The sequence below is a fragment of the Cervus canadensis genome, chromosome 20 (genome assembly GCF_019320065.1).
Source record: "Cervus canadensis isolate Bull #8, Minnesota chromosome 20, ASM1932006v1, whole genome shotgun sequence".
Classification (NCBI taxonomy): Eukaryota; Metazoa; Chordata; class Mammalia; order Artiodactyla; family Cervidae; genus Cervus; species Cervus canadensis.
In genome coordinates, this window is record NC_057405.1 from 48,289,825 (window position 1) to 48,361,913 (window position 72,089).

At 38.2% G+C, this 72,089-nt stretch overlaps 1 protein-coding gene and 1 pseudogene across 2 annotated transcripts; both read left to right on the plus strand.

The window, feature by feature from the left end:
- The first annotated feature begins 8,986 nt into the window (after positions 1–8,986).
- On the plus strand, positions 8,987–40,895 carry HDAC2 (histone deacetylase 2). Its single transcript, XM_043439182.1, has 14 exons — positions 8,987–9,332; positions 20,385–20,497; positions 21,620–21,737; positions 23,795–23,869; positions 24,373–24,511; positions 26,731–26,872; positions 30,332–30,424; positions 30,506–30,614; positions 35,107–35,247; positions 35,477–35,585; positions 36,216–36,346; positions 37,064–37,219; positions 39,740–39,797; positions 40,517–40,895. Exons 1-14 carry the CDS (start codon positions 9,281–9,283, stop codon positions 40,545–40,547), a joined length of 1,467 nt encoding a protein of 488 aa, XP_043295117.1. The 5' UTR covers positions 8,987–9,280; the 3' UTR covers positions 40,548–40,895.
- On the plus strand, positions 30,622–34,613 carry LOC122422661 (annotated as a pseudogene). Its single transcript, XR_006263931.1, has one exon. The product of XR_006263931.1 is annotated as a 60S ribosomal protein L21-like (transcript).
- Positions 40,896–72,089: the final 31,194 nt, after the last annotated feature.

The following is a 72,089-nucleotide window of genomic DNA, read 5'->3' on the forward strand; positions in this document are numbered from 1 at the left end:
TATCTGCAAAGCACAGTAAAATGAGGTACACCTGTACTTGGAAATACCATGTAGATATTGATCTTCAGTTGGATGTAAAATATCTATAGGTTCACAGTATAAGAGAATATTTCTCATTGTTAACAATGTTTTGGTGTTATATGGTTATGAATTGGGAAGCATGAGATTTTATCCCTTCTTTCAAGCTTACAAATGAAGCTGTCACAGTTTCATGGACTCTAACTGAAGTCAAGAGACTCCTGAATCAGAGACACAGTACTTTATTGCTCACAGAACAGCGAGCAGCATGAGCATCAACATACTTGCATCATTCCTCTTGCTCCCAAGCCCCACAGGGGAATATGTAATGGACCCAGATGACATCTGTACATAAGAGTGGGTTGCTGCAAAAGAGGAATTCAAGACCGAGTCCAGGCTTCTTAAAGAAGCAGTGGCAAGCCAGTCTCCCCTACCCTGAGAGCAGGCAGTCACACAATAGTCATGTTATGGTGACCTTGACCTACAGTTGTCTGTGTGACCAGCTACAGAAACTGCTCAGCAGTCTCGGGAGATGGAAAAGCCTCGCAATCTGGTATGCTCAGCAAGGACATGCAAGGACACTCAGGGTCATGGCAGACCTGCCTCTTTCCACAACCCACCCTACATGTTCTTGGCAGAACTGCAATTTTCATCTGGATACATTCTGTTGACCACTCTGATTAATCTGACAAAGGTGTCATTCAATTTGTCTCATACAGCATTTAATTAAGGCACTGTCACCAACAGCCTGGTAGCAGAGTGAGGCCAATCTGTAGTGCTGACCTCAATCATGCCCCCAGGTTTCTGAAATCCCATAAACCATTGAAGTCAACCTTAGAAAGCCAGCAGCTTTCTCCTCACGGCTCCGATTTGACCTCCCTACTTGGTCTGAGGCATTAATCCAGGTGCTTCTGGATTAATCCCTTAGTTAATTAAGGGACAGTTCAGAATCTGCCATCTATGGCAATTCTCTAACAACTCTGGCCAGTGAGTTAAGACTACTTTCTAAGGCTCGGGCAGCATTGCTGATCACTTTAGCTAAATTTAGGGATACATTTCTAACCACCTTTTCTAAGTAATTGACTCACATCATTGGGATTACCAATCACAGAGTGCACTAAATGAGTCAGTTATCCCTCTGAGAAGTCCTTCCAAGTAACTAAGGATGGCCGTGTTTCAGAGAGATCTCCATCATCATCTGAGTCTCTTATGACTACCCCTGGGTACACATTATTGTGATCTTGGAAGTGGAAAAATTAATGTGTGGCTTCCATAGAAGAAGGACAGTTCGGGGGGTGAACAGGGTGTCCCCTGAAAGGAAGTGTGGCTTACAATTGTTGGGCTCCCCAGCGGAACCAACAGAAGTCTAGGAGCACAGATGGACAGCGCCTCCAGCATGGTGAGAAAGTTCCCACACCTGGAGGAAAGTTGCAACAATCCGGACACTGCTCAGGCATCTGTCTTTACATCCACTTTTCATCCTGAAACCCCCTCCTCGATTGCTCCTCATTAGCAGGCAATACAACAGAGGGCCATTTAATTCCCAGGAAATTAGTACCAAACATATCAATCAGTTCAACATACTGAGATATGAGAGAGGAAGAATTAAGATACAAATACAGAGTGATTAGGTGATACTAGCAGGCAGATTTCCTTAGAAACTGTGAGTATAGAATTTTACTAGAAAATTTGCACAAGTAGATGGAGTGCATCAAAGTAATACTATGTTTTGAGGGTTATGGGCAAAGTCATACTCAACAAGCTAACAGAGCTGACTCAAAAGGTTTCATGTAACTGAATCATTTAGTAGATAAGCTATAACTCAAAAACATATTTTTAATGAATATGAGTGATTTTAAATTTTATTACACAAATACACAGTTCAAATAGCATCCATTGATTTGGTACTAATATTTAGATTTATGAGTTATAGTTTATACTACTATGTAAAAATAGGCGCCAAGATTACAAGGAGATCAGAATACAGCTTGAGGCTGTTTCAGTTTGTGACAACATCCTACTCTTAAGTCACCATACATTACCTTCTGTATTACCTTATGGAATTGCTACATAGAATTCAAGACTAAGCAATCTAAATTTCCTTAGGGTAGAAACAAGCTTATATGAATAATTTTATAGTAACCGAAAATTAAACTATCTGCTGCAGTTAACAGCAGAGTTTAATTTTCAGTGTAAGTTGAGGCAATCAGTTTCTAGACAGTCATGTTTCTAAATAATCCATTTATGTTTAACAGATCATTCAACTGAAGAATCTCAAAGTACTGAACATCTTCAAGACTGAAAAAAAAACATAAGACCATGTAGACAGAGCAGGAAATAAAGAAAAACAGTTTTAAAAAAGGAAAATCCTCATTAATGCATGCTGTGAATTATCCCTGCACTCAATTTGTTTCCTTCTACTGATTATTGTCTAAAACTCCCCTTTTTCTAATGGTAAAAAGGTTTGAGAGAAAGGAGTTGGAATATGGAAATGAACTTGTCAATAGGTTTCAATGACCTGATTCCAGATTTAGCTTTAACAAACTAAAGTTCACTATGGATGTTTAGGCACATAATTGTCATGGCCATAATTATTGGTAGACCAAACTCCTTCTCTAATACCAGTTTCTAGGGGCAAAATAATTTGCTCTGTTGATTTAAAATTATTAAATAATAGGGTGGAGGTCAAGATGGCAGAATAGAAAGACATGGAGCTCACCTCCTCCCACAAATACATCAAAATTCTGTGGAATAATTCTCACATAATACCTACTGGATGTGTGCCATATGCTCAGTTGTGTCCAACCCTTTGTGACTCTGTCCATGGAATTTTCCAGGCAGGTATACTGGAGCAGTTTGCCATCTCTTCCTCCAGGGCATCTTTCCTGACCCAGAAATCAAGCTTTGGCTCTTGTGTCTCCTGCACTGCAAGTGAATTCTTTACCCGCTGAGCTATTGGGGAAGTCTCCTGGACTGCAATGAGATCAAACCAGTCAATCCTAAAGGAAATCAACCCTGAATATTCACTGGAAGAACTGATACTGAAGCTGAAGCTCCAATACTTTGGCCACCTGATGTGAAGAGCAGACACTTTCTCTTTAGAAAAGACCCTGATGCAGGGAAAGATTGAAGGCCAAAGGAGAAGGGGGTGGCAGAGGATGAGACGGTTAGAGAGCATCACTGACTAAATGGACATGAATTTGAGCAAACTCTAGAAGATAGGGAAGGACAGAGGAGCCTTGTGGGCTACAGTCCACGTGGTCACAAAGAGTCAGAGACTGAACAACAGCAATACCTACTAAATTCTGGCAAATCTCATACAACCAAAATCACTGGGTTGAGAGATCCAACCCAATGCAAGAAAGATCATTAGATCATTACATAACCAGGAAGGATGAAAGGGAAAAAAAAAACCAAACAATCAGGATGGGCCTGCACCCCTGGAAGGGAGCTATGAAAGATGCAAGGTTCTCTCACCCTGAAACCCCCGTCACCAGACTGAAAAGGAGCCTCAGAGGCTTAGAGGAGAGCACTGCAGCTAGACTGTAGCAGGCAAAACAGACAGACACCAGCACACAGGGTCCTGGCCACTTCCTACACTCCTCAGCCCAAGAGCATGTCTGCTAGTGTCCATGGGAGCTGGATGCTAAAACTCAGGCTTCAGTGGACAGACCCAGGAAAAGACTGGGGTTGGCTGTGTGGAGACAGACTGAAGGGGCTGGAGCGTGGTCCAAGCTGCAACTGGGGGATGTAAGCAGGACCCAGCCCAGGTCTGCTGTAGGAGCCCCATTAATTGGAAGAATTAATATTGAAAAAATGGCCATACTACCCAAAGCAATCTACAGATTTAATGAGATCTCTATCAACTTACCAATGACATTTTTCACAGAGCTAGAAAAAAAACCCTAAAATTTATATGGAACCATTTAAAAAATACAAAAACAAATAAACAGAATTGCCAAAGCAATCCTGAAGAAAAAGAATAAAGCTGGAGGAATAACCTTCCCAAACTTCAGACATACTACAAAGCTACAGTATCAAAACAGCATGGTATTGGCACAAAAACAGACATATGTTATCAATGGAACAGAATAGAGAGCCCAAAATAAACCCACACACCTGTGGTCAAGTAATCTCCAACAAAGGTGGCAAGAATATACACAGCAGAGAAAAGACTCTCTTCAGCAAGTGGTGTTGGGAAAGCTGGACAGCCACACATAAATTAATGAAGTTAGAACACTTCCTCAAACCACACACAAAAGTAAACTCAAAATGGCTTAAATATTTAAATATAAGACATAACAATATAAAACTCCTAGAAGAGTACACAGGCAAAATATTCTCTGATATGAACTGTAGCAATATTTTCTTAGGTCAGTCTCCCAAGGTAATAGAAATAAAAGCAAAAATAAACAAATGTGACCTAATTAAACTTATATGCTTTTGCACAGCAAAGGAAATGAAGTGAAAAGACAACACACAGACTGGGAGAAAATATTTGCAAAGGCTGCAACCAACAAGGGCTTAATTTCCAAGATATACAAACAGCTCATACAACTCAATAACAAAAAAAAACAAACAATCAAAAAATAGGCAGAAGACCTAAATAAACATTTCTCTGAAGACATACAGATGGCCAATAGGCACATGGAAAGATGCTCAACATTGTTAACTACTAGAGAATTGCAAATGAAAACTAAAATGAGGTATCACCTCACACTGGTCAGAATGGCCATCATTAAAAAGTCTACAAATAACAAATGCTGGAGAGAGTGTGGAGAAAGCAGAATCCTCCCACACTGTTGGTGGGAATGTAAATTGGTGCAGCCACTGTGGAAAACAGTATGAATTCCTTAAAAAAACTAAAAATAGACTTGCCATATGATTCAGCAAGCCCACTCCTGGGCATGTATCTGGAAATACCATAATTTGAAAAGATACATGTACCCCAATATTCATTGCAGCAATATTTACAATAGCCAAGACATGGAAACAACCTAAATGCCCATCAGCAGATGAATGGATAAAGAGATGTGCTACATACACACACACACACACACCACACAATGGAGTATTTCTGAGACATAAGAAAGTGAAATAATGCTACTTGCAGCAACATGGATGAATGTAGAGATGATCATACTAACTGAAATAAACTGAAAGAGGACAAATACTATATATATCACTTATATGTGGAATCTAAAATATGATACCAATGAACTTATTTACAAAACAGAAACAGATTCACAGACATAGAATACAAACTTACAGTTACTAAAGGGGAAAGAAGATGGGACAGGGATAAATTGGGAGTTTGGAATTAGCAGATACAAATTACTATATATAAAATAGATAAACAACAAAGTCCTACTGTATAGCACAGGGAACTATATTTAATATCTTAAACAGCCTAAATGAAAAGGAAAATTAAAAAGTATACATATATAAGCTTTAAAAGTATATACATATATATGTGTATACACTTTGCTGTACACCAGAAACTAACACATTGTAAATCAACTATACATCAATTAAAAATTAAAAATAGATAAAATTATTAAAAAATAGTTAATATAACAAGTTCCTAGGCCAATCAAAATGTGTAAATATATGTCCAGGCTCTTTTCACATGTTCAAAGGTAGGTTCCATGGATGCCAACGATAATAATTATTACTAGTATTATGACAATAATCCTAATACTCCCTCGTATTCACATAGTTCTTCATTGTTTAAAAACTATTCTGGGGACTTACCTAGGGGTCCAGTGATTAAGAATCTGCCTTGTGTGCAGGGCAAGTGCAGGGGACACAGGTTCAATCTCTGGTCGGGAAATGAAGATCCCACATGCCATGGAGCAACTAAGCCCAAACACCACGACTACTGAGCCTGAGCACCATGACTACTGAGCCCAAGCACCACAACTACTGAGTCTGTGTGTTACAACTAAGACCCAAGGCAGCCAAATAAACAAATATTTTTTAAAAATCTATTCTGTATTTCTTATTTGAGGTACTCTATATTCATATGAGGAATTACCCTCCAAGTAATACTGCCCCATTTTACAGATGAGGCAATTCAGACAATCGAATGACTTATGCATACAAATATACTTACCTGCAAGACAAACATAGTCTCTCCTCTCATGACACTGTTCTAATAAGAAGTTCAGAGAAGTTGTAAACAACTGTAATATGGTGAGTGTTGAGCTAAAAGGGTACAAGTCACAACCACCAAGTGAGGGGCAGAAAAAACAGACTGGAGGTTCGGGAAGAAGTCAAGTCAAGGAAGTCTTCCAGAAGTAAACAAAGTCTCATTTCAGTTTCCACTCTCCTGGCTCTGAGAATATTCAGTTCAGTTTAGTTCAGTCGCTCAGTCGCTCAGTCGTGTCAGACTCTGCGACCCCATGAATTGCAGCACGCCAGGCCTCCCTGTCCATCACCAACCCCCGGAGATTACTCAAACTCATGTCCATTGAGTCAGCAATGCCAGCCAGCCATCTCATCCTCTGTCATCCCCTTCTCCTCCTGTCCCCAATCCCTCCCAGCATCAGGGTCTTTTCCAATGAGTCAACTCTTCACATGAGGTGGCCAAAGTACTGGAGTTTCAGCTTCAGCATCAGTCCTTCCAATGAACAACCAGGACTGATCTCCTGTAGGATGAACTGCTTGGATCTCCTTGCAGTCCAAGGGACTGTCAAGAGTCTTCTCCAACACCACAGTGCAAAAGCATCAATTCTTCGGTGCTCAGCTTTCTTTATAGTCCAACTCTAACATCCATACATGACCACTGGAAAAACCATAGCCTTGACTAGATGGACCTTTGTTGGCAAAGTAATGTCTTTGCTTTTTAATATGTTGTCTAGGTTGGTCATAACTTTCCTTCTAAAGAGTAAGCGTCTTTTAATTTCATGGCTGCAATCAACATCTGCAGTGATTTTGGAGCCCCAAAAAATAAAGTCAGCCACTGTTTCCACCGTTTCCCCATCTATTTCCTATGAAGTGATGGGACCAGATGCCATGATCTTAGTTTTCTGAATGTTGAGCTTTAAACCAACTTTTTCACTCTCCTCTTTCACTCTCATCAAGAGGCTTTTTAGTTCCTCTTCACTTTCTGCCATAGGGTGGTGTCATCTGCATATCTGAGGTTATTGATATTTCTCCTGGCAATCTTGAGTCCAGCTTATGCTTCTTCCAGCCCAGCGTTTCTCATGATGTACTCTGCACATAAGTTAAATATTAGTTTTACTAAATTAACTTATTTTGTTTTCAGAATATACCAAATTGATTTGGGGCTTGATAGCGTAAAAGCTGTAAAATAGTATCGTGTAATTTTTAACCTCTAAAGTCAAAGTTTCTCACTCTGATTCTTGTACCAACTGTTTCCCTTACCTGGGTGCTTGCTAAAAACATGGACTTAGGTAGAGGGGGATTGAGGCTACCTTGGATTAATTTTTTCTAAATTTCTTGGGGGTGAGGTCCAGGAAAATTGCTGCTTTAAGTATGAACTACCTGGAGATTTTGAAGTCAAATATTTAATAGCAAAATAAAAAGGATAATTTTGGTACTGGTTCCCAATGATTCCTGCTTCATTAAGGACTTTTTTTGTTTGTTTTTGATAGCGATGGGAGAGAATGCGTATTTGGGAAAACCTACAAATGGTAAATGGGCTTCCCACATGGCTCAATGGTAAAGAATTTGCCTGCCAATGTAGGAGACCAGAGTTCCAACCCTGGATCAGGAAGATTCTCCTTGAAAAGGAAATGGCAACCTGCTCCAATCTTCTTGCCCAGAAAATCCCATGGACAGAGGAGTTGGGGGGGGGGGCGGGGGGCGGGGGGAGGGTGGGTGGAGCACAGTCCACGGGATTGGAAATAGTCAGACTGGGCTGAGCGACGGAGTCTGCACCTATAAACGGTTAATGGTTTATAGGGAATATGAGTTTTGGGAATAAGAATTTTACCTATGAACTGTCAGCACCCCCCACCCCCACCCCAGTCACCTACAAGGTGGGTGGCTTAGAGTAGGTAAAGGTTCCATGTTTGATGACTTGTTGAATACAGGGGCAAAGGTATTTATAACTTCCCAAAGTTCTGAAAGTCCTTTCTCTGAACTTTATGCTGCAATCCTCCAGTGCTCAGCCAGCAGAAGCAGTCATAAGGGAGTAGCTAGGATGTGTGGACTTTGGAGAAAGGCTGAAATCAAACCCCAGACCATCAACCTTGGAGAGAACCAAGTGCGTTTATCTCTCCATTTATAAAGAAGAACTAGAAACAATACTTACACCACAGCTTACTCCCAGTTGTTGGGAGTCTCAATCGAGTTAACACATATCTATTATAGACACCAATGAAATACATCATAAATGCAAATACTTAGAACCCTAACATATAAATGCATGCCATAACTGCCTATTTAAAGTCAGGCAGTACTCTTTGCTCTTTAAAGTCTGCAATAGGTCCCCTTAACAGGGGGGACCTCCTCCGAGCTATTATCAGCAGAAAATGAAAAAAATAAATGAAATGTACGACGATCCAGTACAGGGATCGTGGGTTGCAGCTGGGCGGGTTCGAGAAGGTCGAAGGGGTGGGATAGTGGTCTCTCTGCGCCCGACTAGGAGCACGTGGTCCGGCCCGGCGAGAGCTTCGCGACAGAGGGGGAGGGGAGCGGCGTGGGACTTCGCGGAGGGGGTCCAGGCGGCCCGGGCTACGGTTGGGAAGGCGCCGACTGCGCAGGCTCAGGATAGGCGCAACCACTGCGCGAAGATCCGAGGGGGGGAGCGTTCACCCGGCTCCACGCTCCCTTTACCTACCTAATCGCTCCGTAAAGCGAAAGCCTGCTCTTTTTTAAAACAAATCCTTTTACGACTGTGTTGGGTAGCCGTCCTGTGCAAGTTGCTCACCATAAGAAAGCCTCTTTTCCCAAACTGAAGAAGCCTCTAGCCCCCTCCTCCCCCGTGGAGTTGTAGTGGACGCGCCCCACCTCCCCTCGGCCTCCGGAGGTGGTTTGGCGGCCCCCTCCCCCTCCCCAGTGTCGCGAGTTGGCGCCGCTGCCGCCCCCTGGTCCGCGCTCTCGGCCCTTCGGCCGGGCGGTACCCAGCCCTCCCGGCACCCCCCTCCTCTCCTCCCTCCGGCCTGCCCTTCCCCACGGGACTGCCACCCTCCACCTTCGCCCCAGCCCTCTTCTCTTCCCGCCGGAGCCGCGGAGGCAGCAGTAGCAGCAGCAGCAAGAGGAGGAGCCGGAGGCGGCGGTGGCCCGGGAGCCCATGGCGTACAGTCAAGGAGGCGGCAAGAAGAAAGTCTGCTACTACTATGATGGTGAGACGCCGGGCAGACGAGAGGGTGGGCGGCCCAGGGCTGTGGCGCCGGGCCCGGAGCCCCGTCGGCTCTGCGGCCGCCGTTGCGAGTGGTCGCGCCGGGTGCTGAGGGGTCAGGAGGAGGGACCAACGTTTGGCAGCATCTTAACCCATTCCCGACCCGACGCCGTCCGGCAGCCTCCGCGGGGAGCTAAGCGGACGCCCCACTTTTCCCTCCGGCCTCTCTCGCTCCGGCAATGCGGTCCGCCGCCGGCCTACCCTGACTTGGTGCTGGTGCGAAGGGGACGGCCCTCCCTCGCGCCTGTCCCGCCGCTCGTGGGAGGGAGGTTTTGGGGGTCCCCTGCTCCGGCCGCCTGCACCCGATTTCTCCCCGCGGGCCCAAACAGCTACCCCGGCCCAGACTGCACACAAAGCCCCACGGCCCCGAGAGCTCCGCCCCTCCAGCCCCCATCCCTCCCCTCCCCGCCTCTCCCCTTCTCTGTGTCCCCGGCTGGCCCGAGCGTCTCCTTTTCTCTGCCGCCGGCCTCACCCCGGACCCCTCGACCGGGTTGGGTGCTGGAGAGTGGCCCCTGGGGGTGGGGGCCCACGTCCGCCTCGAGGCTTGTTCGCACCCCTCTTTTGCGTGGGCTCCATCCGTCTCCTTTGTTTGCCGGGTTCTCTGAGCGCCACTTTCTCAGCATTCAAATGAAAGGGCTTCACTTCCTCAATAAAAATGAGGGTTTTCGAGTTTGAGGTAGTCAGTCTTCACGGGAAATGCGACGGTGGTGGGGCAACGTGCTGTCGCTGTTGCTGCTTGTGTTGTAGATCAGCCTCGATGGGTCCTGGCTTGCCTCTCTGAGAGGCGGTTACCACCCACTTCTTTGTTGCTCTTTGTTCGATCAGGAAATACACCCTGCTTTGGAGGTGTAGGACCGATAGCTTTGGCATCTGGCTTGTGAAAACTGTTTCTAGGTGGTGGGAGTCCTGGTGTTGGAAAACTTTGAGGAGTAGGGCAGAAAGTACTAAGTAATCAGATAAGCTTGAGCTCATGGAGCAGTAAATTATAAAAATCAAATAATTTCGTTTTAGAGGTTCTGACCTCATTTGCAGTTTGAGCAGTAAGTCTTTTTGAATCCCGTTTCCTGTGCTAGTCTAAATTACACTAAAAGAAGTGGTTACCTTTTTTATAGTTTGCACGAAGACGTTAACTTGGTAAATAGTTTAGTTAGGTTACTCTCCAGAGAAGAAATTCTAAAATTTAACAAAGAAGCTAGGTTCAGGGACCTGAAAGTCCATCTGATTTGTGTGAAGTAATAAAAATTTTGGAAGCTGTTTCCTACATTCAGTGTATCATAAACCATAAAATCTTAGACTGATGGAAAGGTCTTAAGAGGACTAGGTCAGAATAAATCTAGACTTTAATTTTAAAATGGACATATCATGTCTCTTCAGTTAGCAAGCATGAATAATTTTCATGCCTGTTTATATAAAATAACCACCTGTGTCATTTGTGGAAAAATCTAAAATCTTACAGAAGAAATCTAAGTATTAAATATCAATAGCCATGTTTTTAAAGTATTCTTTGAGAAGACTGCCTGTATATGTGATACAAATTGATTTGAAATTATGCCATCATGGAGGGGTGGAGATGGGAGTAGATTTTAATTTTAATGTAAATTACTGAAGTTTCTTAGAGTTAATTTTTTAAGAGTTCGTGCATATTTTGGGTCACTGGCCTTGACTTGGGTTCCATGACCAAATTGAAAAGTAAATACCCATGTGTGTTAAGTTAATTTTTTAAATGATATTGTTTCTAAGGTTTAGAGATGTGTTAGCAGGGCTTGGTTGGGGTAGAGAAGAAAGGTTTTAAAAGGTTAGGGTAACTGGTGCTAAGACTCTGCCTGCAGCTGTTAGTTGCTCTTGACAGTAATAGGCTCCGATGAAGTGAGCTGCTTGAAACTTCTTGCCACCAGGCTTGAACTGCAGAACCAGAGGGTACACTCAAATAGCAGTTTATCAACAGCTGTTCTTTTCTTGGGCCCATTTACAATGAGCCTTCATTGAGGGAATGGGAGCAAGTATTGATCCCAAGGGCAGGATGCAGACTTGATAGGAAGAGTAATCTTTGTGACTTAGTCAGTACTTTATAGTGGACCATTCAGCTGCTTCATCCGATGGCCAGCAGCAGGTGTATAATTGAGTGTTTAGATGTCTCTGGTTAGGTTATCTGTCTTTTGTCTATGGCTGTTCCTTGACTAATTTTTAGAATGGAATATGTAATTGCTTACATTGGGAATATGCTTTGGGTTCTTTTTGTGGGGGTGGGCTAATAAAATATTTTGCACAGGTTATTAAATTGAATAGGTATCATGCTGATTCTTTGTAGGTGATAGTATGTTAAGCTGTGCATAGTTAATTCCAAAAGCTTAGATTTTCATCACCAGAAAAACCCTATTTTGTCAGCTTATAAAGACAGTGATAGTAGTTTTGTTTTTTTCTTTTTTTAATTGTGAGGAAAGAGTTTGTGTGTCAGAGAACTGAGTCTAAGATAGACAAACATCCAGTATTCCTTGCCGGGGGATGTCCCGTGGACAGAGGAGCCTGGCAGGCTATAGTTCATGGGGTCCCTCAGACACCACTTGGCAACTAAACAACATCAGTGTCAAAAATAATAGTGTCAGTGTCAATAATCTATGAAACTAGAATAGCTGTTTTTAACTTGTTGTAAAGGAAGTAGAAGTAAGAAAGATCAAGAGGGAAGCAGTGAGGTATAGCAAATTCTGTAGAACCATAGGGATCCTACCTTTAGGCTTACTGGGACCATTAGGCCTACTGTTGCTAGACACAGAATGTCTAGCAAATGAAAGGGACTTGTAAAGACATACGTTCTTTTCTCTGTTCACATTACAGTCCTCAGTATCATACCGTTTAGATCACTGGAATGAGAGTTTCAAGGCATTGATGGATGAAATATCCTTAGACCTTTGAGGGAAAGTAGGAGAAGTTTGGGGCTTCCCCACTGGCTCATGGGTAAAAAATCCGCCTGCAATGCAGGAGCCGCAGGAGATGCAGGTTTGATCCCTGGGTGGGGAAGATCCCCTGGAGAAAGCAAAAGCAGCCCACTCTAGTATTCTTGCCTGGAGAACCCCATGGACAGAGGAGGCTGGCAAGCCACAGTCCGTAGAGTCGCCAAGAGTCGGACATGACTGAAGCAACCACACGCACAAGAGAAATTTTTACTTTTGCAGCTTTTGACTCACGACTCGTTTCCTAAATCTTGATCATCTAGTATATACTGCAAGATTGTTGATAATCTATAAGACGATCTAGTTATATCCCTTCTGGCTTTAAAATAATGTGATTTCTAGGAATTCCCTGGTTGTCAAGTGGTCACGGTTTTGAGCTTTCCCTGCAAGGGGCATGGGTTCAATCCCTGGTCAGGGAACTAAGATCCCACATGCCTCATGGCAAAAGAGAAAAAAATAAAATGATGTGATTTCTGTACTTTAATTAGCAAGCCAAGCTGTGTTAGGCTCTGATTAAATACATACATCAGTAATACTGTGTCAAGAAATGTTAACTGTAGTTTGTTTTAAATTAGCTTAAGGCCAATTACCTTTAGTGTCTGTTTTATTGTATATAGAATATATTAATAATAAGGTTGTATATCACAGTTTATATGATTATATGCATTGCTCTGTGTTGTATTTTTCCCTTCTCTGAGAGGGTTCATCATACTATTTGGAGAAAAGTGATTCAGAGAAAAGCACTCAACATTGCACAAAGATAGACTATGAAAGTTACCAATATCAGGTCTCCCGGTATACACCGAGTCTCCTGCAGCACATTATAAGAAGTCTGCTTGGCAGTCAACTATTGGCAGATTTCCTTAGATTTTATTTATAACAGTGATGCCAGAGCCTTTTGCTGCTGTTGCTTAGCCGCTCAGCCATGTCCAACTCTGTGCAACCGTATGGACTGCAGCCTGCCAGACTCCTCTGTTCATGGGATTCTCTAGGCAGGAGTATTGGAGTGGGTTGCCATGCCCTCCTCCAAGGATCTTCCCCACCCAGGGATCAAACCCAGGTCTCCTGTATTGCAGGCAGATTCCTTACCGCTGAGCCACCAGGGAAGGCCAAGCCTTTGCTAGGTAGTCTTTACTATATCTGCATGGGTTCTTAGATATAGTATAAACATTATTATCCATAAAATAGGTAATCTTTTCTTTGGAGGCAAATCTGGATACTGAATTATAGCAGCAGTTCATAAATACCAGTGGTTTTATTGCACATCATTTATTTAAACATAGCAGAACATAAGACTGAGATTTTCTTATACTTAAATTCTCTTCCCCAAGATTTTTGTTTTCCCATTTACTTCCTTCAGCTTTCACCTTAACAGAGAAGCTTTTCTCTTTTACCTTAATCCCTGTTACTGTTTTTCTCCCTATCAATTACACCTAATTTTTGTCTTTCTTCCTACTGTAATATAAACTTCATGAGGATAAAATCTGTTTTGCCGCTGTCTATACTTCTGCCAGCCTTGATAAAGATACAGGGCTTTTTGCATTATTGGTGAGTAAACGATAAATACCTTATACGTTTACAGCTGGAACCCTTTTATATATTCTAATTCTCACAGCCACTCAAGTTACAGACAGGCAGGGTGAGTGGCATTTTGTTTATTTTCTCCATGAAAATAGGTTTGTGTATCTGACTTAGCTCACCATCTATCCTTTTCTACATAGTCTAGTTTTAATGTCCAAGGAGAGAGCAACACCTGGTACCTAAAAAGATTTTTTATTGCCACTGCTGGTGTAAAAAAAGAAAAGGTTTCTCTGCTACCAAAAAAAAAGTATTAGTAATTATTTCTTTCCCTTAACAAAAACTTTTAATGCTTATGTTGACAAATCCTTAAAGAAACTGTTGCAATTGGGGAGAAAGGTTAATTATCTCTTTGGAAATGATAATAGCATTGAAAGGTGGATGAGATCAGATTTAAAGTTCAGGTGTTGGGGTGATGTCAATTTTGAGTTCAGACATATTAAATGGAGTTAAAGTCCTTAGTCTGTGTTGTGTAGACAATAGATTGAAATCCTAAGAAGAAAATATAAGACTATGTTAGAAATAGATACTGGAGAGGGTGTGGAAAAAAGGGAACCCTCCTACACTGTTGATTGAAATGTAAATTGATACAGCCAGTATGGAGAACTGTATCGAGGTTTTCCTTAAAAATCTAAAAATGGAGCTACCGTGTGATCCAGCAACCCCACTCCTAGGCATATATCTCAAGAAGATTCCCTAGAGGAGGAAATGGCACCCCACTCCAGTATTCTTGCCAGGAGAATCCCATGGACAGAGGAGCCTGGCAGGCTATAGTCAATAGGGTCCCAAAAAGTCAGACATGATTGAGCAGAGAGGCATATATCTGGAGAAAACTAACTTGAAAAGATACATGTACCCCAGTGTTCATTGCAGCACTGTTTACTGTCGTCAAGACATGGAAGCAGCCTAACTGTCCACCAACAAAGGAGTGGTTAAAGAAGATGCGCGCGCGCACACACACACACACAGTAATAATGGAATATTACTCAGTCATAAAAAGAATGAAATAATGCCATTTGCAGCAACATGGATGGACTTAGAGATAATCATACTAAGTGAAAGGTAAGTCAGAGAAAGACAAATATGATACCATTTGTATGTGGAACCTAAAAAGATAATATAAATGAATTTATGTACAAAAAACAGATTCAGACTTAGGAAACAAATGTATGGCTACCAGAAGGGAAAGGTGGGAGGGAGGGATAAATTAGGAGTTTGTGATTAACATATACAAACTATTGTATATAAAATAGATAATCTGTGTAGTACTATATGGCACAGGGAACTCTGCTCAATATCCTGTAGTAACCTATATGGGAAAAGAGTGTGAAAAAGGATATATGTATAAGTATACTTGAATCACTTTTCCGTACACTTGAAACTAACACGACATTGTAAATCAACTATACTCCAATATAAAAAAATATTTTTAATTAAAAATGTTTTTAAGAAGGAAAAGTAGGACTGTGTTAGATAGTAAGTGAGGGGACCTTGGTAGGGTAAATTTAGACAAGGGAAGCCCCTGAAGACATAGAATGGGCCAGCCTCCTTAAAAGAGTTTTCTTTCATAAGACACTGCAGACTTCAAAGGCTGCATAGTTAGGAAAGACCTGGTGCAGTTAACAGAGAGGCAGCTGAGGGGAAGACATGAGGAAACTACAGGGTTAGGCCAGGTAGTAAAGGGCCAGACCACCCAAGACTTTGTGGTTAGAGATGTGGACTTTATTCAGGAAGCAGAAAGCCACTGAAGTTTTCTTAAGTGTCTGGAAAGTGGAGAAAGGGTGGGAAAGAGTGATAGAATGTAAGACTGAAAGTAAGAATTGAGTATATATTGGTCCACCTACAAGGTAATGAATGCAACTGATAGACATGGACATTTTTAAGAGAGATTTTAGGAGTAAAACTGATAGAATCTGTTGATTGGGTTGGAAATGGAGTTGGGACTTGGTGATCACTAAATAAAAGATGGCTCCTAAATTTCTGAATTTTGAGCAGGTAGGTGCCTTATTCCTGAGAGAAGAGGGTTTAGAGCAGCACTGTTGATTCACTTACTCAAGCACCCGCCTGGCACACAGTAGGCTGTTGATGTGTTGGATGAATGAGTGAACTTAAGAGACTTGATAAATCAAGGTTGGTGTAGGAGTGGCTGTGGGGTGGTATGAAATCCAGGAAAGGGGTATCATGGAAACCAAGACTGAGTATTTCAAGAAGTAGCCCGTGTGTTAAAGTCACCAGTGGTCTCTCTAGTCTGTGGAAGACAAAAATAGTTTTTTCTTGAATCATGTTTTAGTCAACTTTTCTTTAGGCATAAAGGTTAATTTCATAGTCTTGAAATCCAAAATTATCCGAAAAGTGAAAAAAAAGTCTTACAACTCATTTGGAATCAAAAGCTTAACTTGAATTAATATTTGCCGTCTTATTTATCATCCACTTATTTTGGATATTTACACATTTGCTGCAGAAATATTAATGTTTGCTTACAGAATATGGCCCAGACTTAAGGTTGTCACATAATATATGGCAGATACATCATATTACATTTATAAAATCAAGTATATCTAGTCTGGAGAACTTTAAAGAAAAGAGATTGTAGACCTTAGTAGAAGTGAAATGAAGTCGCTCAGTTGTGTCCGACTCTTTGTGACCCCATGGAACTGTAGCTGACCAGGCTCCTCGGTCCATGGGATTTTCCAGGCGTGAATACTGGAGTGGGTTGCAGTTTCCTTCTCCAGGGGATCTTCCGACCCAGGGATCGAACCCGGGTCTCCGGCATTGTAGGCAGACGCTTTACCATCTGAGCCACCAGGGAAGCCCTGTTCTGGGAGCTTCTTGAAAAGTGAGCAGTTTTGAAAATTTTGCAGGTAATATCTAAATCTTTTTGGTAATTACTTCACATTGACAAAGTTTGTTGTATTCAAGGAACCACTTCAAGCTAATTTTCCTGAATACTTATTTCACTGGTAAAGCAAAATGAAAATCAGGGTAACATTTTAAATGCCCAAATTACATTGCGTCCTTGCTCAGTTGTGTCTGACTCTTTGTGACCACATGGTCTGTAACCTGCCAGGCTCGTCTTTCCGTGGAATTTTTCAGACAAAAATATTGGGATCGGTTGCCATTTCCTAGTCTAGGAGATTGTCCCGACTCAGGGATTGAACACATGTTTCCTGCGTTGCTACTGCACCACCTGGGAAGCCCCCAAATTACGTGACTGACCATTTAAATGAGGTGAATGAAATCCATAGGTTTTTGCAACTAAGGAAAGCTATTTTATCTTTATGGAAAAGTGGATGTCTGCGAAGCAGCCATGTAGAGAATTTTGTGATAGGGGATTAAGCAGTTCTTCTAGTACTCCCTTACATTTTGGAAGAATTCTTCATAAACTAAACAGCAGTTGTCTGTAGCTTGGCTGCCTTTGTGGACCTGTGTCATTTACGTAGGATGCATATTCTTGGTAGAACTGGGCCCCCAAAGTATAGCCAAGAAACTTGTTGAAAGCTGTGTATATTCATATAAAATTTGAGGACCCTGTTGGTAGATAGGTAGTTTTTTTTATGTTCATTTTCTTTAAATGTTTGTATTCCATTTTATGTCCTTTTCTTGTCAGCCTTCCCCCTACCATTTCTTTCCAGTAACTGTAAATGCCATTACTTTCCCAGTAGCTACTACTTAAGAAGATTGGCAGAGTTGCTCTGCCCAAGTTTGAATCTAGCTCTTCTACTTGCTAGCTATGTGACTTTCACAATATCACCTGACTTGTTTACATCTCTCCATCTTCACTTTAATAAAATAGGAACAGTAGTAATATTAGTAATACCTACATCATAGGGTTGCTGAAAAGATTAACAGATAATGCACGTGAAGTGCTTAGAACAGTGCCTTCTCAGATGCTCTGAATAAATGCTAATTGCTGCTAACATCTTTTTTTCAAGCACTCTTGCTGAGAAATTGCAGCTATACTTTCCTTCTGTAGATTATTGTTGTCTTTCTCATTATTAGTTCAGTTTAGTTCAGTCGCTCAGTCATGTCCTACTCTTTGCGACCCCATGGACTGCAGCATATCAGGCCTCCCTGTTCATCACCAACTCCCGGAGTTTACTCAGACTCATGTCCGTTGAGTCGGTGATGCCATCCGACCATCTCATCCTTGTCGTCCCCTTCTCCCGCCTTCAATCTTTTCCAGCATCAGGATCTTTTCAAATGAGTCAGTTCTTCGCATCAGGTGGCCCAAGTGTTGGAGTTTCAGCTTCAACATCAGTCCTTCCAATGAATATTCGGGACTGATTTTCTATTGGATGGACTGGTTAGATCTCCTTGCAGTCCAAGGGACTCTCAAGAGTCTTTTCCAACACCGCAGTTCAAAAGCATCAATTCTTTGGCGCTCAGCTTTCTTTATAGTCCAGCTCTCACATCCATACATGACTATTAGAAAAACCATAGCTTTGACGCGACAGACCTTTGTTGGCAAAGTAATGTCTCTGCTTTTTAATATGCTGTCTAGATTGGTCATAACTTTTCTTCCAAGGAGCAAGCATCTTTTAATTATTAGATTAGTTGATAGCTTTTTATTGAATTCTCAGTATGTACATAACTAGAGTATTTGATATTAAGATACTAGAGACATTTCATCTTGATAAGTTTTACACAGAGAAGATGGAAGTTATGTGAAGACTGTGTGTGCTCAGTTGCTCGATTGTGTCCAACTCTTTGTGATCCCATGGACTGTAACCCACCAGGCTCCTTTGTCCATGGGATTTTTCAGGCAAGAATACTGGAGTGGGTTGCCATTTCCTACTCCAAGGGATCTTCCTGACCCAGGGATCGAACCTGCATCCCTTGCGTCTCCTGCATTGACAGGTGGATTCTTTACCACTGTACCACCTGGGAAGCTGAAGAATCTTTATTCTTATTCTTGTTATCTCCTTTGGTAGGGATGATAACTTAGAAATAACCTTCCTTGCATTAACTTAGGCCCGTGATACTTTGTAAATCTAGTGGGCTTTCCATATCTAAGAATTCATTGAGACCAGGCTGCTTTCAAGGAACTTTACGTGTATTGTCATGATGTAAAGCAGAGCTTTACAGCTAGGAAGTTAGTTTCCTGTACTCTCATAGCCTCTGAACTGTGATAAATGCAGAACCGTGTCCCCATAGCTCTGCTTTGCTACTTGTCTGTATTATCTTAGCTTTATTGTTGGCACAGATTAAGAAAGGTTGACCATGTGTATATATGAATTGTTTTCAGAGGAAAGCTTGTTTTGAAGATGAAGAGTTAAGTAAAGATGCAGCACCAACAAAATCAGTTAGTAGTAGTATTAGAAACAAGTATGTTATAATGTTATAAAAGTGAATGTTCATCCTGGACTACTATTAAAAAATATGGAAGAGAGAAGCAGAAGTTTTTGAATTCCAGTTTTCATTAAACAAACCAGAAAAAGTGTATTTAGGCAAGATTTTGAAAGATATTTTTGATCTAGAAGGGGAGTAAAGATCATTCTTTATCTCTAGTTTTTATTATATGAACCCATATTTAGGATGAGTTCAAACCATTGCAATCAGATTGGCTCAAATTTTAGACTTGGTTATTTAAAAACTAGAATTAGTACTGAAAGTAATGTCTAATAAACATTGTTGTAAAAATTGCCCATTGCATTAGAATAATCGTGTATATTTAAGTGACATCCTTAACACTTTTTATTATAGAAACACTGGCTCTTTACCTACCTAAAAGTATTAATTTTATTGGAATTTGGTATGCAAAAATCTGGGATTTTGGTGTTATTTAAAGTAAATCTTATATGTAAATCGTTAAGACCTGGAATATGAGATAGCATAAAAAGATAAGAATTATAACTTTTTAATCATGAAGAATGAGGCAAAATACTCTCATTAGCCTGAAAAATGTAGTAAGTATGGCATAACAAAACTTCATTTAGGATCCCAGGTTCAGTTACCAAAATTCCTTATTGACCAATATGGATGTATAAAACATTCCAGCCGTGGTAATACCAACTATACAGGATTTGAGGACGCCAGTGAATCATCTAAGAAGCAATATTTGCTATAAAACTTCTAAGTCATACTCGTGTAACTCCTTATTTACCTTACACATCTGAATTTGCCATGGAATACTGAAAGCAGGTGTCACTTTAAGGAACAGTAACTCCTTTTTGTAACTTGAGTAAAGAGTATTTTATTTATGCTAATCCCAAACTTCTGGTAAACTAAAAATCAGAAAAGCTTGCTTGCCTTAATGTTTGAACAAGCATAATGTATTGATGGAGTCCTCAGTGTGTAGAAGCATGCATAGTATCTTGGTTTTCTAATAGTTTGAGAGTTGCAAAATTTAATATCATTATTTAATATTTTAAATAAAGCTTATCTTATTTAGATGACATCTGATGGTGAACAATAAATAGTTCATGAAGATTCTCTTGTCTGTATTGTTCATTTTGTCTTTCCTTTTTTAGGTGATATTGGAAATTATTATTATGGACAGGGTCATCCCATGAAACCTCATAGGATCCGCATGACCCATAACTTGCTGCTAAATTATGGCTTATATAGAAAAATGGAAATATATGTGAGTATACCTTTTGGTAAATATTCAGTTTTCTTTGTTTTTTACCATTGCTTTGAAACTTTGTTTTCAAATTTGGAGGGCATTTAGCAGATGAGAAGGACTGGAGGAAACAGAAAGTCCTCTTTTTTGTTTCAATTTTCGGAGAGAACTTGACAGTGTGGGAGCTGTGGCCTCCTTTTTCCCTTCTTCCTTCGACCATTTAAAAAAAACAATCTCCCTCCCCCAGGTTATCCCATAACTAGAGACCAACTCAATTTAGCATACTAAATATTTTTGTTAAGATAATTACTGACCTGTCTATGCTGCTGAAGAGTTGATCTGGGACTATTACAAAAGAATTAGGTAGAAAATTAATCATACAAATATTTGTTGGCATAAGAAACACTGTATTAGTAAGCATGCAAAGTGTCTGTTGTGCAGAAAAGAAAAGAATGTAGATAAACAGATATAAGATGCAATAGTTCCTGTCTATTGGGGGAGAATAGGACAGCTTGGAGCAGTGAACATTGTTGGGCAATATATGTAAGCTTCTTTCTTTGAGATTATAGACATTTAGAGAAGAGGAGTTGAATAGGACTTGCATTCAGGAAGCCTTGTGGAAGAAGGGTGTCGTAAATGAAGTGAACTTCCTAGAAACAAGGATGATTAGGATAGTCAAAGGAAAAGGGAGAGAAATCTTGAACTAATAGAGAATGAGTCTCATTTTACCTGGATGAGTCTCAACCTTCCTGAAAATTAATGGTCAGTGATGAAATTACTGGCTATAGAGCAGAAGGTTTATGGTAGAAAATGTTAGGAAGTAGAGTTTATGCACATGTGTTTGTCTTTAGAAAGATTGACCCATTTCCACGACTGAAGTGACTAAAAGAAAAGGAATGATTAATTCATAGTTGGTGTTAGACCTGTGTAATCCTTTTTAAAGGAATATTGTTTTTGAAATTGATTACTGCTTTCTAAAACACACATATATAAATTTGGATTTGCTTTAAAATTTATCTGTTTTATTCCGGCAGACCTAGTTCTTTTGAGAGTAGTGGTAGGGGACATTGTATACTTTGTGTTTGGTAACCCTGATCTAACCAGTTGTAATTCCACAATTCTGACATTTATTTTTCTTCACAGAGGCCCCATAAAGCCACTGCTGAAGAAATGACAAAATACCACAGTGATGAGTACATCAAATTTCTACGTTCAATAAGACCAGATAACATGTCTGAGTATAGTAAGCAGATGCAGAGATGTACGTTTCTATGTTAAAAGTATATATTAGTAGTGATAAGTATAAATAAGTACTTTAAGAACTTGTAATTAGAATTATCTAAATCTAGATATTTTCCTGATCTAATTATTTTAATTATTTATTGATTTTAAAAACTCCACATGACAATATTAAAGCTGCTTTAAAAAAAAAACAAAAACAGCCTACCTGAAGCTTATTGGTCTGCCAAATTGCCAAAGAGCTATTTGGATGTTCTTTGCTCTTTGTTTTGGTTCCGTGTTAACTTTGAGATAGTGGATGTTGGTAGGGAAACCTCACTCCCCTGCTTTTAAAAACATGACTGTACTTTGGCCTTAGTCTGGTGTGTATATTTCTTGTCTTCTATTTGTGTGCTTTAATCCAGACTATTCCAGAAAGTTCCAAAACGCAAAACTTGAATTTGCCTCTTGTAGGCAGCTGTTTACATTGCATTTACAACTATCTGCTGGTGCTGCTAAGTCACTTCAGTCTTGTCCAACTCTGTGCAACCCCATAGATGGCGGCCCACCAGGCTCCCCCATCCCTGGGATTCTCCAGGCAAGAGTACTGGAGTGGGTTGCCATTGCCTTCTCCGTTACAACTATCTACTTTCAACTTAATACAACTTAATTCAACTTAATATAGCTATCATTGTATTAAGTATTATGAGTAATCAGAGATGATTTAAATATATGGGAGGATGTTCCATTGGTTGTACGAAAATACCGTATAAGGGATTTGAGCATCCCCAGAGTTTGGTGTCATCAGGGTCCTAAAAACAATACCTTGTTAATACCAAGGAACAATTGTATGTATATCTGTATTTCCCTTTGTTGTATCAATGAAGCTTTCGATTCTCTTCTATACAGTGTTCTCTTTTGTACATATTTTATTATTAGAGATTGAATGCAAGAAGATTGAGTGCAAGATATCTTTCTAAAATGACTAGAACAATGTCTTTTAAAGCTTGATACTGGAGTTCATTCTGATGTTTTTATTGATAGACTTCAGTAATGATTTTGTTAAAAGAAAACAGTATTGTTTGTTCAGTAATACTAAATTAAGTATAGTTGCTAGACATCTTATAAATTCATAGAATTTGATGTACGTTTTGATTATCTCATTTGATTCAATAAAATGTTGTATTACAAATGTTAATAAATATTATTTGCCCTTGTTTTTTCAGTGGGGATTTAGGCTTAGATTAAGTCATAGTTAGCCCTAAGGTAAAATGAATTAACAGGATTGGTTTTAAATTTACATAATACTGAATTGTATTAAGATAATGGTCATATCTGAATAGCAGGAAGCTAAAATGTATACATTAAAATAAATTAAGGATGTGCAAAGCTATACAAAGTAATGACCCTTTTTCTTGAAGAGGATATAAATTGAGGGGTGAGGAGAACTGAGAATGGGTTGTTCGATCTATGTCCATTTCATCCTCTCAATACTAAGAAGCTAAATATGTTGTGATGTGCTGTATAATCTATACGCATGTGTTGTCTCCTTGTGCGTTAAGTATCTCTTTCATCTGTATCTTGGCTGTCATGAGTTTAATTAATTCTTAACATCTTTCAAGATTAACACTAACCATGGACGTGGGCAACCAACTGTTATATTTTTTTGGTAATCAGTACATTTCTAAAGTTATGGATGTTCTATGTACTTAAAGGAGTTTTAAAGAATGTAAATCATAAAGCAATTGAAGTTAAATTTAAACTTTTTAGAATTTTGATTAATTTACTGTTGTATATTTAAGGAGAAATGCCTAGGAAACTTAACCTCATATTTTAACTAAATAACACCAAATGCCTCTTCTATTTTGATAGCTATTTGTTTAAAAAGCAGATATTTTCCACAAATAATCATGTTAAGAATTGGTGGTGGTATTTCAGGCACTTTAACTGCCTTGGATAAAATTGCAAACTTTACCACTATAATATGTATGTCTTATGATTGCATCAAACGAACATTATTTTTAGGATATAGTTTTTGTAAGAAAAGGCTTTCATTAATTCACAGAATGGATTGAAATTAATGAAATCCGTCTTCCACAGTTAATGTTGGAGAGGACTGTCCAGTGTTTGATGGACTTTTTGAGTTTTGTCAGCTTTCAACTGGTGGCTCAGTTGGTAAGTGTCTTGATTTCGTCAAATTTAAAAGTTGATTTAAACTTGTGTGTATTTTTTGAGATATTTGTTTGAAACAAGCTTTAATAGTGGCTGATTTTAATAACAAAAGTAGTATGTGTATAGTATGTTTATAGCTGTTTAGTTACTGTTGTTTTCAATGGCGCCCCCCCCACCCAGTTTTGTTATCATGATGTCGCAAACTTTCTTTATTTGCAGCTTTTTACTTCAGTTGCATTTTCACTTAAGAGACTTCTTTTTCCTCCCTTTCTTCTAGCTACTATTGTCGCTACCGCTTTCCAACTATGTGCTCTTACTTAACCAGATCACAGCTACAGGAAAATAGTTATCTGAAGAGAAGCTGTTAGTGCCCTTGACAGTGATCGTTTTACAATTTTATACTCATTTGCTTATGCGTGACATCCTCTTTCCTCTAGGGCTTTTGTCTAGTTACACTAACTTTTAATTTTGAACATTTAAAAGTTTCTCCTATCTTTATTTGTTAGCTGGTGCTGTGAAGTTAAACCGACAACAAACTGACATGGCTGTTAACTGGGCTGGAGGATTGCATCATGCTAAGAAATCAGAAGCATCAGGATTCTGTTATGTTAATGATATTGTGCTTGCCATCCTTGAATTACTAAAGTAAGATCATTGTGTTTGACATTTTTCCTGTAAAAATTCATTACAAAAAAATTCTTGTAAAAATTCCTGTAAAAATTTTCCTGTTTTAATTCATAATAAAAACCTGTGCCTTTTTTAAAACATGAACAATGGGTTGAAAATAGTTAATAAATCATGTACAGATTCATTCTAAACCATTGTAAAAATGTAGAAAATTTGGCTAGTTCTTGGATTATTAAGAATGAGAAGTGCATATAAATGTCTGAGAGTTTATTAAGTACCTTTCTAAAAGTATTAGAAGTAGCTTGACAGTTTAGATTGGAGATGTAGTTTTAAAAACTATTGGAAAAAATGACGTGACCCTAGAAGTTTGTGTTTTAACATTTTGTAAGTTTTAACTTTTCAAGAAAAAAATTTGAAACCTGTGTTGAAATTTGTTTACCTTTTGAATGTGCCCAGTTCACTGCCTCGCTCCCTCTTAGAGTGGGGTTTTGTTCTCTATTAATGGATATAATTATCTCTAAATTGCTAAAGGAATCAGTTTTAAAGTTTTCCTTGACTGCCAGTTGGAGAGAAAGATCTATAGAGGTATTTGTGATTTGGGAGATTTACAGAGTTAGATTTTTTTTTTAAAACTCTCATTAGATAACACGTCTTAGCCAATTCTACTTCAGATTGTAACAAATTGGTATTTTTCTCAAATTGAAAATGTTCTTGCCTGAAGTTATTCCATGCATACTATTTATAAAGGCTGATTTTTCAGTCACTTAAAATTTGGTATTGACTCAATAAACAGCTGAGCTGTGTTACTTGACTAGTAGAGAGCCAAGGAAAGCCACTTGAAATCATTTGCCTTGTTTTAACTCACTGTTGGTGTTGGTTCCTGTGTCTTCATCTCAGAGCAGTAGTTCTTGCCCACATGCTGGTAGTCTTCACAAGCTTAGTTTGGTTTCTCTGGACACATTTCTTCAACTGGTACAAACTTGATTTAATTAACAGCAAACAGCTTTTGAGCCATTCAGACACTTTGTTCACGCTATGTGAAAGTGAAATGAAAGTCACTCAGTCATGTCCAACTCTTTGCAACCCCATGGACTATAGTCCATGGAATTCTCCAGGCCAGAATACCAGAGTGGGTAGCTGTTTCCGTCTCCAGGGGATCTTCCCAACCCAGGGATCGAACCCAGGTCTCTCACATTGCAGGCGGATTCTTTACAAACTGGGCTATGAGGGAAGCCCATTCACGCTATTTTTATTTTATTATTTAAAGAAAGTCTATGATGAGACGTTATTTTCTAAGTTTCTGAATGTTGCTTTCCTGTGAGTTGAGGATATTCTTGTGAAGGCTTGGTCTTGTTTTGTCAGCCTGTATGTATCACATTCTTCTAACATGGCTGTGGTAGTACTGTAAAATGAATAATAGTACCATGCCATCTAATTCCATAAATATCATCACTTCCTTGTGCCTTGAAAGGATGATATGAGGCATTCACTTTCTTCATTTCTTGTTTTGACATGAGTCATCACTAATATAAGATGTCCAGTATGATGATACGTGTGACTCTTAAAAGGCATTCGGATTCTGCTGTGATTGGTCGTTCTCCAAGCAGCGCTGTCAAATAATGGGAAGCTTGTGGTTTCTGTCACAGACATTCAGCTGAAACGAGAAAGAAGCCATAGACAATAGTGAACAAACAAGCGTGGCCATGTTTCATTACCGCTTTACTTATAGACATTGACATTTAAATTTCATATAATTGTCACATCATGAAATTAATGTTTTGATTATATTTTTCAGTCATTTAAAAATGTAAAAAAATGTTCTCAAAGATTGTACAGAAGCCATTGTCCACATTTGAACTGTGTCAAACCCTATTTTATAATACTAAAGATTTACCAGAGAGATGCGAGATGCTTTACAGTAGCAATTGTAACTAAGGTGCAATCTTCAATTATAAATATTTAGAAACATACACTATGTTTTCAAAGCAGAATAAGAGATTTCAGAAAGTAAATACATTTTCTTACCTAGATGTAAAGGGTGTAAAGAAATTTATAAGCTCTGAGGTTCAAACTCTGACTTGAGGATGGTCTTTTTGAATGGTCTCTTAGGCTATAAGTAAAGAAAAGAAAGGGGCTTAAACATTCTGGAATGCGGGAGCTCAAAAATAGGTTTCCTGAATCCATGGTAGTTCTTCCTGTCTTAAAACCTTTTTGAAAACTTACGGCTTTGTTTTCAGGTATCATCAGAGAGTCTTATATATTGATATTGATATCCATCATGGTGATGGTGTTGAGGAGGCTTTTTATACAACAGATCGTGTAATGACTGTATCGTTCCATAAATATGGGGAATACTTTCCTGGAACAGGAGACTTACGGGTAAGATTGAATTCTGTCTGAATAAATGTTATGAGATGAACCTAGAGGAGGTTAGTAATCTTACACCTGAACTCATATTTCTCTGGATCATTAATTTGAAGCTTATATGAAGGATTAAGGCATTTTTATGTGCTTAACGTTGTTGTAATTCACTTTTTTGCTGATTATCAGCAAAAATTCAATAACGTTAAGGGCTTTCTTTTGCTGAGCTTTTTCTTTGGTTGAATGAATACTTTTGAACATCCACAAAGCATGAAGCAGTTTTCTTGATGTTAAGTTTGAATCTTCAAAACCTACTTGATTGTAGCCTATATTGCTATTGAATATAAAGCTTGGTGGGATAAAATAATTGACTTGAGTCTTTTTCAGGTTTTTGTATTGCCCTCCTTTTATGATTGGTCTTTAACTACTCAGACTTTAATCTCTGTTTTTCCTTAGGCTTCCCTCCCTCCCCCCTCATCTCTATCCGCCAACTCCCTCGCAGTTTAGGGAGAAAAAGAATATCATAGCTTATCCTGCCTGCCTGTTTATATTAAGCACATTTATTTCTATTATATTTCTGTTATCTTCTTTCATTTAGTGCTTTGAAGTCCCCCCCGCCCCACCTTTTTTTTCTTTTTGCTTCACTAGAGGTTTTGTTTTTTGAACCAAACGACAAGCACGTTGAAGTTTATTCAAAAATTTATACAGCTGCTTTTAATTTAGCTGTATTATATGGGAGATTTCTTTTAACGTGGCATTCAACATTAGTCCTAAACTGTTCTGTTAAGGTAAGTTTTAAGTGTGTGGTATGTTGTTATGTTAGAGTTTAACAACCAAAAGTTGTGGGCTTAAAGTAATCTTCAAATATATGATTTAATTATTTGATCATAAAGTTGTGTTCTTTCAGTAGGAGTTCAGATGGTGAAACTTTTCTTTTCCTGTAAGTGGGTAGGAGGGTCATTTATTTCATTTATTTCAGTTTAAATTATGTGGCTTTTAAAATAATTTCTATTTTCAGTTCTTTCTTGCCATGTTAGCTTCTTCAGTGCCTTTCCCCACTTGGCTTTATCTTACAGACCAGTGATTCCCAGTGATCCTTAAACTAGCAGAGTCAGTTATACCTAAGAACTTAGTAGCACATATTCTCAGGCTCCAGAAACTGAATGATTCTATTCTGCACACTAAAATTCAAGAACCACCGTTCTAAACCAGTAGAATTTGTTTGTGTATAACCATTGCTTTTCGATGTTAAGCAAAAACTTTCCCAGCTTTAATTAAAGCTTAAAGTAATAAGTGTCTTGCAGTATAATTTTAATTAATCTCAGAAATGGCAGACTCACTCTGTTTAATTTCTGACAGTATACTTAGAATTGTTTGAAGTTGTTGGAAGATACTGGAAAATGTGTGTTTTAGAAACTGAAAATGACTTTCAACATCTCTTTCCCTCTCAAGATTTTATACTCCTATGAAATGTCACATTTCTTTTCCCTTTAGATATTAAAAGATATCCCCAAGTTTCAGAAACTAAAATCAGTTTCCTACATTGTATGTGTTGTTGTATTTGGACTTTCATGAAGCTCAAGTATTGTATAATTTAATAAACATTACCTTTTCTACCTGAGAATTCATTCTAAATCAGAAAAGAAGTCTACTGTGAGCTTAGATCATTGTTAAAACTATGCTTGCATTATTATTAGATCAGTAGTCTAGATGGAAGAAAAAAAACAAGGGTGTGATAAAGTAGCAGTTATGGAGGGTATAAAACTTGGTCAAGTAAGGGCCGCAGTTCTGTACTGTGAGTGAGAAGTGCTTTTAATTCGCCTTTAACTCGAGTGAGAAGTGCTCACCACCTTGCTATATTCTGAAATCTTAGTGTCAGTGTATATTCCAACTGTGTTTTTTTACTGTAGAAGTCTCAGGATTTACAGCATTTTAGTTTGTGCATATGTGTTTAGTTTGTATTTAGTTACATAAAAATTTACATTCTCTTAAGAAAAATTGTGGGAGTGGGTGTGTAATTTCATGCTTTTTCATTGAAAGTTGGATCATAATAACTAATATTGAAGGGTAAACTATGCTCTTTAAAAAATGGATTCAAGCTGAGATTCTTCCATGAGAAAAAAGGGAATAACATGTATTTGTATTAGTAATCCTAAAGGTTCATATATATTGAGGCATACAATTGACCCTTGAAAAACAAGGGGATCAGGGATGCTGACTCTCCTGCAATTGAAAATCTGCATATGACTGACTCCCCAAAGCATAAATACTAATAGCCTTCATGATAACATAAATGGCCAATTAACATATTTTGTATATGTATATCTACATATATTTTATGCATTCATGACATACCTTTTTCTTTATTTTCAAAAATATTTCTATACTGCAGTTCATGTGCAAGTTTTTCATGCTGTTTCAAATCTCCAGAAAAATTTTCTAATACATTTATTGGAAAAAAAATCTGCATAAAAGTGGACCCACCATTCAAACCCTTGTTGTGTAAAACAGGTCAATTGTAATTTAAAACACATGAGAAATGTCTCTACCATCTCTTTTAAAAATATACAGTTGACTCTTGAGCAGCACAGGTTTTGAACTTCTGTGGGACTTTTTTCACTAAGTAAGGACTTCAGGGCCACACAACTCGCAGTTAATTGAATCCACAGAGGCAGAACTGTGAATATGGAGGACAGACTGTAATGTTAAACTCAGGTTTTCAACTATGCTGGTGTCTATACCCCAGTGTTGTTCAAAGATCAGCTGTTCATAGTGGGTGTGTGTACATACGTACACATGTACATAAACATAGATTTACACGTGCATAAATTGTAGTTAATAAGTGTATATGTTTTGTGTGTGTGTGACTGGAACTCAGTTTTTCTCCTTTGCTTCTTTTGGGAAGTATTAATGCCTTGAGTGATACTTTTTTAACAAGTAGAAACAAAATTTATTTCAAGCCCCATTAAATAAGACAGATTTCAGTGTTTTAGTCTGTAGCTGTTAAAACTTCAAGAAAGCCTTCCAAGTCTTAATCAACTCGTGCCAGACTGTGAGCCCCAGGAAGGGTTTTGCATTAGAGACATCGCAGGACAAGCCTGTCCTGTAGGGTTCTTGGCTCAGAGGTTGTGTTTCCTACAGTTTGGCAAATTTGTCTTGTGTATTTTGTTTGTAACAAATTTCTTGAGTTAATGTAATATTTAATTTCAAACTGCCCTTAACTATGTTAAATTTCTTTCCTCCCCAAAATAATCATTACAGATTAACTGGAATTGGTTCTTTTCAGCTTTATAAATATCCATAAATGTTGAAATATGTACTTATTCTGTATTATTTCCTCTCTCAGCCTATAAGATGAATTCAGAATTGGGTTTGTTACCTACTCTTTTCATCTTTTAAAAATATTTTAATAATTAAACATGTCAAACTTTTTATTATGATACATTCTCTAAGATCTACTTACACTATGTATTTTAGGATATTGGTGCAGGAAAAGGCAAATACTATGCTGTCAATTTTCCAATGAGAGATGGTATAGATGATGAATCATATGGCCAGATATTTAAGCCTGTAAGTATTATTATTTTTAAAAATGAAAAGGCATTCTAAAATGTTTTTTAGCGATACTAACATTTGTTACCTTGCACGTAGATTATTTCAAAAGTGATGGAGATGTATCAGCCTAGCGCTGTGGTTCTGCAGTGTGGTGCAGACTCGCTGTCTGGTGATAGGCTCGGTTGCTTCAATCTGACAGTTAAAGGTAAGCAATTTGAAGGGTGATACTCCAGAAAAAAAATTTTTCTCTTCCTAAGAACTTCCCATAAAAATTGTCACTTTTTTACCTGCTACTTAACACGGAACCATGTGTGTTTTATATTTTTCGTGGGTTTTTGGTATATGTATGTGTGTATTTCGAATTCATTTATATAATTACAGTTAATCTAGTTTCAGTAAATTAGGTCTTTTATTTTGTCAAATTTATATATACATTTCTTTATGTGAGCAGTTTTATAAGACTTGTTGTTGTCCCAACCAAGGCAGTGATTTTCTTCTTTTTTTTAAACTTGTATTTGTTTATTTATTTATTCTGGTTTTATTAAGATGTAGTTGACATGCAGCTGTGTGTAAGCTTGAGGTGCACATTATAATTTGACTTCAACAGCATGATTTCAGCATCCTGAAATGATTAATTAACACAGAAGGTTTAATGAACATTCATCATCTCCTGTAGTTAAAACATTAAAGAAATAGATTGAAAATGTATATATTTTTCTGTGTGATGAGAACTCTTAGAATTACTGTCTTTAACAGCTTTCATTTATACCATACAACGGTGTTAATTATCTGCATCATGTTGTACATTTTATTCCTAATACTTATTTATCTTTTAATTAGAAGTTTGTATCTTTTGATTATCTTCATCTAATCCCCTCCCCACCTCTGGTAATCACAAATCTGATCTCTTTTTCTGTCAGTTTGTTTGTTGTTTGTTTTTGAAGTATAATTGACCTGCACCATTATAGTAGTTAGTTTCTGGTCCACAGCATTGTAATTTGACAATCTGTACATTTCCAAATGATAACCATGATAAGTCTAGTTGTCATCAATCATCATGCAAAGATTATTTTGCTATTGACTGTATTCCCAACACTATACATTTCACACCTGTGTCTCATTTATATTGTACCTTTTAATCTCCTTCATCTGTTTCTCTCCCTCTGGCAACTATCTTACTTGTTTTCTATAACTATTTCTGTTTATTTATATTTGTTCATTTGATTTTTAGATTCCACATATTACACTTAGCATAATTTTCAACATTTTTGGTTGATTCTTTTGGTGCTTACCTTTCTTAAGACAATATGCAAGCTTTTTAAATTTTTTTTGGCCATGCCATGCAGCTTGTGGGATCGTAGTTCCCCAACCAGGGATTGAACTCAGGCCCTCAGCAGTGCAAGCCCAAGAGTTCTAACCACTGGACCAGCAGGGAATTCTGCAAGCTGTGTTCTTGTTTTTAACTTAATTTTAACCTTGTATATTCAGTTTCCATTGTGAAAGAGAAGGGAGTCACCACTTTGTCCCTAACACATGCATTTACCCTTGGAGTATCCCATTTTTGCAGTTTAAGTCTAGACCACAATTTTAGTCATGGTAGTCATTGTTTATGGCATCATCAAAAACATTAAAGCATGGTTCAGCTTACTCAATTTTCCTTTTGCATAACTTATTTTTCTGTGCAATTTTGTCATTTCCTTAGTTTTCTCCTTACTCATTAATAAATGAAGGTGGATCAGGTGTTCTATCAGTTTTACCTTCTTGAAGAACAGCCTTCTGACCTGTTCCTGTTTGGGTGAATTTCCTCTGTAGATCTGTTAGAATGGTGAGCTATTCTTTGCTTTTAAGTGTTAAAATCAATGTGATAGAGGTCCAGACCAAAGTAAAGATCACCATTATGGAATGAGCTGCTAGGGTGTAAGAGTAAATCTGAAAATTTATTTTCTAAGTTCTTAAAATTTATGGTATGTAGGTTAGTAGTGATTAATCATGGATATTGTACAGGATTTTGGAGTTGTTTTCCTTGTGAACTTTTAGGTAACAAGTTCATGTTCTGCTTGAATTCTCTCATAAAAGGTGAAGAATTCTCAGGTAGAACTTTTTCCAGTACTACTATTGGCTTAAATGGAAATTAATAACTAAATTTAGATTTTAGAGACTATTTTATTTAATATTAGGATAGCTCCTGTGCCAGGCAGCATTAGAATTATGATATAATCAATCTATTCTGCTTATGTTAGGTTGAATGATTTGAAATTATCTGTTTCCTCAAAAATGGATATGATCTTCTTAAAATCTATCTAATGTACTCAAAATGTGCATTAATCTGTCAATTTTCTTGTCTTAACTTTTTGAAAGTTCTTAATGCCTTTGTATGTAAAAGTAATAGCTTTCATAACTACAAGGTACAACATTTACTCTTACTATAAATCTACATTATATTTCAACTGACTGATAGAATGTAAGTTGTATAAAGCATATAAAGGTATTTGCAATCCCAAAGCTTAAACTTGATTCCAAGCTTTTTCCAGTGCCAGCTTCAATTCAGATTTCTCAGGTCTGCTAAAGTCAGTTTACCTCTTGTCAGTCTCCTTTCTATCTTCATTTATATTATTACCATTGTATGTTCTCCATTCTTCATTTTTATAAGTTTTAGCCTTTAAAAAAATCCCTTTATAATCATTTTTGTCAGGCTTTGAGATGAAAGAAAAGGCAGTGTCCTCTTTTAGCCAGCTTTCTTTACTTAGAAGTCTTTAAGTTAATTTTTTGTTTCATCTTTAAAAATACCCAAATGGCTTTCCCCTATTATAAGAAGCATGCATTTTTGTAATTGCAGTAATAAAAATTGGATTGTGGATCATATAATGTGACTGTTGAAGAATACTTCATGAAAATGCCCACAGTATAGTTACATGAAGAAAACATTAAGCTTTTAAAAATTGGAAAGAATTGGAAGGGAATATTAAAAAAACTGTCTTTGGATGATGAGACTTCACTGGTAGTTCAGTGGTAAAGAATCTGCCTGTCAATGCAGGAGACTCATGGGTTCGATCCTTAAACTGGGAAGATTCCCTGGAGTAGGAAAGGGCAACCCACTCCAGTATTCTTGCCGTGGAAATCCCATGGACAGGGAGCCTGGTGAGCTACAGTCCATGAAGTTGCAAAGAATAGGACATGACTTAGCAACTGAATACAACAGCAGCATCTTCAGATGATAGAATTTTAGGTAGTTTTTTTCTTTGTACTTATTTTGATTTTTCCAAATATTCAGCATGTATCAGTTTCTTCTGTAATTGAAAGATTTTGTTCTTGCTTTAAAGGTTGAGTTATGTTCCTGAATGATGATAATATAAGAAATTACTAGTGACTCATAATGATTACTGAATTATGACATCTAAAGGAAATATTTTGTTTTTATGTTAGGTTTACTTTAAATTTCTATACAAAGAAATTTGTTAAAGTTGTTTTTAATAGTAATAATTTTATATAAAAAAAGTGGCTTTTTTTCGGCCGGAACTGCCATCTTCCAGTAATTCGCCAAAATGACCAACACAAAGGGAAAGAGGAGGGGCACCCGCTACATGTTCTCTAGGCCTTTCAGAAAACATGGAGTTGTTCCTTTGGCCACATACATGCGAATCTACAAGAAGGGTGATATTGTAGATATCAAGGGAATGGGTACGGTTCAAAAAGGAATGCCCCACAAATGTTACCATGGCAAAACTGGGAGAGTCTACAGTGTTACCCAGCATGCTGTTGGCATCATTGTAAACAAACAAGGTCAAGATTCTTAGAGAATTAATGTGCGTATCGAGCATATTAAGCACTCTTAAGAGCCGAGATAGCTTCCTAAAATGTGTGAAGGAAAATGATCAGAAAAAGAAGGAAGCCAAAGAGAAAGGGACTTGGGTTCAGCTGAAGCGCCAGCCTGCCCTACCCAGGGAAGCACACTTTGTGAGGACCAGTGGGAAGGAACCTGAACTGTTGGAGCCCATTCCCTATGAATTCATGGCCTGAAGGGTGTAAAAATAAAGACCTGGACTGTACAAGTGTTTCTGTTAATTGAGTATAGAGGTGTTGTGTCCAAATTCAGTGGGTGATGTCTTTTCAAATTTAGTGTTTTTCCTTCCTTAAAGATGTAAGATAGTTTGTTATTCAGTATGCTCCATTTTTTAATAAACTGCCAGATATTATTTAAAAAAAAGAAAAGTGTCCATAATACCACTATCTAAAATAACCTATAACTAAACCTGTGTAGTCTTACATAATTTTTTTGTTCATGTCTGTGGAGGCAAGTGGTAACAAAACATCAGTTTCTATTAGCTTGTACTTAATGTTTCATTGTAACCTCACTTATTTTTCCCCCCAGGTAACCTTATAAGAACATAGTATCTTCATATCACATTAATAAAAATGTGTTATATTTTAATCTTAATATAGTTGTATATTTGACTTTTCCATCAAGGATGCTTGTTAACATAGCCAGTTATGTCTTAATAAGTTTTGTATATTGTGTAAAAGGTGTTTGATGAAAGTTTTAGACTAGAAATTTTCTTAAAACTTTCATATATTATTTGTTTTTTAAATATTTAGGAAAGCCATTTTGGTTGAGTAAAATTTTGTTTTCTTTTTGAATTTTTCTTTTCCAGCTGTTACAGTGTGTAAATATATTGTTACCCAAATCTTCTTTGTCTTAGGTCATGCTAAATGTGTAGAAGTTGTAAAAACTTTCAATTTACCATTACTGATGCTTGGGGGAGGTGGATACACAATCCGCAACGTTGCTCGGTGTTGGACATATGAGACTGCAGTTGCCCTTGACTGTGAGATTCCCAATGGTAAGTGTTCTTATTATGATGTCTTTATTGGATGAACTGTCTGTATGTAGAAAAAGATGGTTAGGTCATTAGAGTTGATTCCAAAACTATGTAAATAGGAGAGCAGTCACTAAATTCATTTTGTATTCACTTTTAAATATTTTCTCTGGAAATATTTTACAACTTGAGTCTGGATTTTATGTATGGATTGAGCTTTTAATATGTAACTTTATTTCATTATTTTTAATAGAATTGCCATATAATGATTATTTTGAGTATTTTGGACCGGACTTCAAACTGCATATTAGTCCTTCAAACATGACAAACCAGAACACTCCAGAATATATGGAAAAGATAAAGTAAGACATCATCAACTTGATTTGATTAACATTATTAATGTAACTTTTGAAGCTTTTAGAAGGTCATGTGCAGTAGGTCAGTTTAACTTTATACATAAGGTATTCCCTTTTGTCAAAAGTATTTGAAACCTTAAGACTTGGTTTCTTTAATTTTATAAAATAATGGAAAATGTATAATAGGATTCATAGCTCAAAAATATTTCCATTTTCTATTAAAATGGATTTTTTTGTTGAAAAAGACACTATAAGTTGTATATTTTCTTGCTTTACATGAAAGTGAAATTTATTTTCATTGAAACATTTGATAGACCTTTCTCTAAGAAATAGAGTTTGGAGAGACATTGTTAGTACACAGGCCTGGGTTTGTGCCCTCTCTTACCACACACTAGCTCCATGACATTTGGCAAGTTAATTTGCCTTTGTGCTTTTATTTCCTCATCCTTGAAATGGGGGATGAAATTTAGTATCTACCTTGTAAATTTTGAGAATTATGGGTTAATAATAGGTAAAGTATCAGTACCCAGTAAATGTTACTATTTTAATTCTTAGGTTAAGCTAGATAAAAGATGCAACTTTTAAGAACTTGAAAGAAAACATTTTTTTCTAATAACTATGCATGTTGTAATTTAGACAGCGTTTATTTGAAAATTTACGCATGTTGCCTCATGCACCTGGTGTCCAGATGCAAGCTATTCCAGAAGATGCAGTTCATGAAGATAGTGGAGATGAAGATGGAGAAGATCCAGACAAGAGAATTTCTAGTAAGATAGTCCTTTGATGTGTATTCTGTTACATTTTTCTGCTTTATTAAAAGAACACTACAGACTGGAGGTTTTGGTTGCCCAAGAACCTCACCTGTTGTCATGAGTACACTGTTATTACTGTCTTTGTTTTCATCATTTTTTTAATCTTATGCAGATTTAATTTGCTTTGTCTCAGAGCCTGATTTGAGTGTCAGCAATTTCAGTTTCTGCAAATTACCCACTTATGTGTAGAGTGAGTTGAATAACATTAAGCACCTTCTGTTTGATTCTACAATCTAATTCCACTTAATATGATTTATAGGCTTTTAGCCTAATAGTATGCTATTATGGTATAGACATTCTAACATAATTGACGTAAATGATATTTCTTATTTTCTCTTCTTCCCCTCTCAGCTCTGTAATAAAAGGTTACTTTTTATTTAAAGATACCACTCCTACTTCCTATCACGAAAGCAATATTTTTTCCTCCAAAGTTGTTTTTTTTTTTTAATGAGAACCTCTAATGTTCTTCATATTCCTTTGAATTATTTCTTCCTAGATTAAAGCTAAATTTTTAATGTTTAGCAAGCCATGCATTTAGTTATAATCTTAAAATCTGTTATCCTTACTTTTAAATATGACTGGCTAGTTCTTCTATAGAGCAGTGCACTTAACATTTGTAAAACCTATGACTGCCTTTGTCAAAATTTTATTAAAAATCTTTTAATGTGTCAGTTCGAGCATCAGACAAACGAATAGCTTGTGATGAAGAGTTCTCAGATTCTGAGGATGAAGGAGAAGGTGGTCGTAGAAATGTGGCTGATCATAAGAAAGGAGCAAAAAAAGCTAGAATCGAAGAAGACAAGAAGGAAACAGAGGACAAAAAAGCAGGTCAGATTTATTTTTTGATGTTTTAATTGTAAGTTTTTGAAAGTGAGCAACAAGGTAATTTTTATGAGATCCTGAAATACACAAGTATCAGAAATAGGTGAGTGTGCTAAATAAATAAATAGGTGACTTTTTTTTCCCCCATGTAAGTAAACTTTTAATTAAAGCTCTCTAAATGTTAGTCACATTTGCTTTTATAATACAGGAAACTATCTCTTCTTGGCAAAATAGGCTTAAAATATTGAACGACTCCACTGTGATCTAGATTGAGTAAGAGAGCGAACAAAGTGGTTATAGACCCATATGTAGCCCATGAGCAGAGCTGAAATTCTAAGTTAATTTGTAACTGCCTGTAAGTTTATGTGATGAGAATAAAACATAAAAGAAGACTAACATTATATAACCTTAGACCAGTTTCACCATTTTGAAAAGGCTCAGAGAACAGACTTTGTTATTATTTGAAAGAAACATAAAAGCTGTGGAAAGATGGGAAGGGATTTGAGAGCTGGATTAGGAGGAGATAATACTTTCTGATGTCTTAACTTTAAAAATGTGTCTTGTCTGTTGAGACAAATGTGTCAGTTTTTCTGTTGAGAAATAGATGATTTAGGGCATTGAATTTGCTTTCAGAATGTGTTTTCTTTTATCTGACTTTCCAGAGCACTTACACATACCTCAGTCATTTTATTTACACATTATATTATAGCACCTCATTAGGAACTTTACATATCTCCCTGCTAGATTGAGCTGCTCTTGGCTAGAGAATGCAGTATCTTAAATACTTGAATTCTTGTACTTGGTGCATTTCCTGCTGGATACCTGCTACCTATATGCAGGTAATGGTGATGAGCACAGGTTTTAGTTGACTTGTTAATTTTGACACTGTAGCTATGTGGAAAACAGATTCAGAGGTACTGGGCCAACATCCTTCTTCTATCATATTGAAGTTACATGGGTAAGCTGGCCCTCATGTTCTTTTTTTACTTACTAGAGAGTTAGGAATCTGTAGCATGTCTGCACATCTAGTTCTGTTTTGTTTGTGGATTGACTCCACTATATATACTGTCATTTTATAATTTTAACTTCCCGATGTATTACAATGATGGCTCCAGTCTGCTCTTGTGTACTGATTGACATCCAGAAATTCCAGCTATGATTGAGGTAAGAAGGACTTAACTTAGCTGTAGGATTTTTCTAGTACCTTTCTTTTCTCTGTCAGTTTGTCTTTTCTGGATTTTTTGTTTGTTTGTTTGTTTGTCTTCCTTTCTGGCATTTATCCTTGCTTTTTAAATTTTTATCTTTCTATGCTTTTTCTTCCAAATGGGAAAGTGGGTGCACTGGAGTGCTTATCTTTCATTGCTGTTTTAGCTGAAAATGAGAGTGCCTTTTGATCTGGCTTTAATGGCCTGGTGGTGGATTAATCTCACAGTATTTAGTTCCTAAATACTTCTGTTGCTGATAATAATTGATACTTAAATTTTTTAGTTTAATAACGAAATTCTTCTTATAGTATCTTGCATTCTTAAAAGTCTATAGTTCAGAACCTGAAGTTAGGAATATTTTTTTGCTCTTCATCCCTCCCCAAACCCCACTTGGCACTTTTGTTTACATATCTAAAATTAAGCCAGAAGCCAAAACAAATGTCATAATAAACATGTTGCTATATGTTTGTATTATAATCAGTGCCTTACAACTTTGGTTCATTGGCTTATCTAAAGAAAAAATTTAGCACATTTTGGCTAATTTGTTTCAATGATCCTGTGTGGATAGTGTTACTCTTACTATTTTCTTAATTTTTATTAAAATGGTAAAGTTCTGATACTTACATAGTGAGGGTTTAAAATCGAATGGCCGTGTATATCTATGGCCGAGTCCCTTCACAGTTCATCTGAAACTGTCACAACATTGTTAATCAGCTATGCCCCAATACAAAATAAAAAGTTTAGAAAAGTAGGGTACTAGCCTAACCATTATTAAAAAAGGAAAAAAACCTATTGGTTATATAAGCAGTAGAATTTAGCTTCTGTTTGGTCTCTGACCTCCTCTGATTCTGTCCTCTTGTCACAAAACTCCAGCCAAGTTGGTCTTGCAGTTTTTCCTTCCAACCTAATTCCTTTTTGCCTCAAATCCTTTTGAGTTTTCCATCTGTTAAGGTACTTCCCTTTTCCCACTCAAAAGAGATGTGTTTTTCAGAATGCCTTTCAAAGGTCACTTGTCATAGCCTTTCCTGATCTACCGTGGTGTTGCGCGCATGTCTGTTGGCTGAACTTCATGGTGCATATCCTGCCTGTAATGCTGTGATCCCCCAGGGGAGAGTCCCCAAAGGCAGGACTGTGATGTTGCATTGATACCTTGAACCTCTGTTTACTACCTCTTCAGAAGCTTAGTTAGTTGTTGATTTCATGAACCATAATATTGTATATGGCAGTTTTTTATATTTTAAGTAAGATATATTTTAAAATAAAATATATACATTTTATATTTCAAAATAGGTGTTAATCTCTTCCCAATTTTTGTTTTTAGATGTTAAGGAGGAAGATAAATCCAAGGATAATAGTGGTGAAAAAACAGATACCAAAGGGTAAGCTGTATTCTTTTTCTAGTAATTTTTATATGCTATAAAAATAATGAGCATGTTTACTGGGGTTGGGGTGAGTATACATATATTCTTTGAGAAGTACTGAACTGAACCTGGAATATCATCAGTAGGTTGTTATGAGATGCTCTGAATTTTTGTACGGTATGTAAGGCAATATATATGTATCTTAACCATTAGCTTATATTTCATTTACTTGCTCAGTTTTCATTTATGTAGCATGCCTTAAAAAATTACAAAAGCTAGTAATAGTGTTGTAACTGAATGTATTAAAATAGACCAGTTTATATTCTTGAACATAATTTATCTAAGCCTTGTTTTGCTATTAACTTTTATATAGACACTCATCATCTTTCATGGTGCTCTTATTTCTATATACATGATTTTTTGGTGTTGTAAGACAGGTAAATTTTAAGAATCACTGGACTAGTATAACATAATTTTTTAAAAGACCATAATTGAGCTTTGTATTGTCAGAAAGCATGTAGATGCTTGGCCACACGTAATTTTGTGTTAGCCTTCATAGAATGACTTGGAATAGGTTGTAAAATCACTCAAAAGGTCACGGCGGTGAGTGCTCCAAAAACTCAAGGCACTACCAGCTTACATGTTTCTTGACGGGAACCATAGGACTGATCTATCGGTCATTGCATTTAAACTGAGATTGTACAGTTTTTAATATTTCATATTGCCTCTTTTAACAGAGCCAAGTCAGAACAGCTCAGCAATCCTTGAATTTGAGTCTCACCACTTTGAGAAACCATAAAAAAGTGAGCAAGTATTGGGAAGAAAAATGTTTTTTCTTTTTGAAGACTTCTGGCTTCATTTTATACTACTTTGGCATGGACTGTATTTATTTTCAAAATGGCTTTTTTTGTTTTGTTTTTGTTTTTCTTGGCAAGTTTTATTGTGAGTTTTCTAATTATGAAGCAAAATTTCTTTTCTCCACCATGCTTTACGTGATAGTATTTAAAATTGATGTGTTATTATGTCAAAAAACTGATCTATTAAAGAAGTAATTGGCCTTTCTGAGCTGATTTTTCCATCTTTTGTAATTATCTTTATTAAAAAATTGTACTTCGATTGTCTTTTGTCTGTTTATTACAACATGGAGTCTCATTTCATAGGCTAGTAACGTGACCGTTTCTGTAGAAAAATAGAATACCCAAAAGGTGAAAGATACTGATTACAACTTCAAAGACATCCATAAACTGTTTCTTCAGAAAATTACTGGGTTTACAGTAATTATTATTTCTTACTCTAATAGGAGTTCTACCATCTTGTCCTCTATAGGTTAACCAGCCAATATTGGTGAAGATTAATATCTCATAATCATAATTTATCTCTTAGATTAATGATACAAGCTATGCATTTGAGATATAGGAATTAGCTTTGAGCTGAACCAAAGATTCCCAAAAACTGGTAATTGAGATTCTGAGTTGAAAGAAGAAATCTATAATCAGAAAAGGAAACTATAGTTTCCATACTGAGCTCTGTGGGACTCTGTTGCCAACCCCTATTATATACCAAGTAGACAAAGAATTGTATGGTGTGTTTGAACAAAACTTTCCTGTGTTTATGTCAAGGCTAAAATAAAACCTGCTGTTTAGACAAAACCTGGTTCTTGTACTGCATATACATGGTACCCAGGTTCCACTATTACACCCAGGCTTCCAAACGAAGGAAACAAACACTTAAAAGTCATTTATCATTAATTTATTGAGTGTCTCCCCACTTGAAGGCTTTGAGCATGCAACTGAACATAATGGGAAAATGTCTGCTCCCCAGCTTACACTTTAGTGGTAGGAAGCAGACAAACGGGGTAATTTCTGCTACTAAGATATGCAAAGGAGAAAGCTAAAACTTGTAGAAACTTGCCAAAATCAATGAAATCTTTTTGCTGGGCCAAATTGATTATTTTGAGGTAAAAATTTGGACAGTAGATCAATCAAATATATTTCTCTAAAAGCTCCTGTTAATAAATACTTCAGCATTTACAAAAGCACCTGGACTTTTGTAATGAGCAGCCATTCTCTCACCTGTATTTTAACAGATATTTCACTTTTGCCATGTTGGTTTCAACTCTGTTTTTCTTTAAATAAATTTATACAGAAGAGGTCGAAGCCCTCTTTATCCAGTTTGTCATTTGATTCCCTTACGACTCTTCAGAAGTAACCATACCTTATGCCTGTTTTCATTCTTGCTGCATATCTGTCAGCATTCAAACCCTTGTGATTTTAGGAATTATGAAATTCAGTTCTTCACTTATGAAATAGTTACATAACAGTGTTCATGAAACACACAATGGTATTGCACATGTACTTATGTAACTTGCTTCTTTACATTTTGATTAACCCTGTTGAACAAGTACAACTCATTTTAACTGCTCTGTATTAAGGTCATGCCAAAAATTTGTTTCAATAGTGTAGTGAGCCTCCTTGGTTACACTTAGGTTTTGTTTTACTATTTACAAATAGAAGCATCTATATAAAGCTAAAGCCTCGAGAGAATAATATGAAACATGAAAGTTCAGCAAGGTGACTTGGTACAACATTAACACAGAGAAAATAGCAACTAGTAATATACAAAAACACAGCCAGATTTGTCAGAAAAAGTAAGGTCCCATTTACACGAGCAGTAACAAAAATTCTTATAAATAAAAGTATTAATATAAAGAAGCTATGGTTCTGGCATATGGTGAAAAAGATCATAAAATGTCAAGATAAATACCCTAATACATTTGGAACAATATTGGATTAAAAAAATAATTCAGATTGATGAAGGCAAGAGATTATTCCTTGAGTGGTATTGGGATAATGGGCAATCAAATGGATAAAAAGAAGTTGTATGCTTTCCACAAGAAGAGTCAGATTAGCTGGATGATTAATTTTATCAAAAGCATTTTCTGCATCTATTGAGGTAATCAATTTTTATTCAATTTTTTTAATGTGTATTTCTTTAATTTTTAATTAAAAATGTAAACAATCTGGTCAAAGGGGTGGAAATTTTACACATCCTTACAGCTTTCATTTCCTTTTTTTCAAATTATCTTTTGTGATGACTTGCAGATTCATGCAGTTCAGTGTTTCTGGGACAATAGTGACTATCTTGGTTTCATTTCTTCCCTGGAAATGGAAGATTTGCCTTGTGGCTAAAAGTCCTAACAAAGTCTTCTGGGAGAACCATGGTCCTGATAGGGGTAATCACTATCATTTCAGTTTTTAAAATGGCACTTTAAAACAGACCTCAACTTGGCAGGGAGGTGGGGGGGTGGAGAAGCTCTTTACTGAGGGAAGATGCTGCTGTATTTTCAATTTTTCTCATTTCCTTTTGGCATGGATGAAAGCTTCCAAATTCCACGGGTACTATAAGGTAGTTAATATAATAACAATGCTACTAGCATTCTGTCAATAGGAGATGATTTGAAGGTCTTAGAGTGGAGTAATTTACCTTCATCTTCTGATTGATGTGGCTTCAGTAAAATTACTACTGAAGCTTCCCTGATACTAGGATTCATAACATTTCTTACTGTATTATAATATAAACGACATGGATTTTCCAGGTTTTAAGTGAAAACTTCAATTTGTATGCTATCACAAGTAATAACTTTTGATAGTGTAAGATCCTTTTTTCTTCACAATCTTGTGCAAGTTACTAACCTCTGTGTCTTAATTGCTTCTTAACTTAAAATGAGGAAAATAATAGTAGTCCTCACCTCATTAAGGTTGTTGAAGATTGAGTTGATACAGTTAATGCTGTTAACTACTACTGTTGTTATGTCAGGTAAATGGAGTTAGATGGGACCAGAATTGTGAGGGAAGTCTTAAATCTTCAAGTGTTATTTAGACATCAAACGAATTGCTGTAAGCCTTGTGTTTGAGTTTGGGTTTGATGCCTACTAGTAAAATAGTAGGCCATGGTGGATAGGGAAACAATCTTTTGAGAACTAGTTTGAGCAAGGAATCTATTAACATTTGGTAAATTTAGGGGAATCTTAGTGTCCCCCTAAATCAGAAGCAATTCACTGGATGGTAATCTGTCAAGCCAAATGGTTGTGAATGGATTACAGAAAAAATGAAACTATTAAATTGTTATTGTCTGTTTACGTGAGTAGCAATGTTAATATGAAGAAATAATCCTCAGAAGGGTTACAATATAAAGAAGCTTCTCAACAGTTGCTGCATTTTCTCCAACTTGCCACAAGATGGCAGATGTTCCATTGTTTAATTTTTATTTTTTCTATTTTTTTTGTGCATTTTCTCCTGTAGTGGCTCGGTGGTCCATTGAACAAGCTGAGTAACACTCGTTAACAAATTCTTTTGAATGCAGTGTTGGACTCAATACCATTTGAATTAAGCTACAGTGTAGTTTACTGATTGGGATTTTTCTTTAGGTAGAACAATTATAATACTAATTCCTGAGCTTTACGTCCATAAAACAGTAGAGTGTATCTGGTAGTAAATGTTATTTGTGGCTTTTCTAGTCAAAAGTAGAATGCAAATGAATATCAGAGCCAGAGTAGTTTTCTATTTTGGTTGGGAATGGAATCATCAAGATACACAATGGAAAAGGAGAATTGAAATTTGATTCTAAGAATTGTAGTTCAGTATAGTGAAGTTCATATGCAGGGCCATTGGACTGCATGTGAAGTAGTTCCACAGCATTTGTTACTAAACTGAGTACCTAACCTCTTTGATCTTTGAAATTAGGAAACTTGGAAGTGTTACGATTAGGATGTTAGTTAATCCTGGTGGAATAAATTATAAAGGAGAACTGAATACTTGATTAAGTTGTTATTTGCTCTTTACTTAAGAATGTTTACTCCAAATGTTGATAAAATATGTACATGTACATTTATTTCTAAAATAACATGAATAGTAAAATTCTGGGTTGGTAAATTTTTTTTTCCAGGCCCACCTTGTAACCAATGGTATGTGTTTGAGAGTGAGTTCAACAAAGTAATGATTGAAATCTAAGACTGATCTCTCAAGTTATGAATTTTGGTTCTATTGGTAAATCAGAAGCTTCTGGCTTCTCTCATGTATTCTTTAACTTAGTTATCTTTTTTGCTTCTTCAGAAATCAGTATTTCAAGGGTGACCTTCCTATACGGTCTGATATGCAGGTAAAGTTTTTCAGTAAATAAATACCAACAAAAGGTCACTGTGTTCTGGCAACTAGTAAACTGTTTGACTTAAGAGACAAGTGTTTCTTTTGCCTTTTTTAATTGCATTTTTACTGTGTCCCTAGGTGAGAATCACTTCAAAAATCTCCTTATTCTGTATTCTAGCCAGAAAGTTCAAACATGGGTCACCTCTGGTTGACTTCTAGGTGGGACTGAGGTGTTAAGGGTACCCTAGTGTGTTGCTTTGGTAGGTAACAGCCTTCCAGGTACAAGAAAGCAAGACCTACATCTCATCAGCCCTTCAGAAGTGGTCTGAAATGGGCTGAATTCTAATTTTCGTAGGGTCCACCTGATCTTCCAGGAAAAGACTTTTCTCTACAATCTGAAGTTCAAATTATTACTAGCTATCCTCTTCCCCATGAATCAGTTGCAAATCTCTTTTTGGTGAATTTGAAAAAATATATTATTTTTAGACATATTTAGTTGTATAATGTTTACATGTACTAGGCTTAGGTGCAATTTCTGTGCTATTCCTTTTAGATGGTGAGTACATTTTGGAAATCTGTTTGGAAATCTCAAATTAACATCTGAGATATCTTTAAGTAAATGGTAAAGCATTGGGGTTTCTTAATGACTCAATGCCATCGCATTTCTAGAGTTAGAAAACATCTTAAGTTCATTTTATCTCCGATCTGTTTCTAAATATGATGGGCAATAAATCTGAACGCCCAGATATGCATCACAGATCCTAAAGTTATTTAACGGTGAACAGCCTCATCTCTAGCTTTTTTTGTGCTTCTCACTTGGCCTGTTAAAAGCTCCGTCACCACTTAGAGCAGCAGCAGGTAGAGAGCAGTGCACTGGAAATCACAAATGTGGAGTTAGCCCCAGCTTTACGTTATTTATTGAAGAGCTTTGCTTTAGCCTTGACATTTAAATCGCTATGCCTCAGTTTACTAATCTGTGAAACTGGTCAGGTAACAGCTGACAAATACCATGCTTTTCCATCATGTCTCTTCTTTTACTTGGGTAGATATTACAAGTTGATCTTTGTTTTCTGGCCTTAAAATCCTCAACCCAGATAGCCACTACAGTTAATCAGAGAGGGCATTAACTATGAAATGCTTTTTGCCATCTCTGGCTGAAAGATCTTTCAAGTCCAAAATTAACAGTATGTCTTTTTAAATAATAGGTAGGCAATGTATTTATTGGTTATTGAATATAATATACTTACTAGCAATTCTTTTTAACAGCAGTCTTTCCCTCACACCTAAACATTTACCCATCGAGGTTAACTTTTTAAAATTTTATATCAGTTTACTAAACCAAAAATCACTATTGGAAAAATATAAAAGTCACAAAAACAAGGGCTTCCCTGGTGGCTCGGTGGTAGAGAATCCGCCTGCCAATGCGGGAGACATGGGTTCGATCCCTGACCTGGGGAGATCCCGTGTGCTGCGGAGTGCAAGCCTGTGCGCCTCAACTATTGAGCCTGTGACCTAGAGCCCAGGAGATGCAACGTGCCGGTTACTGAGACCTGCGCGCCCTTAAGCCTGTGCTCCGTGACAAAAGAGGCCACCTCGATCAGAAGCCCATGCTCCGCAGCTAGGGAGCAACCCCCACTTGCCTCAGCTAGAGAAAAGCCTGTGCAGCAATGAAGACCCAGCACAGACAAACTAATTTTTTTTAAAAAGTCACAATTTATGCCCCTCTCCCCCCCCCAAAAAATGTTACAGAGACCAAAGATTGCCTGTGCCAGAGTCTAACCATGAGAGAAAAGCCACAATGTAATTTGAACATGAAAAGTTTTATATAGTTATTAATTATAACAAGATTGGAGTAATGAAGGATTCTCTAGTGAAAAATAAGGAGACTGTTAAAGAAGGGGGAAAAAAGTAAAAACAGGTATAAGGAGAGGCCATTGTCCCTGAGAGTGTTCCAAGATGAGCCCACCACCTGACCCAAGACAGAGACCCAGATTCTGGAGAGGACACATCTATGCCTCTCTGGCTCACAGAGAAGTCACTGGGGATTGCATGGATGGAACTTGCTGGAAATCCACCCTCCAACAGTTGCTAGAAATTCTCCTTCTAAGGTGGTGGGGAGATGCTGCTGTCCATTGTGTGATGGGTCTAAGTGCCAGAGAATTGACTGGTGATGCAGGAGCCACTTCCCAGAGAAGCCATTCATGCAGCAAGAACCTGTGGGGAAGGACACGATGGGGCCAGAGAAGCTCTCCTCCAGGACCTTTCATTGACAGCTTGGCATTGTGCCAGCTGGCAAAGGAGAAGTATTTAAAAATCAACTCTAGTATTGTGGTGCAGGCAATAAAGAATCTATTTGGAACTGAGGGGAGATAAACTCATAACTGGCTTGATCTTCTTCCCAAAGGACCCTGGCACAAGCTATTCTTTGTAATGGAGTAGTAACAAAACTTGTTTTAGAACACTTGCTGAAGCCAGGTAACATTGGAGTAGCTGTAACTACTTAATGCTTAGTAAAGCTGTATAAGGTAGTATAAAGATGAATACTTACTATTTTTGTGGGCTTGGACAAGTTTCCCAAGCTCTGAGGCTCCGTTTCCTCATTTATAAAATAGAAATAATATTAATTTCAGATAGATATAAAGGTAAAATATATAGGAGATTGTCTCTGGTCCTTCTTAAAACCACTAATATATTTTTTTGCTTCTCAGATTCTCAATCATGTCCCACTCTGCAACCCCATGGACTGTCGCCTGCCTGGCTCCTCTGTCCTTGGGATTCAGCAAGTAAGAATACTGGAGTAGGGTGCCATGTCCTCCTCCAAGGGATTTCTTGCCTTATGGATTGAACCCACATCTCTTATATCTCCTGCATTGGCATGTGGATTCTTTATCACTAGTGCCACCTGGAAAGCCCAATAATATATAAAAAGGAGCAAAAACTAAGTCCAAAAGGAGAATGGAAGTGGATACCACAGCATAAAAAGAAAAATGATCATTTTGAAAAGTTAGGGAAAGTGGTGACCGGAACCAACTCCTACAAGGATAAAAGTCAGGAAGCAGTGAACTCCAGAAAGGCTTAGAATGGGAAGCATCACTGAAAGCTGAATGAGAGTGAAAATGGGAAGATTGTGATGTCTTCAAGAGGATCAGCTTGATATCCCTAGCCTGAGAAGCCCAACAGGCACCCCTGCCCTCTACCCCAACAGAAGAGGTTTGCCCTCTACAAAAGCTGGACCAGACTGGCTCTGGGCTCAGAAACAGAAGACCTGAAGTGACACCCTGAGAAAGTAAAAGCCTTAATGCTGAACTGTGAGACCCACTGTGTCTCGGTATAGATCTCCTCATGCTCATAATCCTTGGAGAGCATTGAGCTTGTTAGATTTGTATTTGTAGATTCATGTATTTCAGCAAATTTGAAAAGGCCAACAAAACTGACAGTTGCAGCTCGGCTGACTAAGAGAAAGAGAATGCATAAATAACTAAAATCAACAATGTAAGTGCAGACATTGGTAACAAACTTACAGAAATAAAGAGGATTATAAGAGAATACTATGAAGAATCATATGCCAACAATTTAGTAAACTAGAAGGTATAGAGAAATTCCTAGAAATACACAAATTATCAAATCTGACTTAGAAAGTCTCAATAGATATAGCAAATAAAGGGGATTGAATCAGTTCAACAACAACAACCCAACCTCCCTACAAAGAAAAATCCAGGACCAGATGACTTCACTGGCAAATTCCACCAAACATTTAAAGAAGAATTAATGCCAATACTTCTCAAACTCTTCCTGAAAAATAGAAGAGGAAGGAGCACACTATCTCATTCTTTGAAACTAGTATTTCCCTGATACCAAAGCCAGATGAAGATACAAGAAAAAACTACAGACAAATTTATATATATATGTGTGTGTGTGTGTGTTATATATATTATATAATTATATATTAGTCTGTATTATGTGTATAGTGCTTAATGGGTATGAAATTTCCTTTGGAGGTGATGAAAATGTTCTAGAACTAGATAGAAGTGATGGTTGTACAACATTGCAAATGCACTAAATGCCGCTAAATTGTTTGCTTTAAAATGCTCAATTCTATGTTAGGTGAATTTTGCCTCCAAAAAAAAAAAAAGTACATGTTTCTGTTAGGCTCTCTTCTAAATATTTCTTGTAGCGTTCACAGTACTGGCCCTAAATCTAATCTAATCTACCTTCTAGTTTCATGAAAGAGGCAGCATTAGATAAGCCAACAAGTAAACAGTTATGTGGTTATGATTGTGGTCAGTGCTATATACAACAGAAAAAGGTGTGGCATAAAAAGAATATGAGGAAATTGAGTTAGATTGGAAAGTGAGGGATAGAGGTTCTCAGGAACATCTATCTAAGACAGTAACTTTTCAGTTGGGAGCTAAAGAATGATTGGGAGGGACTTACCTGGGGGTCCAGTGGTGAAGAACCTGCCTCCGAAGGCAGGGGAAGCAGGCTCGATCACTAGCCACGGAACTAAGATGCCACATGCTGCAGGGCAACCAAGCCCTTGTACCACAACTAGAGGAGCCTGCATGTGGCAAGGAAGAGCAGCCAAAAAAAAGAAAAAAGGAAGAAACAACTTTGTAAATCAACTATACTTCCGTATAAAATGAAAATTAAATTGAATTTAAAAATAAATAAAGAATGAATAGGAAGTGTCCTAGTGAGGAGTTGGGTATTACAGACTCCCGACAGAGAAGGCCAGCATGCCTGGTGTCCTGCGGCAGAAAAGAGCTCGTACATGTGAGAAATGGAAAGAGCGGCCCAGCTCAGGCCGGTGAGTGCCGAGTGGCCTCAGTCAGCCCCTTGAGGAGCACAAGAGTTGCTCAGCGCCATTCAGTCTGCTCAGACTCCGACAATCCACTTCAAGGCTCCTGGAGGTGTGGGTAATTTCCTTGACTCTGCCCTGTCTAATAATTTTTCAAATCAATCTTTTTTCAGAAAGAGAAGGTAAAGAAAAGGAAGAAGAGACGCAAAAGATCAAAATTGGAGTCTTGTCTCTGCCACTATTAGTACCTAATTTAAGGTAAGTTATTTACTGTTGTTATTCCATAATTAATCAATTCATTGGCTAATTAATTATTTTGTGGGGGGAAAAAGATGTCCTGTGGTCAGTAAATTAGAGAAATGTGTGTCAACTGGCTGGACACTTTCTGATCTTTGACTATATATTCCTCTTTCCATTTCCTATATTCAATCCATTGGCCTTTGTTTCTTCCTTCATAATAGCTTTCACTTGTGTCTATTTAAAAATCATACATTAACATTATATACTAGGCATTTTAAAAACTATAATTTAGTCCTCACAAGAATTATATATGTTATTTCACATTCATTTTCTAAGTAGAGAAACTGAGGTTTAGAGAGGTTGGGTATCTTGCTTGGGGTCACAGAGCTCGTAAGTGATTGGGCTCTGATTCAAAGCCAGTCCTCTTTAACTCTGAAGGCCGTGGTTTTCCCAGGAGCACGGGCTGTTTTCTTTCATCCTACTGCCCTAACTTCATCTTCCCTATGAACAAGCAGCAACAGCCTCCTGGTTTGCCTTACTGCCCTCCATCCTCTTTCTGCTTCAACCCACCCTCTACCCTGCCACCAAGTTAATTTCTCTTAAACACATATGCCCCCAAAATCAAGGTCCCAGAAAACTTTTGATTGAATCTGGCAGAGGAGAGAGCTGAGGTTCCATTGGCTTCATAGAACTTTAGCGGAAGGGAAAATTTTTCTGCACCCATTAAAATTTTCACAGAAAAAAAGATGATAAATTATTAGAAGAAAATGAGACAGTTAAACCCTTCCAGAGTACTTGAAGACAAGTCCTCAGGTCCGGTGGGATCTGGAGAGGCATGGACGTGCTGGGGGGACGAGCTGTGGTCTGGGTGTCGCCTGCTCTCTCCTCTGTTCCCCTCCCCACCAAGGGGAGGTGGGTCCCTCTCCATCGCACAGGAGACCTGGTCTGGGAAACCTACCAACAATCCAGGATGGAAACTGCAAAAGGAAACTGATGTTTTGATTAAGCAAATATTTGAAATTATTTCATTCCAAAGAAAAATATCCCAATTAAAGTGCCAAGCATTGAGTATTCACAAACAGAAAACAGATGCAACATGTGTTCAGTTTGAAACCGACTTGGGAATAACTCTCCCAAAACTGAATGTGGACGTATTTACACAATATAATTCATAACAGAGCTCTGGAAGGGTTTCTAAGAGGAGACAAAGGAGTACTATACACACATTTAGCTATCCCTGGAGTATGGGCATGTACCAAATGTAATAAATATATGTCCGCTATTTAGCTCTGCAATTTCCACATGTTTTCTAAATGACTGCATTACTGATTACATAAGACACTGAAATCTTTTTAAAAATATGTATAATGGTAATGTTTTTAGAACCAAATTATAAGAATAATTAACTGTTGGAAAAAATTTTTTTTTCTACTTCTCAAGTTCAATGCTATCCTAAGAAAAAATTCTTCCTGATTTGGAAAATGAACTTGCAGCCAAGATTTACTTTCTCTTAGGAAGGAAACTTCAATACAGATTTTTCATCTTTTGATCCTCTTAGGAAAATGAGGTTTATCACTCTTCAGAAAACAAAATTCTTGATGTTTTCTTGCATTCCTTTTACATAAACATAGAAGTGTTTTTGAAGTGCAAAAACAGAATCATAGTTTTTTTTTAGATGGCTAACTTTTAGCCAACCTTCCATGCAAGTGAATCAAAAAGTTTTAAATCCATAAAATACTCCCACATGTTTCTAACTAGAAAGATGATGGTGGAACCAAATTGTAACCTTTTACAGTCAATACTGTCTCAGTACTTTGCATGTATTTTTTTGTTTTGTTATTTTTGTTTCAACAAATGACAGTTCTCACATTTTGAAAGTGTGGTTTCAGCAACAGTTCTCACATTCAAAATAAATTTATATAGACTCTATTCAACAAATGTATATTGAGTACTCCCAATGCATGAAAAATTATACTGTGCTGTTAGCTTTCCATTTGGATTTGACTTTTATATTGGTTCATTTATGTGTTAATTTTATTGACTCTTAATTTTTTTAATTTTATAAATTAAAAAAAATTTAATGTGATATATTTTGCATTCAGTGAAATTTTAAATTATTAATCCTATTAAAAAGGTGGAAGAAGATTAAATATAAGTAAAATTAGATATATATAGCATATAGTAAGCATATGGTGTCAGGGCTTCCGTGGTGGCTCAGACGGTAAAGAACCAGCCTGCAATGCGGGAGACTTCAGTTCAATCCCTGGGTTGGGAAGATCCCCTGGAAGAGGGCATGGCAACCCACTCCAGTATTCTTGCCTGGAGAATCCCCATGAACAGAGGAGCCTGGAGGGCTACAGTCCATGGGGTAGCAAAGAGTCGGACACGACTGAGCGACTAAGCACATATGGTGTAAGACTTGCAATATAAACTTGTGTGGACATCTAAGATAGTAACATCATTGGCCCTAGTGGCTCCTCCCCTACTTTCTCTCCTCCCTGTTCACACTTTGCTGGATCTCTTTTCCATTCTGTCGCACAGTAGGCATGCCTCTAATTATTTAGATTGAGTTCATTCTCTACCCTGGGCTTAGTCATTTGAATTGCTTTGGTTAATAGAAGCAGTCAGTAGTTTGCTAGCTCCAAGACTAGGCCTCAAAAGATTTTTCTGTTTTATCTCTTGTGTTCCTCCTATCCCTGGGCAGGACATGCCCAGGGCTAGCAACAGGTCCCAGAAGTAGGAATTTAGAGAGTGAGTTGCCCCAGGCAATTTGTCAAACAGCCCAGAGCAGAGCTCCCAGTTCCCTAGTACCTGGAGCCCAGCTCATATCTGCTATGTTACTTTTCAGGACTGTGACAACAAAGTACCACAGACCAGGCTGTGTGATCAACGTAAACTTATTTTCCCACAGTTCTAGGGGCTGGAAGTCTGCAATCAGGGGCTGGTAGGGTTGGTTTCTTCCGGCCTCTCTTCTGGCCTTTTAGATGAGTCTTCAAGGTGACATGGTGATCTCTATGTATGTCTATGTCCAAATCTCCTCTTCTTGTTAGGCCACCAATGAAATTGGAATAGGGCCTGCCATAATGACCTAATTTTAACTTGATTTATTCTTTAACGGCACTGACTCCAAATACAGTCACATTCTGAGGTACTAGGGGTTAGTGTTTCAAACTATGAAGTTTTGGAGGACAAGATTCAGTCCATAACGTTGGCCAAACTTAGTCTAGATCAAGCAGCCCAACAGACTCAGGTGCTATAATAATAGATTAGCATTTTAAGGCACTAAGTTTTGAAGTAGTTTGTAACAAAACATTAACTAACCAATACAAATTCTATAAAAAAAGTATTTACATAGTTATAGGTGATGAGATTTTGAGTCATTTAAAAATATTTTCTTTAAGAGCGACACTACATATTCTTTTAAACTAGTGTTTTGACTATAAAGTAATACTTTTCCATTATTTTAAAAACAGAAAATGTAGTAACATATAAAATATAGAAACAAATATCTAGGGACTTCCATGGTGGTCCAGTGGTCAAGACTCTATGCTCCCAATGCAGGAGGCACAGGTTGGATCCTGGTTGGGGAACTGAGATCCTGCAAGCTATGCAGATCAGCCAAATATATATATACATATCACTTAAAAGGTGTCCCTCCCCTCTGCCAACCTGAGAGGAAATTATTTTCCTACTTATAAACATACATTCTTACATATTTTTCCACTAACAGTCATACGTATTTTTATCAAAACAGGTATTCTATCATACATACTTTAAACTGCTTTTTTTAATAAAAATTTTTTTCCAAGGATAGCATTGTTAATAAATATAGAGCCCTATCATAATTTTAATGACTACATAGTATATACCATTTTATCAATTTCCATAATTTATTTACTAACTTCTTGTTGACTGTTATATAAATTGTACTTGGAGAAGGAAACAATGACCCACTCCACTATTCTTGCCTGGAGAATCCCATGGACAGAGGAGCCTGGCAGGCTACAGTCCATGGAGTCGCAAGATTCAGGCACAACTTAGCAACTAAACCACCACATAAATTATACTCATTTTTCATGATTTTCATTTTTCCACTAAAAAGAAAAAAATGTAACATTTCTTTCTAAAATCCTCTGGGATTGAAAACACAGGATACATGTAGAGACTATTATTGCCAACTCTAGCTTATTGTAAGATTTAGTTTCTGCCAGTTTTACGTAGATTTCTGCCAACTTTACCTTGGTGTAAAGGTAAGTGGATTGAAATGAGAGTTATGATAACAAAAAAGGAGAGGATATACGGAGACACATGACTGGCTCCCTTGGCTGTGCCGCAGAAAGTGAGAACATTATAAAGCAGCCACACCCTTGCCGCTGCCGTTCAGTCACTCAGCCATGTCCAGCTCTTTGCGATCCAATGGACTGCAGCCCGCCAGGCTTCTCTGTCCATGGGATTTCCCAGGCAAGAATACTAGAGTGGGTTGCCATTTCCTCCTCCAACTATACTCCAATAAAAATTAACTTTAAAAAAGAATGATGGTTTTTTAAACCAGAGCTGATGGTTTCATTTTATGAAGCATTAATCCAATCAGAATCTCCTCAGTTACCTACAAAGTGTGTGATGCTGGCCTATGCACTCCAGAAATCAAGCAGACACAAATGTGGCTTCAAATATCTTCCTACCTAGCAGGGGGAACTGACAGGGAGGTGTACAGTTGACCCTGAGGAATCACCACCTTAAGTCCACAAGGTTGCATATGGAATGAGGAAGTAAGTTAGGAAGAAAGTAAATGTAAATTTAGGAAAGAAGTATGTTTTCTAATGTTATAATTGATAAAATATACTTCTTAAGAACACTTCTTTTCTTTCTTTAAAAAAAAATTTTTTTAGGTATTTGGCTGTGCCAGGTCTTAGGTGCAGCACTCAAGATCTTTGATCTTTATTGCGGCGTTTGAACTCTTAGTTATGGCATGTGGGATCTAGTTCCCTGACCAGGGATCCAACCTGGGCCCCCTGCATTGGGAGTGCAGGCTTAGCCACTGGACCACCAGGGAAGTCCCTGCTTTTCTTCTTGGTTGTTGTTTCTGAATAAGAGAAAAATAAAATTATAGTTTCCCTAACATCTTGGAAGGAAAGTGGTGACCAACCTAGATAGCATATTAAAAAGTAGAGACATTACTTTGCCAACAAAGGTCCATCTGGTCAAGGCTATGGTTTTTCCAGTGGTCATATATGGATGTGAAGAAAGCTGAGCGCCGAAAAATTGATGCTTTTGCACTGTGGTGTTGGAGAAGACTCTTGAGAGTCCCTTGGACTGCAAGGAGATCCAACCAGTCCATCCTGAAGGAGATCAGTCCTGGGTGTTCATTGGAAGGACTGATGCTGAAGCTGAAACTCCAATACTTTGGCCACCTCATGTGAAGAGTTGACTCATTGGAAAAGACTCTGATGCTGGGAGGGATTGGGGGCAGGAGGAGAAGGGGACGACAGAGGATGAGATGGCTGGATGGCATCACCGACTCGATGGGCATGAGTTTGAGCAAACTCCGGGAGTTGGTGGTGGACAGGGAGGCCTGGCGTGCTGCGATTCACGGGGTCGCAAAGAGTCGGACACGACTTAGCAACTGAACTGAACTGAACATCTGGATAAATTTAACAAGCCTCTATCTCTCTAGGGAAGATCCTCCCAGGTGGTTATTTTCTTCGAAGTTCTAGGGCAGTTCCTTTGTCCCTGGAGTTCTGGCCAGCCACCTGTTAGCTGTGGTTCTGGTTTCTCGCCTGCCTCCTGCCGCTCCATCTCATCAGCCTGGCCACAAGAGGAGGTCAGCCCTGATCGGACAAGCACCCTTCCACTTCTGACCCCACAAAGGTGCCTGGTGGTGCTAAGCTGTTGGTGCCATTTGTCCCTCCTTGGTGGTGACTGGACAGCAGAGAATCTACTTCTGGAGAATGTGGTGGTGATATGCTTGCAGCGTTTCTCCTCCAGGAAGCAAGGTGCTCATTGTGTTCCTCACAGAAGTGTTTTTCTCTGCAAAGTCAGGAGCTCCCTTGGAGGGAACATTATTTTTATCTAAACACACTGTTTGAATTTAGGTTAGTGTGATACAGAAATGGCACAAAAGCCGTGCCAGCCTACTTTCTTCACTTCTGTCAGTAAATTTAGAAAGCACAGATTAGTGTAGCTATATTGAGCTTTATTTCATTTAACGCTTTTAGCAATGCTTTATGTTTTTAATATCAGGATTCTCGGGGAAAAATATGCCATCTGATAATGTAAATGACAAATGTATTTACTGTAAACTTACTTGCTTTGGATACACTTGGTCAAAAGTCTGGGATTGCATAATGATGAGACTGGGGACCAACAGGTGTACATGTATTCAATCAAGATGAAAAGGTCTAGGTCAAGGAGGAGATTAGATTTTATACTAAAGGATTTGTTAACAGAGAAAATATGAGAAGTAGAAGATAAGGCTAGACTCATTATAACAACAATAATAATAATAGCAACATTAATGATAATCACAGCAACTATAGTTTATTGAAAGGTTCCTATTGCCAAGCATCAACCTAAGCATGTCATATGCTTACATTGTTTCTTCTCCACAGCATTATAGAGATCAATATTATTATTATCATTATTATTTCCATTTTTCAGATCAGGAGATTGAGGCACAAAGTGATTAAGTGACTTGATCATCACCTTAAAGGTAAGAAGCTACAGAACTGGGATTTTTACCAATCTTGGGCTTTGAATTACAGCAGTATACAATTTGCGATCATCTTTCACTGTTCTGTACTGTGCGAGTTATTATTATCCATACTTCTGTAATAACTATAAACACTGAAGCAGAGAGAAAATTGCTCACGTCTTCTTGAGAAACACTATTGCAGGGAGCTAAGACCCAGGCCTCGCAATGGGCTGCATTATACCTACTATAGTCATTGCCAAATATCCTTGTCTAGATCTTTCTAAACACAAAATAAAATAGTACTTTTCAGGAATTGCTTTGGCACCTTTGCACGAAGTTTCCCACTGACAAATGCACTGTTCGTGCGGAGGGCACCCTCCACAACGTAGGTCCTGGGTTGTCCTGGGTGGTCTGCTTGCAGTAGTTTCTCTCTGGCTGTCTCTTAGAATCATTAATAATGACTTTACCATCCATGATTTCTACACAAATAAACCCCACCCTTCCTCCTAGGCCCACTCCTCAGTCTCTGTTCCTCCTTAGCTCACCTCCACCCACTTCATTCCAAGGAAGTCCCCGGTCCTGGAGGTGGCCTCATCCATCTGTGCTCCCGCCTCCTGGAGAACAATGTCACTGTCAGCCCTCAGATGACCCAGGCGGTGATCCTGGCAGCCAAGCTGCTAAGGGAAAGAGGAAAAATGATGCACTGCCCCTCTCTCACCTGCTCTTTCAGGTCAACAGAAGCTGCCTTCTCTGGAGCACAGCAAGATACCCGACCAGTCGTGAGACAGGTGTCGTTTCTTTACAGATTTAACAAAACTTCAGAGTGGTGAATAACTTTGACATGTCTTACTGATGTCATGTCCAACAGTTATCTATATCCACACTGACTCTTACAAGCTGTGAATCTAACAGCATTTGGGGTAGGCGTTGCACGGCCCAGTAAATAAATTCATCTCAGGCCTCCTCGTTAAGGCCATTGAGGTCTATTATACCTTGTGTTTTCAGCGACTGCAGAGAAGTCTTTGAAATTTTATTGTAATTTGTCCTGTGAATCTGGGCAGCAACCAACACTAAGTACAGAAAAGGAACAAACTGCTGATACACACAGACAACGTGGATAAACCTCAACACCTTTATTCTAACTGAAAGAAGGTATATAAAACAACTACATATTCTATGATTCTACTTATATGGAACTCTAGAAATGGCAAAACTATAGCAATAAAAAGACCAGAGGTTGTCTCTGGCCAGAGTTTGGAGGAGGGGGCTGACTTCAAAGGAAGGACACAAGGAAAATTTCCAGGATGACAGACATGTTTTTATATTAGTATCTTATGGTGGTGACTATAAGACTGTACAATTTCAACATTCATCAACTATACATATAAAATGGGTGAATTTTATTATGTGTAAATTATACCTCAATACAAGTGGAGAAAACAAAGTAGCTTTAAAGACAATGTGAGAGGAATAAGTATTATGAAAATCAAGAGCAAGGGGTCTGTTCAGATGTCTTTAAAGGAAGATTAGTTTGAACACCCAGACATGTCATAGAGGCTTCTAGTTTAGTTCTGTGGGTGTCCCACTGCAGAGTTTGTAAAATTCACTGCATTGGGTTGTATATAAAAACCATGTTTCTGTGGATCACTTTTTGGATAATTTAAGGTATTTTCAAGAGTACCTTTGACTACACACAACATCTGGGTTTCCTGTTCACTTCAGGTCCCAGCGGGCTAGAAGACGCAGTTCCACAGTCACGGTGCTGGGATGGGGCAGCTGGGATGGATTTTAAGGTCAGGATCTAAGGCTGGACAGACAGCTTTCAAAAGGGAAAGCAGCCCTCTCCACCCATTCCCAAGGCTCCCTCCCAAAGCGAGCTGTATTGCGTTCATCATAACTGGCTACCACATCACTTCTGATGTTCACACTGTTGCTTCAGACACACAACTCCAGCCATTGTTAGCTTCCAAGAGGGAGGTGTTTGCAGAGCTGGCCTCATAATTACTTATGTTGGCGTCAGCTTCTCCTGGCATCACCTTGATCAGGGCTGTCACGTTCCCCCAACACATAAGGTGGAGGTGAACAGCTCGCAGCTATGTGATCACCGAGGCCTCACTTTTATCTTGGCAGGATTCTTTGTTAACTTCTCTGAGTGTCGACTTGGTCTCTTGAAAATGGAATGTTAACCATTCACCGCTTCCCTAAGTGTCAGCCAACCCGTATTAACGTTCTCTTCTGACTCCAGGCCTTTGCATGTACTGTCCCTCTGCCGGCCCAACTCCTCAGCATCCTTCAAGACTCCACTCATATCCCCTGCTCCACAGGGGCAGGGAGGCAGCTCTCCCTGCTGCTTGCCACCCTCCTCTTCTGCAGTTGGGCTGAAGAGCCCCTCCTGAGGTTCCCCAGTGCCTGAGTTTCCACCTGCACAGTGAGGACACTCGTCTTCATCCTTATTGGTCTCCCCACCTGGCTCTGTGTACCCTAAACTCAGAGATGCAGAGATGACGGCTACTTTTCTTCTAAGCCTTATTATGACTTGTAAGAGTCTGGAAAATTTGTGTTAAATAGTAGAGGAACCAAATATCATCCCTCTAGGGCTTCAAATGAGATGGTGGATGTAAAGCATAAAACCGAACACCTGACACACAGCAGACACAGTAGACAGTATTCGTCTTTCATTTCACTCCCCTAACTCCTCCAAATCCCGCTTTTGTCTGACTCTGTCCCTCAGTGGGAGAAGTGATTCAGTGGAATCCAACAGAGTGATCCCTCCCTGCAAGGAATGATGGGATTTGGTTGGGAAATGTATATTTCTGGAATCGTTTCAAACTGAACTAGTTTTAAGAGGATATAGGTTCATCAATGAGGATGTTTAAGAGAGTGACAAATGATGACCCCACTTCCTGGGAATATATATAGGAAATTAGCTTGTACATTAATTAGGTGATAATTGCATTTTGGTGTGATCTGAAAGTCAATAAACACGTTATTGAAAACTGATAATTGCAAATCATAACGATAATAGTAGATGTTTAAATTTACTGTGAATATTATTAAGCCTATTCAGAACATGGCAAAGAAATATTTTAAAGTACAAATTCAGTTCTAGAAGTTAAACTTTTTTACCATTAAAATTAGTTACGTATCAATGGGTGGCACAGATTTGATCAGGTGATAAGGACTATTTTGGCCACTAGAGGGAGCTCATACTTTAAAAAATGTTTGGAGCAGCCACATTGTGCCACCAGCTGCCAATGTGGGTTTTAAAATTAGTAATGATGCTGCCCTGAATTTTTCTTTCTTTTTTTCCTTTTTTTGCAGCTTCTTTCATTACTAACATTCCAAAGGGATGGATAAGTGACAAAAATTGTAAATCAATATGAATATATTAGAAATGTTTTCTAGCAATGTTCAAAAGGGTAATCTCTGATGGCACATAAAGTTACAGATATAAATTACTTTCTCTTTTTTTCCAGAACATAAACTGTTTTTTGAAAGGTAGTTTCTTTTAAATATGACATTTATTCAAAAGTGAAAGTTTTAGAATTATTTGTTTTCATTTTTTTCATGGATGGGAGAATTGGTATCATAATTTTACTATTTCACATTTAATACATGTGTGAAATATATAGTGTTTCAGGGTCATATGAACCTCTGGAATGTCTCCTAAAACTAGTTTTACCCTCTTCCTACTACCACACCAAGTGCAAGCTTATTCTCCGCAGATGGTCATAATACTTTTTTATTGGCCTCCTCACCATCACAGACCATTCCTGCCTAGTATCTCCCAAATGCAACTGATTGTATGTATACACTGCTCTCAGACTAGTTTTCCTGAAATTAGGTTTTTATCACACACCTTTCTGCTCAGAAACCCATAGTAATTCCCTATTTCTATAAAACAAAGCCACAATTCCTTCTTGGCATTCAAGATCCAATTCAATATCACCTCCTCTTCAGACCCACCAGTTTCAGGCTGGATTAATCCTTTCTTTTTCCCAAGTTCTCATGGCACTTTTTCTCTGTGAAAGTGGAAGTGTCAGTCGATTAGTCATGTCCAACTCTTTGCAACCCCATGGATTGTAGGCTGCCAAGCTACTCTGTCTATAGAATTCTCCAGGCAAGAATACTGGAGTGGGTATCCATTCTCTTCTCCAGGGGATCTTCCCAACGCTGGGATCAAGCCCGGGTCTCCTGCATTATAGGCAGATTCTTTACTGTCTGTGCCACCAGGGAAGTATTGACCTTTATTTTATGGTTCCTTGTGAGCATGTCTAGTGTAACATCCAAGAGCAACTTCTCTAAAGGTAAGAGTCCTTGCTCTGACCAGACCGCAAGATTTGCCTTAGCAAATATTGAAGCCAAAGTTCTGCCTAAGAGGACCAGACTGGGGAGACATTCAGAGGCAGCATGGATAGAACCTGGTGTTCTATTGCTATCAAGCCATCACGCAATTATTGGTTTTAAGTAACAATTTGTTATTATCTCTCAAGATTCTGGGGATTGTCTAAACCCAGCTGGATAATTCTTGCTTGATGTCTCAAGTGTGTTTGCAGTCAGATAGTGGCTGGGCTGGAGTCATTTGAATGCTCAACCAGGCTGGACATCCAAGATGACTTCCTCACTTACGTGTCTGCCATCCAGGCTGAGAGGACTGAAATCTCTAGGGGGCTCACCAAGCATTTTGTTCTCTTCATGTAGTTCCTCCATGTGAACCACATAGGATTCCTCACAGCATGGTGGTCTCAGATTAGATTTCTTGCATGGTGGCTGACTTTCCCCTGAATGGGCGTTTCAAAAGACCCTAGTAGAAGCAGCAAGGCTTCTTGGACGTCACATGGGATCACTTCCTCCACAGCGCCAGTCCAGACTCTGTGGGAGGGGACTGCGCAGGAGCACTGTACTGGCAGGAGTGGTTGTTAAGGGGCCATCTGTGGAGACCAGCTACCTCACCTGCCAACATTTTCAATATGGAAATCGCCTGAAGATAGGCCAGTCAGAAGAACTGGAGAAGATCAGAGTGATGAAAACTTAATTGCAAGACAAAAGTGAGGGTCAGTCAATATTGTTTAGTACATCCATAAATCCTTTTACATTCATCCCATCTTGAGGTGGGGGTTGTTTCCTCCCTCCAAAACTGGACTGGCTTTTCTGACTGGACTGGCTTTTCTGACTGGACTGGCTTTTCTGACTGTGATGCTATGTAAGTTCCAAGGCAAGTTCAAAAAAGGCAGTCACGATATTTCTAACTTGCCTGTTGGAATACATGCTCTTGTTACCTTCAACTTCTATATAAGCAACCTCCCTTCCTGAGGCTGCCATGTTGTGAGGAAGCCCAATCTAGTTCACATGGGATATTGTAGATATTGTCATTCATTTACTGTCATTATTTAGATGTCATATAAAGTGCACGCTGGGAATTCCTGATATCCTCTCTCTGGAGGGATGTTTAAATTCTCGGATGCTTAAGAGAGGGTCACAGGAGTTGGATAGAGAAATGATTTTGTAATCCTAAAGACCTTCTTAAGACAAAACTGAAAGCTGAATTAAGACTTGGCATGGGCAAAAATAAAGTTACAGCAGGTAGGATACAGAATATCCATCAAATAACTTTGGACCGGCTGCTTTTTCCCTCCTATTTTAGGCTAAGTGTTTAGTGTACTGTTCTTTCCTTTAGTTCACCCTTTGAAACTCTTTTTTTTTCTTTTCTGTTTGTTTTTGAACTTTTGTATTGAGGTATAGCTGATTAACAATGCTGTGATATTTTCAGTTGAACAGCAAAGGGACTCAGCCACACATATACATGTATCCATTCTCCCCCCAAACCCCACTCCTATCCAGGCTGCTACATAACATTGAGCAGAGTTCCCTGTGCTATACAAAATGTCCTTGTTGATTATCCATTTTAAATGTAGCAGTGTGTACATGATCATCCCAAATGCCCTCATTATCCCTTCCCTCTGGCAACCATAAGTTTATTTTCTAAGTCTGTGAGTCTCTTTCCATTTTGTAAGTTTATTTGTATCATTTCTTTTTATATTTTACATATAAGTGAATTCATGAGTTATTTATTCTTCTCTGTCTGACTTACTTCTCTCAGTATGACATTCTCTAGGTCCATCTATGTTACTTCTGATGGCGTTATCTCATTCTTTTTAATGGCTGAATAATATTCCGTTGTATATATGAACCACATCTTCTTTATCCATTCCTCTGTTGATGGACATTAAGTTGCTTCCATGTCTTGGCTATTGTAAACAGTGCTGCCCAAACATTGGGGTGCACCTATCCTTTTGGTTATTCTCTAGATATATATCCAGGAGTGGGATTGCAGGGTCATATGGTAGCTCTGCTCTTAGCTTTTTAAGGAACCTCCATACTGCTCTCCATAGTGGCTGTAAGAATTTACATTCCCACCAATAGTGTAGGAAGGTTCCCTTCTCTCCACACCCTCTCCAGAATTTATTGTTTGTGGGTTTTTTTGATGACAGTTATTCTGGCTGGTGTAAGGTGATATCTCTTTGTAGTTTTTATTTGCATTTCTTGATTAATTAGTGGAGTTGAACATCTTTTTATGTGCCCATTGGCCATCTGTGTGTCTTCTTTGGAGAAATGTCTATTTAGGTCTGCTGCCCATTTTTTGAGTGGGTTATTTGTTTTGATGATGTTAAGCATCATGAGCTGTTTGTATATTTTGCAAGCTAATCGCTTATGGGTCACATCATTTGCAAATATTTCCTCCCAATCTGTGGGTTGTGCTTTTGTTCTGTTTATTGTTTCCGTTGCTGAGCAAAAACTTTTGAGTTTGAGTAGGTCCTATTTGTTTCTTTTTGTTTTTATTTCCAATTTCCTGGGAGATGGGTCTAAAAAGATGTTGCCATGATTTATGTCAGAGTGTTCTGCCTATGTTTTCCTCTAGGAGATTTGTAGTGTCCAGTCTCACATTTAGGTCTTTAATCTATTTTGTGAAACTCTTTCTTTCTTTAAAGATCATTTCACTTACAAGTTAAAGACTTGCCATGGGCGCCGTAAGTGTGCAAAGCCTGAAAGGAAGCCGTTTGGGCATGTTTGGGGGAGTTGTGGCTGGAGGGACAGTAGCACCCAGGTCCCACACGGACTCCTTTAGTCCTTCTGCTCTGCTACCTGTGTCTCTGCAGCACAGTCGAACATTCCCAGAAAAGTAGTTACAGACAAGCATCCAGCTATCTTTGAGAAGGAAAGAAGATGACATTGTTAGAGAAAAGAAGTTGGGAAGACTTCTGGTCAAGAAGATGAGATAGTTAGAAAAAAAAAAGAAAAAGTCTCGAACCCCTGGTCACGCTTTCAGGCTTCCCAGTGGAAACTTGGTACTTCAGATAAACAAAGGCATTGGCAGGAAGGAAGCTGAAGCTCAGAGGAGGGGGCTGGCAGGCCCACTCAACTAGCAGGGACAATTGGAAGAGAAGCCTAGGCCCAGAATCCCTGGGTCTCTTCTTCAACAACTTTTGGGTCCCTCTTGCAGAAACAAGGCTCCTGGGGACACCCTCTGGCCTGGGAGATGTGGGAGACTCTGAAGCTGCCCAGAGAGCAATAAACGCAGGTTTTTGCGCTTGTGACTGGAAAGAAGTGGGCAGCACTAGAAGCAATAGGGTTGAGTGTATGAGGGACCTTCTTGCCAAACCCATTCCCAGACTTCCTAACTCTCTAGGAACAGAAGAGAGAATGCCTTGGCCGGTTTGCTGTCATTCAATCAGTGGAGTCGGGGCCCCTACAAGTGTTCATTCTGAGAAAACAAATGCACAAGAGAAAAGGAAGAAAAGCCAGCTAGGCAACTCCAAAGGAATCAGCAGCTAAAATCATGGGCAACCCCCTTCGGTGCAGGAAATAAGATCCGAGCGAGGTCATTTGTTTTGGAGGAGGGGGAGGGGCAATAGTGTAAACCTGCAATTAAGTCAGAGCTCCAGATTTGGGTAGGGGAGGAGTGGCCTGCCCTCACGGATAGTAGGGCAACCAGCCTGCCTGCAGAGCAGTGGCCAAGTCCCTTAGGGTCATTACGAAACTAACACAAGATCATCACCAAGAGTTACTTTTCTGGGAAGTTGCCCCAGGAAGGAGGGGTGGGGACACTGGAAGGTAATGAGAGTTCCTAGGAGGACTTTTGTGATCCACTCAGAATACGTTTGCAAATTCCTACATGCATTCAATGAGTTACCTTTTCAGGAAAATGCCTTTCACTCAATAGATCGTACTGACGTTTTGGAGTCACTTCTTCAGTATGCACTTTTCCTTTACGGCCTTTGATCGTCAACTCCCTGAGTGATGTTACTTTGGGGTGAACAATAGATAATAAGAACTTTCTCATGGACTGTCTTGCTCAACATGTGTTTCTGGAGACAGCTTGAGGAGCTTTGGTGTATGAAAGAATATCAGCATGGCCCATCACACAGCATTCTGTACCAAAAAAAAAAAGAATGAGTTTAGGTATTGCAAAGAAAAGAGGGCATAGATCAAGAATCCAGAAAGGTCAGTGGCTCACAGTCTTTCAACAAATAGAGATTCCTTCACTCTTGGGTGGTATTTCCCACTCTTTTACAAAAGGTGGTACCTTTCTTTTGACTTAACTTGTTCTGTTCATGTTTTCCAGAACTCCAAGTAGGCAGAATTCATTAACTTAAAAGTTGGGGTGGGGAGAGCAAATGCTCAGATTTAAAAAAAAAAAAAAAAATCTCTCCTAAGGACTTTTTCAGTGGATCCAGCTGCTCTCACCTGATAAGTGCCATCTTTTCTGACACTCTCTACTCTGGGTTATGACAAGTCACACCAGCCCTGTGAGCTCACACGTCACGTAGAGGGAAACGTGGGGACACCTTGGTGCAACAATGGACCCTGGATGGCAAAGCAAAGGGCGTGGGCAGCTGGCCACATTAATCAGATGATTTTATTTATTTATTTATTTATTTTTATTAGTTGGAGGCTAATTACTTCACAACATTTCAGTGGGTTTTGTCATACATTGATATGAATCAGCCATAGATTTACACGTATTCCCCATCCCGATCCCCCCTCCCACCTCCCTCTCCACCCGATTCCTCTGGGTCTTCCCAGTGCACCAGGCCCGAGCACTTGTCTCAGGCATCCCACCTGGGCTGGTGATCTGTTTCACCATAGATAGTATACATGCTGTTCTTTTGAAACATCCCACCCTCACCTTCTCCCACAGAGTTCAAAAGTCTGTTCTGTATTTCTGTGTCTCTTTTTCTGTTTTGCATATAGGGTTATCGTTACCATCTTTCTAAATTCCATATATATGTGTTAGTATGCTGTAATGTTCTTTATCTTTCTGGCTTACTTCACTCTGTATAAGGGGCTCCAGTTTCATCCATCTCATTAGGACTGATTCAAATGAATTCTTTTTAACGGCTGAGTAATATTCCATGGTGTATATGTACCACAGCTTCCTTATCCATTCATCTGCTGATGGGCATCTAGGTTGCTTCCATGTCCTGGCTATTATAAACAGTGCTGCGATGAACATTGGGGTGCACGTGTCTCTTTCAGATCTGGTTTCCTCAGTGTGTATGCCCAGAAGTGGGATTGCTGGGTCATATGGCAGTTCTATTTCCAGTTTTTTAAGAAATCTCCACACTGTTTCCATAGTGGCTGTACTAGTTTGCATTCCCACCAACAGTGTAAGAGGGTTCCCTTTTCTCCACACCCTCTCCAGCATTTATTGCTTGTAGACTTTTGGATAGCAGCCATCCTGACTGGCGTGTAATGGTACCTCATTGTGGTTTTGATTTGCATTTCTCTAATAATGAGTGGTGTTGAGCATCTTTTCATGTGTTTGTTAGCCATCTGTATGTCTTCTTTGGAGAAATGTCTGTTTAGTTCTTTGGCCCATTTTTTGATTGGGTCATTTATTTTTCTGGAATTGAGCTGCAGGAGTTGCTTGTATATTTTTGAGATTAATCCTTTGTCTGTTTCTTCATTTGCTATTATTTTCTCCCAATCTGAGGGCTGTCTTTTCACCTTACTTATAGTTTCCTTTGTAGTGCAAAAGCTTTTAAGTTTCATTAGATCCCATTTGTTTAGTTTTGCTTTTATTTCCAATATTCTGGGAGGTGGGTCATAGAGGATCTTGCTGTGATTTATGTCGGAGAGTGTTTTGCCTATGTTCTCCTCTAGGAGTTTTATAGTTTCTGGTCTTACATTTAGATCTTTATTCCATTTTGAGTTTATTTTTGTGTATGGTGTTAGAAAGTGTTCTAGTTTCATTCTTTTACAAGTGGTTGACCAGTTTTCCCAGCACGACTTGTTAAAGAGGTTGTCTTTTTTCCATTGTATATCCTTGCCTCCTTTGTCAAAGATAAGGTGTCCATAGGTTCGTGTTTATCTATGGGCTTTCTATTCTGTTCCATTGATCTATATTTCTGTCTTTGTCCAGTACCATACTGTCTGTGACTGTGGCTTTGGTAGTAGAGTCTAAGTCAGGCAGGTTGATTCCTCCAGTTCCATTCTCTTCTCAAGATTACTTGCTGATTCGAGGTTTTTTTGTATTCCAATACAAAATTTGTGAAATTATTTGTTCTAGTTCCTGTGAAAAAAGACCGTTGGAAGCTTGATAGGGATTTGCATTGAATCTATAGATGCTTTGGGTAGAAGCCATTTTGGACAATATTGATATCTTCCAATCCATGAACACGGTATGTTTCTCCATCTGTTTGTGTCCTCTTTGATTTCTTTCATCAGTGTTTATAGTTTTCTATGTATAGGTCTTTTGTTTCTTTAGGTAGATATACTCCTAAGTATTTTATTCTTTTTGTTGCAATGGTGAATGGTATTGTTTCCTTAATTTCTCTTTCTGTTTTTTTTTTTTTTTTATATAGGAATGCAAGGGATTTCTCTGTGTTAATTTTATATCCTGCAACTTTACTATATTCATTGATTAGCTCTAGTAATTTTCTGGTAGAGTCTTTAGGGTTTTCTATATAGAGGATCATGTCATCTGCAAACAGTGAGAGTTTTACTTCTTCTTTTCCTATCTGGATTCCTTTACTTCTTTTTCTGCTCTGATTGATGTGGCCCACAGTGGGAGACTTTAATACCCCACTCACAACTATGGATAGATCAACTAAACAGAAAATTAACAAGGAAACACAAACTTTAAATGACACAATGGACCAGCTAGACCTAATTGATATCTATAGGACATTTCACCCCAAAACAATCAACTTCACCTTTTTCTCAAGTGCACACGGAACCTTCTCCAGAATAGATCACATCCTGGGCCATAAATCTAGTCTAGGAAAATTCAAAAAAATTGAAATCATTCCAGTCATCTTTTCTGACCACAGTGCAGTAAGATTAGATCTCAATTACAGGAAAAAAAATTGTTAAAAATTCAAACATATGGAGGCTAAATAACACGCTTCTGAATAACCAACAAATCATAGAAGAAATCAAAAAAGAAATCAAAATATGTATAGAAATGAATGAAAATGAAAACACAACAACCCAAAACCTATGGGACACTGTAAAAGCAGTGCTAAGGGGAAGGTTCATAGCATTACAGGCTTACATCAAGAAACAAGAAAAAAGCCAAATAAATAACCTAACTCTACACCTAAAGCAATTAGAGAAGGAAGAAATGAAGAACCCCAGGGTTAGCAGAAGGAAAGAAATCTTAAAAATTAGGGCAGAAATAAATGCAAAGGAAACTAAAGAGACCATAGCAAAAATCAACAAAGCTAAAAGCTGGTTTCTTGAAAAAATAAACAAAATTGACAAACCATTAGCAAGACTCATTAAGAAACAAAGAGAGAAGAACCAAATTAACAAAATTAGAAATGAAAATGGAGAGATCACAACAGACAACACTGAAATACAAAGGATCATAAGAGACTACTACCAGCAGCTCTATGCCAATAAAATGGACAACTTGGATGAAATGGACAAATTCTTAGAAAAGTATAACTTTCCAAAACTGAACCAGGAAGAAATAGAAGATCTTAACAGACCCATCACAAGCAAGGAAATCGAAACTGTCATCAAAAATCTGCCAGCAAACAAAAGCCCGGGACCAGATGGCTTCACAGCTGAATTCTACCAAAAATTTAGAGAAGAGCTAACACCTATCTTACTCAAACTCTTCCAGAAAATTGCAGATGAAGGTAAGCTTCCAAACTCATTTTATGAGGCCACCATCACCCTAATTCCAAAACCAGACAAAGATGCCACAAAAAAAGAAAACTACAGGCCAATATCACTGATGAACATAGATGCAAAAATCCTTAACAAAATTCTAGCAAACAGAATCCAACAACATATTAAAAAAATCATACACCATGACCAAGTGGGCTTTATCCCAGAATGCAAGGATTCTTTAATATCTGCAAATCAATCAATGTAATACACCACATTAACAAATTGAAAGATAATCAGATGATTTTATATCCTGGGGAAATGTACAGGCTGCTTCTGGGTCTAAGATGCAACAGGACATTTCTCTGCAGGCTCCTGGCACATGCCACAGAGAGGGCCCTGACCTGGGCTGGCTGGTCTTAACATTTTCCTTTACATTTTTTTTTTTTCCCACTTGATACTCTCACTTGAACTTTTTCTCTGGAAACAATCAGCGGGTGAAGATTCATCCTAGAGGTCAGTGAGGAGTCACTAGACACAACTGGATTCTCACACCAGTAGAAACGTGTATTTTATTTTATTTTACAGCATCATGCAGCTCGAAGGATCTTAATTCCCCCACCAGGGATTGAACCTGCATTCTCTGCAGTGCAAGTGGGGAGCCCTAAGGCCTGAACCACCAGGGAAGTCCCAGGAATGTGTCTTAAATGGAATGCCCTGAAATGATTCATGGGGAATCCAGTGAACTATTTGTGGTACAGGCCTTTGGTGCATAGATGTTGGTCCAGGCAGTGCTTTTTCAAAGTGGTAGAAGTTACAACTGAAATTTAAGACAATTTAAGATCTATTTATATAATGGAAATATATATATATATATATATCTCTACATATATATTCATATCTAACACAGCTGCATAAGAAAGATGCAGTTTTAACGTGTCAAATGTGACTGCTTTTCCCTCTCCAATGTAATAATAAAACATTCCTCTTTCTCCCCTGCAACTTTTCTATTTTTGTTTGTGTGCTTAAAGCAGATAGTCTAAAGAAGTTGTAACTATTGCCCTGTGATTGGCTTACAAGAAGCTGAGAAATGAAGAGTTCACTGTTGTGGTTATTTAAGTATAACAGCTGCAACAATAAAAATGCCTATATTTGACTGCATTAGAATCTCGTAAAATGTCCATTTAAGTTACCCAAATTCAACCATTAGTAATAAGGGATGATAACTGCCTTCTGGTCGTCTCAGTAGCAGATTATTTGGACTGAGCTTTCAACAGAAGACTGACTCTTCATCTGGGCTCAACCAGCAGTGTTGTGTTCTAATGTTGTAGGAAAAGGTCACTTCATGTGACATACTTAGAGCTTGTATGGTGGAAGGAGATTTTGAGACCCGTTTTAACTTTTCACTGTTTCTATCATACACATGTATGATGTGTTTCCACCTGGATACATGATGGTGTTCCCGTGAGGACTGATGGAGACAGGCAACCACGAGACAGTCCTCTCCATGTGCTCTCACTCTTAATGCTTTGACCTGAAAATTAGAATTAGGAGCATTAATATCAGGGAAATGGAAGTCAGTTACCCTGACATTCTCATATTATTGGAGAAAAATCTAAGCATAGAGCTTTGTTATTAAAATCAAGCAATATTATTAGAAACAAAAATATTTTCCTGCTTTTTTTTATTTCAAGTAGAACATCTGTCTGAAAACTGAGATCTTCTGCAGCCATCTTGCTGGGATTCAGATGTGAGAAGGGATTTTTGCTCTCAGTTGAAACCCATCACAGCCCAACACCACTCCTGTGCTCAGGACAAATAAGTGACTGAGCTTGGTTTCATTTTAAATCATAGTTACGATGGAGTGTTTGATGGGGGTGTTTGAGCAGGGACTGGGACTAAGCCTGCTTGGCTCATGAGGCCTGATGTTTTTCCTGACTGAGGTGCTATGATTGAATTTATATGTTTTTATGACTGCAGGCTTATTTCCTGGTTTTTCAGATTTAAAGAAACTATTTGAAATAATAAACTTCCTTTTTCTCTTGTGATTGAATCTATGGTGGTAATAAAAAAAAATAAAATAAAGAACAGCTGTGCAGAGGGGTAACCATGACTCCGAAACTTCTAGCCAACTTTGGTTAACAACAAAGGACTGAAATGCAAAAAGTGAAGATCTTTTTGGGAGCCAGCATTCTGGTCAGCTTCATCCTAACCCTTGTGGTATTCTTGATGTTGCATGCTTGGGAAAAGGCAGTGAATCACAGGGTTTTAATCCTGGAGACTTGGGAGCTGAGAAAAGCATTATGGTAGAATTTCCTTTTTGCTACCTGGTCTCATTTATTGGTAAATCTGAACCTCACCATCAATCCCTCTTTTCCTCTCTCCAGGTATATATACCTACTCAACTCCCTAATGAAAATAAACTCTTCAACAGCAGACCTCATCCTAGACAAAAGCAGAAGGGAGCTGAACACAGACTTAAGGAAAGTATATAGATTCCTTGTCCTCTACAGGGAGAGAGAAAGAACAGAAAAATAAACATTTTTATTATTTAATATAAATACACAATTTGACCTATGTTTAGTGCTGTGCATTATTATTATACTGGAACTGAAGTCTCAAGAACAAGCTTCTGGAGTGCTATTCTAGTCTGCATGTTTGATTCTGTCAAAAGTGTTTGGGAATTGAAATTCTGTCTTATTTCCCCACTAAACTCATAGTGGTCATGCGTGATTTTCTGAAACTGAGCAGAGCCAATTTCTGATGTCTGCATTGACACAGGGCTGAGGAGATTGTTGAAATGGTTGTACCTTGGGAAAACTTTATAAGAAAGATGGTGTATGAGAAATGTTTGATGAAAGAAAAGGACAGACAGGTGGAGAAGAGAGGCCAGGGGGAGTTTGGAAGGGAGCAGAGAGCTTGGTATTGCAGGATTGGGTGTTGAGTGACGGGCAGGGATGAGTGGAACCAACTGGCTAGAACTGAGACCTCTGTCAAGTTAAGCAAAGGGTTGCAATGGAAGTGGCGTTTGGTATGAACCTTAAACTAATGGTTATGAGCTCTGATTTAAAGAAGTAGGTTAGCAACTTGGATTCACGAAATGATTAAATGTTAGCTGTTGGTAAACTTCTCAGTGAGGTGCTATATTTAAAATGGATAACCGAGGACCTACTGTATGGCACATGGAACTCAGCTTGAAGTTATGTGGCAGTCTGGATGGGAGGGGAGTTTGGAGAATAGATACATGTGTATGTATGTTTTAGTCCCTTGACTGTCTGTCTAAAACTATCATATTTTTTGTTAATTGGCTATACCCT

Coding starts and splice junctions, on each gene's coding strand:
- HDAC2 (XM_043439182.1), top strand. CDS start 9,281: ATGGCGTACAGTCAAGGAGGCGGCAAGAAGAAAGTCTGCTACTACTAT. Junction 9,333..20,384: donor AGTCTGCTACTACTATGATG/GTGAGACGCCGG, acceptor TTCCTTTTTTAG/GTGATATTGGAAATTATTAT. Junction 20,498..21,619: donor ATAGAAAAATGGAAATATAT/GTGAGTATACCT, acceptor TTTTCTTCACAG/AGGCCCCATAAAGCCACTGC.